Source organism: Diadema antillarum, unplaced genomic scaffold, assembly GCF_040938485.1.
Source record: "Diadema antillarum isolate AM-2024a unplaced genomic scaffold, OU_Dant_1.0 seq00000889_RagTag, whole genome shotgun sequence".
Lineage (NCBI taxonomy): Eukaryota > Metazoa > Echinodermata > Echinoidea > Diadematoida > Diadematidae > Diadema > Diadema antillarum.
In genome coordinates, this window is record NW_027271753.1 from 93,928 (window position 1) to 166,016 (window position 72,089).

At 39.1% G+C, this 72,089-nt stretch overlaps 2 protein-coding genes across 2 annotated transcripts; one reads left to right on the forward strand and one right to left on the reverse strand.

Moving 5' to 3' along the window:
- The first annotated feature begins 2,508 nt into the window (after positions 1–2,508).
- LOC139740852 (cholesterol 24-hydroxylase-like) lies at positions 2,509–25,182 on the forward strand. The gene is made up of 13 exons (XM_071651429.1): positions 2,509–2,853; positions 4,681–4,761; positions 5,467–5,548; positions 7,197–7,357; positions 8,302–8,440; positions 8,748–8,861; positions 8,993–9,227; positions 9,371–9,443; positions 10,279–10,363; positions 14,319–14,429; positions 14,887–14,981; positions 24,093–24,165; positions 24,824–25,182. The coding sequence occupies exons 1-13, from the start codon at positions 2,693–2,695 to the stop codon at positions 24,962–24,964; spliced, it is 1,551 nt and encodes a 516-aa protein (XP_071507530.1). The 5' UTR covers positions 2,509–2,692; the 3' UTR covers positions 24,965–25,182.
- Positions 25,183–26,551: 1,369 nt separating this feature from the next.
- LOC139740880 (uncharacterized) lies at positions 26,552–55,376 on the reverse strand. Its single transcript, XM_071651465.1, has 20 exons — positions 55,061–55,376; positions 54,637–54,675; positions 53,750–53,956; positions 52,902–53,088; positions 52,495–52,607; positions 49,601–49,971; positions 49,124–49,297; positions 48,352–48,518; positions 42,273–42,408; positions 41,244–41,549; positions 40,602–40,727; positions 39,775–40,026; positions 39,256–39,432; positions 38,968–39,096; positions 37,554–37,694; positions 36,695–36,850; positions 32,349–32,483; positions 31,519–31,644; positions 30,993–31,112; positions 26,552–27,066 (listed from the first exon to the last, which is right to left on the reverse strand). Exons 1-20 carry the CDS (start codon positions 55,374–55,376, stop codon positions 26,785–26,787), a joined length of 3,660 nt encoding a protein of 1,219 aa, XP_071507566.1. The 3' UTR covers positions 26,552–26,784.
- Positions 55,377–72,089: the final 16,713 nt, after the last annotated feature.

Consider the following 72,089-nt stretch of genomic DNA (forward strand, 5'->3'; position numbering starts at 1 on the left):
CAAATTTGTCTGACTATTAGTAGACAGTTGTATTGAAATGAGGACTTTAGATCTTTTATGCTTATTTATATCCCAAATTTAGTGACATGTGAAGTAAAATTTGAAAATGATTACCAGCGTGGTGTTTGCAAGCACATGGAAACATGTGCTTACTTTTTCCATGTGCATGCATTTTACCCTTTACCGTGCATGAATTCAGACTAGTGCAGTGCCCAGGGCAATCCACATGAATTACTTATTAAACATTCATGTGCCTGGGAGCGCGAGACTGACGCCTATAGTCAATAGGAGGTTCAGGCATGTCCATTGTTCAGGGCCGTTGTCAGCACACACTCACATACACATCATTGGTTCCTGTGCAAAGTTCAATTTTTGTACAGAGGGTTAAAATTTGACCGAAATCTGAACCCTTACTTCAAATCAATCTTATATTTAATGAAAGTGATTTATGCTTTTACATTCAAATCACCTCCAACAAAATTGAACACTATTCAGCTTTTACTCATATCAATGGCAGTTTTATCGGATGAATAGTTTTTGAACTATTAATTATCAAAAGAGAATGGGAAATGTTTTTTGAAACACCTAGTATAAACATTTATTTTGGGATTGTGTGTATGTTAAGAATTCGTGGCAAAGTGTAATAAAAAGGCTTGAGATGACAGAACTCGTGATCTCCGAAATATAGAGTGGAAAGATATTCATTTTGGTGTCATGGGAAGGGACTCAAAAACGAAACTTTATTAATACAATAATTTTCATTTTAACATACATCATTTTTAGATCTATGTCGGCGAGAAATTCCTACTTTTGAGGAAATTCATAAGAGCATAATAAGATTTCGGGATAAACAAAAAGAAATTGCTTTAAAAAGAAATAAGTTGGGATTACATTTGCTGAAATGGGAAAATGTTTCTGAAACAAGGACCTAAGCATTTTGTTTTCTTTATTGTTTATCATTGGTTAAGGCAATGTTATGTGTTGGCTGCGCGGGGAGGGGTAAGCTGTTGCTGGCATAAATGTGATATTGATTTTATCAGCAGCTTTGGGGTTTGATGAGTATAATGAGTACTTTGTTTGGAGGATTTGTATTTGAATTTGGAGCGGTGCTTGCGTGTGGACGGATGCTGCTTTTATGCATACGGTCCATTATGTTCTACCTATCAACATTTGGAAGTCGTTTCATCAGGAGGGAAGGTGGTATCGGTTCGGGTGTGTTGGTAAATAACGGTGTGGGTATGGTGTAGGTTTTGGTGGTGGGATGGGGATTCGATTTGAAGAAGGATAGTAATGAGTGGGATGAAAGATGTTGGTGTATTTGATATTTACGATAGATGTAGATTTTTTTTTGTTGGGAGGGGAAGGTTTGATTTGGGTTTTTTATGAACGATTTCATTCTAAGTTTAGATTGGTATAATGTATTTGGGGGGGGGTATTCATATGCGCTTGTTATAAGTGAGAAGGAGTTACATGATTCAATATATTCAAGGGATATAGGTTTGGTACATGTCAAAACTTTCTCGAGAAGAAATAGTCAATAGGTTTAATTTATAATTGAGTTATCTATGTTGAAGAGAGATTATTTGCAGTAAAAATTGACAAATGGATTTGTTTGTGTTTTGAATTGCATTTGTACCGTTTTGTGTATGTTAAACCCAGAATGGGTTGATTTATGAATAATTTGAATGAAATCAATAAATATCAAGGAAAAACAAAAAGTGTTTGTGTGTGTGCATGGATAAACCTCATATTACCATCGATGTAATGATAAGTGTATATTTGCACTGGTGAATTTGTTCGGTACATGTATTGTAGTTATGTGAACTTTGTATTAATGTATTGTAGTAATATGTAAAGTAAGCACTATTTAGCGAGGGGACTGCACTATACAAGTTCGGTTTTAAGCAGCCCCTCAATTTTCACTTCCATCAAGTCCTCAATGAAATAAATATGTATTCCTACTGATGATACAAAGTTATAAGAATATGCCATCATTTTTGACAATTTTGTTGCCAATGTATATTGTTTGGAAAATAAAACAGGAATGATTGAATGAATGGGGACTCACCGTTCCTCCCAGACTATTATGGGAATTCCTTCATCCGCAAAAAAAAAACAACAACGACAACTGAAAACTACGAATTTATAAATTTACTCACTTTATACCACTGTATTAGCTCTATCACATCTTGCTCTAGAGAAAAAAAAATAATCCACTAAAATGAGGCCTTTGTCCCACCCCCATGCCCGCCACCCCCCCCCCCCCCCCCCCCCCCTTGGCTTTTTGCCCCTTCGGGCAAAATGGGATTCTATTATCCTATGGATAGGTACCTGCAACGTGCGGTGAAAATCTGTCAAATTGTAAAATTCTGCCTCTCCCCCCCCCCCCCTCCCGCGGGGGGCGGCAGCCCCTCATCCGCCAGCGCTGCATCGACTGCACGTCCTGGAAGTGGATTAGGTTGTCAAGAATGGACTTTGACCAGGCGCTGCGTGCCTCACGATCTCACGTTCATGGACACCGTCATTCAGAGAGACTTCCTTTCGTTCACACAACTAAACGCACAATGCGATAAGGCATCGAGACGTACTCCCTTTAGCTTCACTTCAAAAGGCGAAATTATTCACCTTCGATCTTGCTTTGTAATAAAGGTCAGATTATTCTCGTTTAATCTGTATTGGTACCTCATCCAAAATGTCTGCCTTGGTGACAGGTGCGAGTCCTTTCCTCTCCGTTCTCGCGTATGCTGTTTTGGTGATCGTGGCTCTCTTGCTAATTGCCTTTCTCCTGTATTCGGCGTTGGTACTTCGTGCGGAATATCGGTTCAGAGGCTTCCCAGGTCCCAAAAGGACGAGGTAATTAATCTATAGGCCTACATTTGGAGCTTGCACCATAGAATTGCTTTAAGTAGGGCCTACTATGTCGCAATGATATCATTATAAATCAAGACAATACATTATTAGGCTACAGTATTGTCGTATGATGCATTTTAAATACTATAGGCGTGTAATAAAATGTATAATGTGTAGGCCTTATAATATACATAATAGCGGCAGCGAGGGGCTTAAATTCATAAACATGGCGGGGTCATGCAAGGAGACTTCACATAGTGACAACAGTATCATACCGAGGACACAATGACATCACTTGATTTCTTTTTTATCATATCATTATGCATTGATATGTCGAACTGAAGCTACACTGCAAAAAGTCCGAGGTGTTGTGATTTCTGATGCTCACTTATTGTGTTAGATTAACACCCCGGGTGTCATTTCAAAATATAAAATTGAATTTTTAATAGTTTCTTAGTGTTGATTTGGAACTTCAACAAGATGATCAAGAATTTTCCGATAAAGTACTAGAATTTTGAAGAAAAAAAAAGGTGTGGACACATTCACACCACAGTAACAGCAGTTGGTATTGTCTCCTACCAAGGAGCTTCGAAGCTCCTTGCTCCTACTGAAGTTGGACGGGTGGCATTAATATTAACTCCAGCAATATCAAATCAACACCATGCGGTGTCACTGTTAACACTAGCGCAGTGACAAACATATCACCAGCTGCAATGTCAAATTGAATATGGAAATTTAAATCAAATTTCCATTGAATATGGAAATTTAGATGAGATCTCATTTCTCGCCTTCTTGCCTTCTCGAAAAGATCGAGAAAGCGAGGAATTATCTCGTTTTCTCGGTGGCATTGGTTAAGTGCATGACTATAGCGGGATACTCTGCGGTGTCTACAGTTCGTGCGTGAACATTTACCATCACCAGCTCGCTGCATGGACTCTGTAAATGGAGCATTATGATTGATGTGATTGCTTGCAAACATATTTGGCTATACGATACTTTCTCCCAAGGACATTCAAGATAAGGGAATCTACTCTTGCCCATCTCCATCAAACATAATGTCTTATTCAACTTGGCTGTAATAATGATATCTCGAATATGGCGTTAGTTTAAGATTGTATAGTCTGATTTGCGAATCGAAAATACAGGCAAAAGACTATATCTTTTGCAAAGCATATAATTGTTTTATCACCGCCATTGTCATTGATGTTATAACGGAAGACACAGCCATAATAGCAAAAGGTCACATCGTCAAGTTACGGCTTATCTGGAGGCTGTCCTATGTAACCATGAACCTATACCTGGGTCTCTGATGTAATTAAACAGATCGATCTTATTGAAGTGCGTTTGAATTTTTTTAAAGTCCATTATCCATATCACAGACATTTACAGTTACAATCATATTTGGCAATTGTGGATATTAGAAAAACATAAGTGAAACGCATTTGTAAGTTTTATGCATCATGTGAATGGATGATGATTAGAAAAAAAAAAGTTAGTGCACATGCATAGAGAGAAAGAGAGCATCGATCGATTCGTAATTCGTTTGAATAGCATTCATTTTCAAATCTATACCAGCGCTTTCTGAGATTTCATACGACAAAAGGAGGTCGCATAACAAGAAAAACACTCTCCGTACAATAATTATTGTTTATGGGTATTTTAAACAATGGAGTAATCAATTCCAGGAAAACATTCTGTTGACAATGAACATAGCAGCAGACATAGTACATTAATTCTCATGTACAATATATTTACCGGTATTTACTCGTTCCAACACGATCTTCACTGAAGCTCTTGTTTGTCTTTCTCCTACCTCTCTTTACTTGTCAGCTTTATACTTGGAAATGGCCTATTGCTCGTTGCAGGGAGGGGGAAGTTGTCACTGTGTAACTGCCAGACCATGCACTTGCTGTGAGTTGACTTCGCTTTATCTTTATCAATGTTTAAAAGCATAACGCAGCAAAAGAAAATAATGATGATAATAACCTTTCTTGTTACGAATAAAAAAGAATACTCCGTGTAAAGCGTATCTCTGTGTACACTCGAAGTTGCAGTATACTGTGTTATTGATTAGGTTCATTAGATTATAGGTCTATACATTGGATCTATACGAGGTGTGCAAACAGATACTTTGATACTTTCTTGGATTGATTACATTGATTGTGCTAAAGTACAACATTCCATAAAAGAAAACATAAAGATTGACACATGGATCAAGGTATAGTTTATTGCATTTTATTTTACATTTGCCATCAGGGTGTATATGTGGGCTCATGACCAGGCATTATTTTTTTTTTTATATTTGACTCGAATTTACACATCATCTTAGTGATTTTGTGGAATGTAGTATGATTGAGGAGAATGGAGAAAACGCGGAGTCAAGATGATCGATTTTGTGAACTGTCAAAGTCGCAAGTGAACTTATCAAGGAGTGCAACATCTGTATAGAAATACAACGACTGATATGAGTTTATCATTGTATGTATCATATAGAGTCTGACCGTAGACTCGATATACAGAAGTCCGATATGTTGTCCTGATTACGACAATTGATGTTGCCCACACAGATCCATGGGAGAATTTCTCGCTGTATTTTTCTTTTCTCTTGGAATACAGAGTTCAAACCCATGGACCTGTCTTTTGGATGCGATTTCTCTGGATGCCCTTTATCGTGGCTTGCTCGAGGGAAATTGTGAAGGCATGGATGAATGAACATCATTATCCAGTGTTGATCTCTTCCTGAAACAGAACAGCACAAATATACTTTTTAGACTGTAAAAAAAGAAAACAAGTGCAATTAAATTCTGTGTCTAATTATCAAAGAAACATGACGCTAATGACGTGTAATAAATTAAGACACTTCATCGTTTTATACAAATACGTCAAATGATGTTCTTTTATAACGGATAAATTTATGACTCATTTGAGTTCATGCACATTCATGTTTATCGGATTATGTTCATCGAAATAAGAGAAAACCGTGATAAGTGCAATAAGTAGCGTTTTGTACAACATTATATAGATGATGACTGGCGGGGGAGGGAACATACCGAATGTTCCACCCGAAGGGTTTGAAATGCTATTGAGGGAGGTTATAAGTCCCGAGACGAAGTCGAGGGACTTATAGCCTCCCGAAATAGCATTTCAAACCGTGAGGGTGGAACGTTTGGTACATGTTCCCGACAACAAAAGTCATCATCTGTTATATTAAATGGGTTAGTCAAATACGTCAACGTCAACCATCAAAGATCGTAGAGAGATTCAGTGTACTTACGCGTAGCCTACCAGCTGCAGCAGTAACGGCTCCTTCTGTTGAAGCCTTCAAGAGCTGCCTCACTTCCATCAATTTACGATAGTCCATCAGAATATTGGTTTTTACTTGCACGTTAGTTAGTTTCATGTTAATTTCTGCACCTCCACATGCGTGTTTCTGTGACGGCACTACCCTTTTTGTACTCAAGTGCGACAATACTCTGCAAGAGGGATGCACTAACTTGGAAGAAGAAGAAGACGGGTAGCTAGCGTAGCCCGACCAGACGTTGTTACTACGCAGTGCGCTACACAGCGACGTACTGAGCTGTAGTTACAGTGTACGATCTTTGCAACCACCAGCATGCATGCAGAGCACAGCAACGCACTCGATCGCTCGCTCGGGCAGAGCCAAAGTCACTGTGCGCGCGTGGGTGGCCGGTCCTAAGCCTTCTGTCATTTGTTACGTGAAAATGTTCTCCCATGGGAGAACATAACCAAGAATGTTCGCCCATGGGCGAACATAACGAATGTACCTCCATCACGTGACTCTGTTTAGCCAATCACTAACCGGTATTTGACTAACCCATTTAATATAACCATATTGCATCTTCTTAATGTGATAGCTGCATTGTTGTTATTATTGTTGTTGGTGTTTGATGGCCCTCCAGTGGCCTAATTCGCCATATAGTTAAATTAGCAGAACGAAGTAAGATTATTTTGACACAGATACATGTCTGCTTACAAACAACAAAGATGAATTTTACAATAGCATAGAGGGTCGCTCTCCCCTGAGAGTATAGATACATTCAGACAGAAATTTATGTAACATTTGCTTCAGATGAGCAAACGGCAGGCAAATGTAAACCTCGTGTCAACTATGATGTTGGGTGCGATATGACATGATTGCTTGGCATAATAAAGCGCGATGAAACAACTTAATTGTTTGTAATAGCGATATATTTGAATTCAAGGAATCTTACCCTTCAAGATGGCTGTTATGCCATCGTTGTTGCATTTGATCATCTCCATTTGACGTTTCAAACCCAAATGCGTTTTTAAATTCTGAGGGTATTTGTCTTTACTGCTTCCGACAGGAGCTTCTTCTCAACAGCCATCATACAAAGCCGTTTGAAATATACAAGTCTTTTCAGACTTTGTATGGAACACGCTTCTTGGGACACGGACTGGTGTCTGAAACTGAGCATGAAAAGTGGTTTCACAGACGAGCAATTTTAAATCCGGCATTCAGGCGCAAGTAAGTAAAAGGAGAGACATTTAGCAGATATATATATTCATTTCATTCATTGATTTATTCTTGGGTTGGTTGGTATTTTGTTCTACTTTTAACACTGCGATTAATATGCATGGATTAGCACATGATTATAACCTAAACATAAGTGAAAATCAAGAAGATTTGCTCTATATCAGCACGTGACGCATCCACCAGATCATGCCTGACGCAGGAGGGATGACGTGATAGGGAGTGATTACCTGACAGGGGTTGGATGACTTAACGAGGGAGAGATGATTTAGGAGATATGATTTTAGCAGGGATGACTTGGTGGAGGAGAGATTATCATACAATGGAGGGTGGACATGATTAGTTCTAGGAGGAATGAATTGACGGAGGAGCTAGAATAACCTTACGATGCAGCTATTACTTTATACTCACAGAGGAGAATCAGTTTAAGATCAGCTTCATTTTGTTAATTGATGCGGAGGCTTGGCTTGAAGGAGAAGAGATGTTTTAACATAAGGATGTAGGCTAAACTAAGGAGGACAACCTTGCGGAGAGGGATTGACCTGACAATGGAAGTATGGCTTGCAAAGGTGTGGGTTGACATTGTATGTAGCAGGGATCTATGGTAGTGGGTAGAGGGATGACCATTTTAAACAGAGATGTAAATTCTCTATGAGTTATTGTTTCAACCAAAAAAAAAGAGAGAATGGCAAATTGGCGAAAATATAAAAGCAGTATAAACTTGCAGTCTAAAATATCAGCACATATTGACTTCATTTAGAGGTCGGGTGCGCGTATTTATTAAAAAATACGGCTATAGAGGCATTGGACAATATAAATAAGCTAATTTGCGAGCAAAGGCATAATTATGCTTCATTCAAAATTCCATGGAAACATTCTCATGGTGTTTAGGTTTATTTAGTTCAGTCTAACTTGACCCAATATCTTCTTTCCGCCAGGTATCTGATCGGAATGATGGAGCAATTCAACGAGGGTGCCGAGATGCTGTGTCAAAAATTGATGGTGAAAGCAGACGGTAAGACAGAAATCGCTATGCTGGACGATCTCAGCAACATAACTCTCGATGTCATCGCCAAGGTAAAGTAGACATTAGGCAAAATCGTTTAGAAAGACGTTCGTTCATAACTTTTGCATGTTTGCTAAACGTTTCTCTTTTATCATGTTGATTTATCATTGTTACATAATGTTCAGTTCTGTTGTCTCTTGATATATCACAGTATGTAATTCATTCTCAACAGACGATATATTACACAATGCATTAAGCATCATTTTAGAAGTTACGTTTGTAGGCTTGTGTTGGCCAATTGTTTGAATGGTGGAAGAGCGATATGAACTACAAATTCATATAGCAAAGATACAAATCAATGTGCACTCTCCCACACAGGTTGGCTTCAGCCTCAACACGAATGCGATAACTGATCCAGATTGTCCATTTCCTTCAGCCATTACCACCATGCTCCATGGCATGCAACACTTGTTTGATACTCCCTTCACACAAGTAAGTACGACATAAATTTTAGAGCAGATTGATCATCTAATAAGATTATGTAGATCGATTCGATTTGTTTATGATTATTGGTGCCCTAGTTCGTACCTCCCTTGATTCGCTTGTTTTCATTTATGTTCTAGTATGACATGAGGAGCAAGGCACGTAAACTTCGCCGGGATGTCACATCCTGTATCAACCTGGTGCGAAATACGGGACTTAAGTGCATACAGGAACGCATTCGTGCCCGCAAGCAGGGAGATCACGTACCCATAGACATGCTCACTATGATCCTAGAAGCTTCTAATGACCTGACGATAAACGAAGACTTCAGAATGGACAATATGCTGGATGAATTTGTTACTCTCTTCATTGCTGGTGCGTATCGAACCTCTTTATTCACCGCAGAATTGGTCTGAATTTGAAAATTCTCTAAGTTAATAGTTTATAACAAATGGTTTTACTCTTCACATTGATGCAGTTTTATGTCCACATGTTTGTCTCTTCCATTCACATTTTAGGTCAAGAGACCACTAGTAATCTTCTTGCATTCACCATACAGCAACTTGGGAGGCATCCAAATGTTGCTAAGAAGTAAGAATTATTGTACAACGTAATTGTTTACACAATAACTTTGAAAATAATTCCAGATCAAAGTCTCAAACCAATTACACTATAATAACTGTTTCTGAATTGAATCAAAAATAAGAAATGCATTCGGTATGTGATCAAAGTCAGAGGGATTGAACAGATACTTTCACATATCATTTGCCAAATTATATGAACAAGAATAAATGTAATGTATATGAAAAAGAAAGTGGTGTTGTTAGTGCGTTTACATTTTATTCTGGAATTATTTGAGAACTTAAATAGTTGCAAGTTATGGAGTTTGTAGATTCTTTACAAGCAAGGAAAAGAATAAAGAAGAGTTTGCATGATACTAAAAAAAAAATAAAAAAAAAATCTAAAGTCACCAGAATATAAGTCAGTGCGCAACTATGTCAGTCCTACAGATGTTATTTGTATACTAATTCAATACAGAGTTAAGTTTGGTTTGAGATTCAAAACAAAGAGCAATTAATGTTTCTAACATGACTAGAGACAGAGAAATAAGCTATGTGTTGCAGAGGTCAAAATCGATAAATATATTGCATTATGATAATAGATATATAAAAGTATTAATTATCAAAAACTGCTCATATACCTGAATATGATATGCACCTTCTCTTGTATAGGCAAAAATATTCTGATGTTTTTAAAGCCCCCCCCCCAAAAAAAAAAAAAAATAGTTCTCGTATGACTGCAGAACTGTTGATTTTCTCTCCAAATTGTGCACATAATAGATGCATAAGAAATTTGTGAATTACCGCTGTGATAATATATGGAATCCGTGTTTTACCTTTAATCTACTTTTTCATCGCTCATGCAGGCTGCGTGCTGAGGTTGATGAGGTGCTTGGTCAGAAACCTACGGTAGAATACGATGATTTGGCTAAATTAGAGTACATGATGAAGGTAGGTTAAAATGGAAGTTTCCCAAAATCTACATGTGTATTGAGTGAATGCAACAATATTAATACAGTACATCAGTGGAGATTAAGAAGAATCAGACTGTCCGTTCATAAGTTATGAATCATTGTAAATGCCTTGGTGCCGCCATCGCTGGGTGACCAAACTGCAACAGTTCTTGATGTCAGTGCAGAACAACTATGTTAAGAAAGGGAATTCGACAAAAATCTAATTTCTTTGAAGTATATAGGCCTAGGTATTCTTTCAACTAGTTATTGACATCTGTACAGGATGATACGATCCCCATTTTTTTAACCAAAGAGCTAGGTAGGTTCGATTGCTCTTTCATTATGCTAGAAAAATGCAATTTTGATGGATTCATTTCATATGTGATAATTTTATCAAAGGAGTACGTTTGAGAGCGTGCCGGCTTTCAAGAATACCTTTTCGCCTTAGTTCACACGAAATAATTCATTGCATAGCTGACCTATTACTTCTTTTCTTTTTTTTTAGTATAAGGCCTCTTTTTCGAGGAAATGTCAAACTTTATGGTAGACAATGTGTTTTCCAGATCATTATAAAGACGACTAGTGACATAACAGATGTTATTCAATTTCGACTCCACGTGTCCTGTCGCCAGCTCATTCCGAATATTCATATTCTCTTACAGGCAACAAGTTTACAATAGGAGCATTCAAATTGAGTCTTTATGGTGTCATTTAATTATATATATATATATATATATATATATATATATATATGTATATGTATACATTTATATATATATATATACATACATTACTTAAAGTACTGTATTTTTAATTGAATGCTAACAACGTCTATATGTGCAATACACATGATAAAAAAAATGTAAACTGAGGATCACGAAAACAGTGTCACGGTCATAATGAAAATGAAGATGTAGAAGAAAAATGTACAAACAATATGATGATCGTCATTTAAAAAAACTTGGGGACAAAGATGGAAATTGAAATATAAAAGGAAAATATGTTATGATCATGATTCTAAGAGGGATTTGTATTGACGTGTACATACTTAATGTTGGGCAAAGGAAAAATGTTCAGGTAAAAATGACGACCATGATGATAAAATCGGGTGCACGTCACGAGACCGACACCCACGAGTCATACAGCCCACAAGTCATACAGCTCACAAGTCATACAGCCCACGAGTCATACAGCTCACAAGTCATACAGCCCACTAGTTATATACAGCCCACGAGTTCGACACTGAGTAAATAAAGCCCATGAGTTCGACATCAAGTAAAATAAGCCCAAGAGTTGTACGGCCCATGAGTTCGACACTACGCACAAAAGGCTCACGAGATCGACACTTAAGCAAAGAAAGCCCATGAGACCGACACTACGCTTAAAAGGCTCACGAGTCCGACACTAGGCAAAAGAGGCTCACGAAACCGACACTGGGCAAAAGAGGCTCACGAGACCGACACTAGGCAAAGAAGGCCCACGAGACCGACAGGCTGAACAGCGCCACCTATAGACCAATTAATTGTACAGGGTATCCAGATAATGGCATAAAGAAGGTATAAGAGATGGAAAAGGAGCGTTGCTAGGGTATTACCTCGTCAATTGACCTCCCTCATCCCTGAAAGGTTCAAGATCTTTAATTGTGTTTGTGTATGTGCGTGTTTGTGAAAAAATAAACAAAATTCAGTAAAAGTGCACGAGATGTTTCAACATTACTTTCGAAAATGCGAAAAACACCCTCGATTCCTATCTGGAAAGCCCATACCAGTATACCAGTATACCAGAAAACAAAAATAACAAAATGATGTGGACATTCAGATCGGACCAACTAGAAAAATACCCAGGTATGAAATGAAGTTAGCTAAAGAAAGTAATTCACAAAATGGTCAATGTTGCAGTGCACAGCTGCTTTACATGTTTGGTTTTTTTTTTGGGGGGGGGTAGTCATATGCAAAGGCGTTGAAATGATATAAATTCACAGAAAAATAATGTAATCGTCAATTAAGGCATCGTCAAGAATTCGGAAAAAAAAGATGCGTCATGAAAAACAACTTGTCTATTTTATGAAAAATGTACCGTTTTGAGAAGAATAATTTTATAAACACAAGACACTGAAATCGAGGTGAATCGCTGCGATAAAAAACGTTTTCATCCGTTGAATTTCAAACATTATAGTTAAAGAGAAAATTACAAATTAAACCCTAATCAGGAGGGTATAAGCAGGCACATGGGATATCTATAAGGCCGACTTAACTAGTGAAGCGAGAAAGAAAAGGGCGACAAAAAAAGAATAGATCCTGTCCACCGTCTAATTAGAAATTAGGAAAGCCAATTACAGTAAATATCGCACGATGTCATCTAAAATTAAACCATTCATCGTTCTTGTCCTCTATCATATTTTCATACTTTTTTTTGGGGGGGGGGGTCCCATGAAGAGGACAATCTTATTAAAAAAAGTGGTACAATGTCGCTCCCCATAGCATGACAGAACTGCCCTTAAAAGCCACACGTGTAGAAATACATATTCAATGTCGTTGATATGTAGATGGTGCTGTTATTAGTTAGTTACAATCTCTCGCTCGACAGCGTAACGAAATTGCACCCCCAGTATGTCATTTTCCCCTTCATGGAACACCCTGTACAGGTAATTGACATGTAGATGGCGCTGTTCATCCTGTCGGTCTCGTGAGCCTTCTTTGCCTAGTGTCGGTCTCGTGGGCTTTCTTTGCTTATTATAGTGTCGGTCTCGTGAGCCTTCTGTGCCTAGTGTCGGTCTCGTGGCTTTATTTGCCTAGTGTCGGTCTCGTGAGCCTCTTTTGCGTACTGTCGGTCTCGTGAGCCTTAATTGTGTAGTGTCGGTCTCGTGGATATTCTTTGCTTAGTGTCGGGTCTCGTGAGCCTTTTGTGCCTAGTGTCGAACTCATGGGCTGTATGACTCGTGAGCCGTATAACTCATGGGCTGTATGACTCATGGACCTATTTTTTTTTGTCGGTCTCGTGGACCGTATGACTCGTGGGTGTCGGTCTCGTGGGATGACCCCATAAACTCAAAACTCAAATTCGAAGATAAATGGAAAAAATAACGCTTACTTGATTTTTTCTGTAGGAAATTGAATGCTCAGTTGTGAAACGTGATAGCGCAAGAACAAAACTGAAAGTGCTCTTATGTACTTACCAAGCCCGTCGCACTGTTAGTTGAATCCGCAAATTTAATTCATGCCAAAACATGACATGGAATGCTTACATCTGAATTTGAACATTCTGACCATTGATTTGGGTGCCTAAAAACAATTTTAAGAGCACTTAGCGTTCAATCGCTTGACCAAAGTCACTCCACATAACGGCTTCAAGCATGCGAATTTGAATGGGGAAAAAAGAAAAAGAATGATAATTTTACGAAATTGGCAGGGAAATCAGTAATTATCATTGTTGCTGCTATTAACGTGATAATTATATTTAAAGCCGGCTCACGCCCAACGCACCCTTTCAGCAAAACTGGGATGGAACTTTGGACGAATTGTATAACGCTGAGAGTCAAATCGCTTTTCCTAAACTTGTTAAAAAGAAATAATGGTTTTGCTTTATATCACGTCTTAATGTTACTATCAAAACGGAAGCTTGCACAAGAAACGTTTTTGTCACCCTGGATTTCTACTGTTCTCTTTGATGTTCTGTAATTGCTGATAAATCGGACCTTTTATACTAAAATGTAAAGTTTTACATTTTGCATGATAATATTATGTGCATTCTTACTGACTGATGTGTTATTGTCTCCAGTGCAAATATAACTTACTCGCAGAAATGAAAACATAAATTTTAAAGAGATAGTTTTGCTACTAAACATCATTTTTTGGGACATTGATATATATTGTAGAAATAGATATGATTATTCTTTGTGGATTCCTGCAGCAGATCATAATATCAAGGTATATACTTACAATGCAAACATTCAGGTTCTCAAGGAGACACTTCGACTATACCCACCTGTTGGAGGTACCACTCGTAGAACTGCTCATCCAATTCAATACAAACATTTCACCATTCCTACCGGCAGCGTGGTCTCAGTAAGTCTGTCATCTCTATTTGTTGTCGTTGTTATACAGCTCCAGAAACACCTTTCGTTGACTGTAATGATTTCTTCGAGATTTTTTTTTTTAATGGAAGTATAGTTATCTCTATTCTCGCGGAAGTGCAGTGATGAACATAAAACATGCAAAAGAAACAACGCATTTACACAGCAAACATAAAAGAAACAACAGAGGTGGTCCTTTCTCAATCAACGTTCCTGAGTTGTGTTTTATTTTAGTGCTGTTCAAATCTTCACAGTTCTTCTACTATTTACATTTCATGTGTTATCAAATGAAAGTTACAAAGGTTTAGAAGAAAATGAATGTAAAAGAAGAGAAAATATGAAATCTATTTTGATCTCTTACTTAAGTATTGGCAAATCTTACTGAATTACGTATATTCGAAATTCGTATCTAGTTCAAGGCGAGTATTCAAGTTTGGCTTTTGATACAGGTTGTAACGAGTGTCATGTCGCGAATGGAGGAGTACTTCGACGATCCTCTGCTTTTCAATCCTGATCGCTTTGATGTTTCGGACGAGGAAGGAATGTAAGTATTCAATTTCCCTGGAAAAAAAAAATATTACGATCACTTTTAAAACATTCGGCAAATACACATATCGCAGTGGAAATATTGTGTCTCACATTACTTTTCAAGAGCAAATGGATATGCCTATTGATTGCCATCAACACTAACTAAACAAGATGTGTGAATTATCTCACAACAAGCCGTACATCTGTACACTTTAGTAATGTACCTATGTATTCCTGAAAAAGAGAGTATATATCATTGGATAATTATACACATACACACACACACACACACACACACACACACACACACACACAAACACACACACACACACATATATATATATATATATATATATATATATATAAGCCCCTCAAAAAAAAGTTTGGAAATCTGAGTTTGATCAATCATTTCTCATTTTTCCTTAGAAATAATTTGTTTTTGCATAGTACCACACAAAGATTATTTAAATCTCTTTAAAATGATACCATACTTGTTATGATTAGTGTTTACATGGAAGTGCAGTGCTTATACAAATATGAGGTAAAGTCAGAATTGAAAAGCTGCAAAATGGCCCAATTTTTGACGTCCCTAATGGAGTTTCCTCGTTATGAGTGAGTTCCCCATTGTTTCTTTGGTGTTCATTAACTGTAACATCAGCATTTTTATGGAGTGAAACTTGTATGCGTTCAACCAAACAGATAAATAAACACACACACACACACACACACACACACACACACAAGCACAAGTGATCATGACTCAAACCATTTTATGTCGCAGAACCTCGCCACATTAACCACAGCAAAGACATAAAGAAGTGAAATGGCATGGTCTTGATTTTATTGCAGTTTCATCTTTATTTTGTCTTCATTTTGTCGTTATTTTGTCTATGTTTACTTTGTCTTTATATTGTTAATGAACATGATCGGGTCTCAGTCTCTGGTGGACGACCCAAGTGTTTGCACCACGGCCTGGCACCGTGTCCTTATGCTGTTGATTAGCTTCGTGATTCGCTGCTGAGGAATGGCGTTCCACCCGTCAACCAGTTAACGGAGTCCTGCCATTGTCGTTGCATTTGTGACCCTTTCCACCACAGCCTGGCCAAGTTGATCCAAAAAATGTTCTATGGGGTTGAGGTCGGGGCTGCATGCAGGCCAATCCATTGTAGTGATACCCGTACTCTTTCCCTCTCTCGAGAAAGTTGCGCACAAGTCTCGCTCTATGTGGTCTTGCGTTGTCATCTTTTTGAAGCATCTCAGCTTCAATTTGCCCTATGGCGCGGGCTTTTTGAACATTGCTTACACGTGGCATGATGTATATACTACCATAAAACTTGATGAGCTATCAAAATTGCCTGGCATGGCACCGCTGAAAACTTGAATACATGAAGTTAAGATGTCTATTGAAATTTGCTGACCAGTTGAGAACAAAAGACATAACAAAAAAGAACATTTTGCAACTTTTCAATGCAGACCTTATCAGACACTTTTGAGTACAGCCCTTTACTTGATAGCATAATCATAATGAGTAGGATATCATTTTAAAGAGAATCTAATAATCCTTCCATTGATATCAAGCATGTATTGTATAGTGCTTACAAACTGGAGAAATTTACAACTGAAGTCAGATTTCCAAACTTTTTTGAGGGGTTTATATTACTTCATAGTAATTGTCCTTGTTTTGTATGACACCAATATATCCAATTTAAATACTGCTTTTTGCAATAGAATTTTCCCAAAACTGTAAATTATGATGGAATTGAGTTTCGTGCTTCTATAAATGAACATGAATTCGCTAAGTAATTTTGCTATTTTTGTGCAGTATTGTTAATCTTGGGGTTTTTTTTAAATCCGTTAAAGATCTATTACCTTTTATTTACAAAAAAAAAGTGGACATTACCATTTCAGCTAACGATACGTTTATTTTTGTTATATTTGTTTTAACGAGGTTATTTGAAAACCTTAACCCTAATCCAAACCCTATAATACCTCATTATACACGCTTTCTTGATATACCCTGTTAGGATGTTATATTCCAAACAATTTTGGTTCAGATTGGGATATTCAATGTTCATAGCGAAACTTCAGTTTTATGGCGGATTGCTGGTGCTTTTGACAATAGGAAATAGGTAATTTTTTTTTTTTTTTTAGATCTCGCTGAAACATTTGATTGCGTTAGTTATGACATTCTCTTTAAAAATAAAGATATTACGGTATTAGATGGGTTACTCTGGAATGACGTTGGAATGAGCGTCATAATCGTATGCAGTACATATTCCGTGTACATGATTATTCTTCTCTTAGTCAGTCTATAATATTAAATAAAGGCGTTCTATTGTCTTTTATCATGTACATCAATGTTTGGCAAGTTTCCAGCTGTATATATACTTTATTGTGCGATGTATTTGGTACTGATATCAATGACACATGAACAAACTGAGCGGTGGCACATGAAGTGAATCAACGGTTCGCGGAAGGTAAATCTGAAGTTTTTCTTCTTCTTCCTCCGTTAAGTGCAGCTTTATGCTTGAAGATTACGCACTGTAGTGTGTGAGAGTATGCAGCCATATGCGGGTAACATCTGTATCATTGTAATACAAAACAGGGTAAGAGGTGTAAGAAATGCGTTTTATCTTGTAAAACATCAAATGCACTTGATGCAACAAACATAAGACAGTCTTACCTTCTTATATTCTTTGAAATCTCTATCATACCATTATCTTGCCTCATCTAGCATGTCTAGTACATGTACTGCAATATCATTTGGGACATGTGCATAATGCAATATGAATTTCATTTGTATCCTTCCTCACTCATTTTAATACATCTTACAAAGCATTAGAATTGTTAACTGCATGATACCAATGAACATATCCCTTGATACGTTGATATACTTTCTCCCCATTTCTCGGTACCTATTGACAATCACACTAGAAATCATACTAATGAGTAAGAGTTACAGGGAAGGCCCTACTACATTTTCAACTATCAATTTGTTATTTCGAGAGGCACAATTAAATAGAATGCCCTTCTTTACATACAGATGAAAAAAAATGCCACAAGCCATTCTTATAAAGAAGCCTAAGCATATTCTCGTCAGATAAAAACCAGGTACATTGTACTCATATCTATGCAAGTACTTGTGAAGTAATGCTTATATCAAGATTCCAACACGCATTTTTTTACCACGCTTTCGGTCCTTTTGATGAACCTTCATTTCTTTGGGCTACACTAACAAACAAAGAATATGACTCCTTTCAGAAACAAAGGTGATGGGTAGGTGATGGGTGATGGGTAGGTATATGACAGTCACATACATACAATTTTGAGCTTGACTTCATTTAATGTAAAATGACACGTAATATGCACGACGCCATACATGGGCGTCACCAGGGGGGGGGGGGGGTGCGTTGGGTGCGAACGCACCCCCTTCAGACTCTTAAAAAAAATAAATAAATAAATAAAAATCACCACTTCAAGCGACTTCAACGCCGGACGCTAAATAATTATTCTTGTTTTTTATTTTTTTATTTTTTTTTATTTTAAATTCGTGGGCAAAAACAATGCGCACCCTGGCCTCTGGCAGCACTGATTTTATACATACACGTATCTACAGTACTAGTATTCTACAGTGTTTACTAGTATTTTATCGACCGTATTTATCGACCGTATAACTGCACATCCGTACGGTACGGAGCACGTACACGTTTGCATGTGCGTATACGTGCTACTTACAAATATGTAGGGTCTATGTACAGCACGTTACTTTTGACCAATCCATATTGATAATGCGGGCCCAAGTGCAAGCCTTAGCCTCATTTAAAAAAAAGGAGGGCAAGTAAATCATTTTGCCCACCCCTCCCATAGTTCCCGAGACGAGAAGATTTTCTTGCTTTTTTGACAGAAAAAAAGTTGCCCCCATAAAAACATTGGAGGGGCAAGCGTATTATAATTTTGCCCTCATAACTCCCGAAATGAGAAGATTTTCTTGCTTTTTGACAGAAAAAAAAGTTGCCTTCTAATATTGGAGGGGCAAGCGCACCATTTGTCTCAGCCAACATAATTATAATTCCAGAGATGAAACGATTTTCTTTCTTTTTTGTTAGAAATCTGTCCAATTATTTCATCCAAAATGTGCACCAGGTGGCAGGTTACTGAATTTCAGTTCTAAAAAAGCAAAGTCTCTCTCGTGTGGGAGGGGGATACCCATTCCCACACCCTCCCCCGTTCAGTCTATTTTCCATAGCCTTAATACACCTATAGACTGACAGATTTACAAATGTTTCATCGATTAAGTCTGTCACTTTACTTTAAAAAAAGTTCGCCTTTAAATTAACCCTTTCACGCTGGCTAGCCAAGGGGGGGGGGGGGGGGGCGATGGGGCAGTGCCTCCCCCCCCCCCCCCCTCCCAAGATTTTGATTGGGGATTTGGAAGGCGGAAAAAATATAATCCGATATGGGAGAGGTATCTTGCCACCCTTCCATTGCCATGTCCCTTCTATATACTTAGTACACTGTGGGGAATGACAATTTCGAATTTTCCACAAAAAGTGTACTTCAGATCGCTTTATTTCAATTCTAAAAACTCAAAAGCTCCGTAGAGCGGGAGTGAGTATCCCCTTCCCACATCCTCCCCTAAGTTCTACCTCACCGTACTTTGTACATACACAGAGATGATGCACACTCGGAATAAGAGCCATTAACACTTCAATGAAAAAAAAAAATCTATATGTTTAAATTATTATTCTTGGGAGGGGGCTGGAAAAAAATTCAAGTACTGTACCAAAAGTTTCCACAAGATCGCTGAATTTCATGTCTGAAAATACAATACAACATTTCAGACGAATTATGAATCGAAGAACTGGAATTTAACTTACGTTTTTGGCAACGTTTCGCTGATAATTCGTCTCAAATCTACATCAACTGGATGAATAATAACTTTCATCAACATACAATACAACATGTATCACCTGCGTGTGGGAGGAGAAATGCCCCTTATGTACACCCTCGTGTGCATGCTTTTTCTGCTTGATTGCTTAACAGACAGCGTTCATAACATTCATTGTAAGAATTAATACAATAAGTTTATTTAAATCATACATTTTTTAGGCAAATTGTTCAATAATGATCTACATCAAAATGTAATGCTACCTTAAACAAGTGGGACTGTTTCAAGTCGATAAATCAAGCAAATACACGCATCAAACTGCACCATTTGCAACATCAAAACGCAAAGAGTTCTCACCGTGGGAAGGAGGACAACCCCCTCCACCAACCCCCCCCCCCCCCCCCCCCCTCGCTCGCTCCCCTTTCTCGGGCTCGGTCGCGTTCATGTCATCAGTGTAAGAATTAATACAAGAAGCTTATTTAAATGATATCATAATTGGCACATTGTTCAATAACAGGTTACATCAAAATATACTGCTACCTTAAACAAGTGGGACTGTTTCAAGTCAATAATTAAAAAGAAGCAAAAACATGCATCAAATTGCACCATTTACAACGTCAAAATGCAAAAAGTTCTCAACACGGGAGGGGGACACCCCCTCCCACACTTTCCCCCTAGCTCACTCCGCTCGCTCTTGCTTGGTCGCGTTCATGATATTCAGCGTAGGCCCTAAATATTAAAACAGGAAGTTTATTTGGATGATACTATTTCATATGTAAATTGTTCAATAATCTATATCAAAATATACTGCTATATACCTTACATGAGTGGGACTGTTTCAAGTCGATAAAACAAGCAAAAACATGCATCTGCACCATTTACAACATCAAAATGCAAAAAGTTCTCTCCGTGGGAGGGGACACACCCTCCCCTCTCGCTCACTCCGCTCGCTCTTGCTTGGTCGCGTTCATGATATTCAGTGTAAATATTAAAAACAGGAAGTTTATTTGGATGATACTATTTTATAGGCAAATTGTTCAATAATAACATCAAAATATACCTCTACCTTAAACAAGTGGGACTGTTTCAAGTCGATGAAATAAGCAAAAATATGCACCAAATTGCACCATTTACAACATCACAATGCAAAAAGTTCTCACCGTGGGAGGGGGCACACCCCCTCCCACACCCCCCCCCCCCCCCCCCCCTCTTCCTCGCTCTGCTTGCTCGGGCTCGGTCGCGTCGCTCCCTCGCATACTAGCAGCTCCCCCCCCCCCCCCAAAAAAAAAAAAAAAAAAAAAAAAAAAAAAAGGAAATCGTACCTACGCCGGTTCCCTTTCCCCGCTTGGTTTTCCTCAAAAAACACTAAAAAAGTCTGGGGATTGAGATCTTCCGAAATTCCAAATGTAGTGTCCAAAAAACTCGTTACATTAAATGTCAAAACGCCCCGTCCTTGAAAAAAAAAAAGCTGGTGACGCCCCTGCGGCGTGGAAGGCATATTTACAGTACATTAGTATTCTGCTTACATATTTAGGAGGAACTGACAGCCTGTGCAATATTCTAATATTAGTGACTAAGAAATCGGCAAAAAGTAACGTGGAGAATACACAATATCCGAATTGTGTTGTTTACCTGCTGGACTCAAATGTTCGTAACTGCACGTTTGGGTGTGTTGTTGTTATACATTAGGGGTGACATAGTCACCCGTTGATTTGATTACAACGCTCAATGCATTATCAGAATATACTAATATAAAATGAAATATAGTTTACCCTAAATAAAATATCGCAGCGAAATTTAGTAAGTCTGCCTTTTATTCCCACATTTAACATATATAATGATCGATATTACCAGAGTTGATACAATTACGTCATGTACTACATTTACCGTGAACCAGACCTCCCTTGAATGTAGAAACAATGCTAAATATGATAAATTGCCTACTGATGTTCTATATTTTTATCCTGCATATAACTTTCAGGGTTAAGATTTGCTACATTGATGATCTATATTACATTTATAAAGGGTAAATTATGTTATTCTCAGAGTTGTCTCCTGCTGTTACATTTAGGTTTATTAAGGTCGATACTACATTATTTGGGCGTTGTAAGAACATTTAGGGGTAGTACAAAGGAGGTAGTATACAAGGAGGTAGGCCCTACCTCCTTTGTAGTACACGATGGCTGTTTCCGCGAGCATGTCGGATGATTTCTTTTGGGATTGTAAAGATCAACGTTGTTTCCATGCAGTTGGAGGCAAAGATGATAGCGCTCTATAATCTTAGGTTGGAGGGTTTTGGGTGAAGTAATCCATTACGATTTACGCCCTAGGATTCGTTGTTATGAAATTTTGCATTTGGGTCTGCGATGGCTCTCGGAACTGTGAGATTTCAACGGTGGATCTTGCACAAACTGAGATGAGTGGTCTACCAAGGTAATTTTGCTTGTGCATTTTGGGCAAGAAATGTTGAGTCAGGTTGGATATGTTAATGGGTCATTGCACCTTCGATCTTGTGGTCAATATCCTGGGGCTCCATGGTCTGGTTTACCCTTTCAAGTTAGTCTTCAGTGGGTACCGGTTAGGTTATTATTACTGCAGAACCCTCATTCACCATCCACCATTTCATATCTTACACACACACACACACATACACACACACAGACTTTATATATGTATATTATATGTACACATATAATATATACATTTAGGGCTCGACATAAGCCGCGGTGCAGGACCATGAATATTTATTCAAAAACATAAAACTAGCCACTCTGACATTAAAGCAGTGGATAACACGGGTCAGACACGCATTTATACAAACACTGTATATTATTCTTTTTGCATTGCAGTCGCGGTCCCAAAATATATGTAAGGAAATACACTGCATAATTATATTCACTGCCACTACACACTGGAAATCAATCATATTGCCTTTAGTTAGCCTCCTCCCGCTAACATTTTACTGACTGTCAAGATTGCTAGATTAAGTGCGATTATATTCGCAAACTGCGAGAGAACAACGAAATCATTTAATGTTACTCCCAGACAGGACAGCAAAATGGTTGGAATTAATTGCTTTTGAGAACTTCAACGTAAACAACAAAGAATATACCTTTCTTGGTCAAGTCATCAGATGAACTTGAACATTATATAATGATTCATACATTCTAAGACATAAAGACAACATCGGATCGCTATACTACCCTCACATTTCTTAAATGTGTTCAAAATGGCAAGTAATTGATGATTCAGTAATGTCACTCGGACATACTGTACATATGCATGTTTGTTTGTTTATTTGTGTGTTTTTTACACATTCATATATCTTTTGCTACATTCAAACAAACATAAACCCTTGGTGCTTGACGGAAATTGGAAGTAAAAGATAGAGACTACCACGTCAGGAAAATTTTCGTTTTCGTCCTTACCAGTTGAAATATCAGTCTGAAAATACGAATGCTTCCTCGTATTTTACTCAATGTAATCTAACAATGCATAGTACATCTTCAAGAATATGAACATTCACGTACGTCTTTCCTTGTTAAGACTCAGATGAAGTAAAAAAATAATAATAATAACACACACACACACACACACATGCCCAGCGTCCCACAGTATGTTCAGAATGTATTCACATATTAAGTCGGCTATGTGAAACGCTCGATGAAGATGATGTCACACTGATGGTGTCGTTTTTCACAGAGAGTTCATGGTAATTTCCTGTTTAACATTGTGAATTGACGTTTCACAATTGTGTTCAAAATGTTGAAACGTTCGAATTAAACAGTGTGATGAGATTTCACACTGTTCTTTCCAGCAAGGAATGGAAAATATCCTAAGCTGCATTGCATATTACACGAACCTGGTAGTGTCCACACTTTGGGCTAGCAAAAGGAAAATATAGTCTGTCTCAGCTGTGAAAGGTTTTTATATGTCACTATAGTGTCGCATGTCAATGATTTATACTAGACTGACATCCCTCTACAATAAAATACCATGAAGATACTTCTTTTCTTTATCTTCCTAAACCAGACCGAAATGTAACCACTCGGGAGACACATGCCCTGAACGCAAGCCGTTACACACAGTCATAACCATTTGACTGAGTTACAAACCTTTATAAAGAAAGGACAAAACCATCAATTCTTGTTCTCAATCTTACATTCCCGTATAGACCTATCTGCGCACAAAGCTGACATGTTAACAGGTCTTCCATTTATTTGTTATTTTTCTGTACAGGCGACGGCGTATGTACGCGTACTTCCCATTTTCTCTGGGTCAGCGTTCTTGCATCGGTCAGCAGTTTGCTCTAGTGAGTTATCTCATTGGATTGGTCCAGTAGATTCACGTTAATGTCTACTGCTGTCCATATCAGCGGCATTCTTCTCATAGACGCTCAAAAACAGTTCAAGATTAGATAATGTTAATTGCAGGCTTTTGACAGATTTATATCATATCATTCGATACAATACATTCTACTATATGCTCAAAAAATCTACGGCAATGCAACTACATGTGCCGTGATTTTTCTTCGCATCTTGCAGATCGATAAAGTGCCACTTGATATCTCATAATTAAAATTGCCGTGAAAACAGTGCTATTATTCTCTTTTCGTATATACTAACAAGTTACGATATTGCGTACAAAGCATATCGATCGAAAGCTCAGTTTATAATTACTGTACTTGTATAATGGAGAGAAATTGGCAAGAAACATCATGCAGGTCACAGGTCATATCTTCTTCACACAACCAAGGGTTGAACAGCTATGAACAATCCTGATCGCTCGAGTTCTGACAGGATATAGAAACTAGACATCACATACATTGAGGAAGCTCCAGCTAAGTCCTATCGTCATTTTAGAGAGTATGGTGGTATCATCACTAGCTATCACAGAAAGATCTGAAACCTATCTGAGGTCTTCTTTGTTTTTCGTTAACCCTCTTACGATTTTTGAACTTTCTTTAACAGATAGAAGCACGCGTTCTACTTAGTAAACTGCTTCAGAGGTTTGAGTTCCGCCTGGAGCAGGGGCAGAGGACTACCATAATAGACCAACTCACCTCCAAGCCTTTAGACAAGTGTAAGAACTACGTCACTATCAGGCCCTAATACATATGATTACATTTTACTTCAAGGGTGAGTAGGTCTGTTGTAAAATGATATCTTTGTCTGTAGTTTCTTTCTTTGAAACTACCAAATGTGGGAAGAGTGTACACGTTAGCAATTCCGTTATGTGCGACACGTTAGTCAACTATCAGTTGTTATACATGTAAATAGGAAATACTACTGTTTATATAATTTCCATTCAATTCAGCCAGGCATACCGAGATGACTGAGTAATAAGTGATTCTATTGTTGTTGAACATTTTCCCACAAGTAGCACAATGAGACGCAGGATTTGCGGATAGTGTTAGTTTCCTTGCAGCTATATTTAAATGAAATTCTACATTGTAATTACTATCGCATTGCATTTACAGAATGCTTCCTATTGCTGGATATTCCATTGAACTTACAGAATGCTTCCTATAGCTGGATAGTTATGATTGAGTCAGCTTATATGACTGTCACAACGTAAACTGTGTTTAACAAGGATCAAAACATTACAGAATGCTATTTTGTCACTTTTCCATATGATGCTACAATGAACTTGTGTATCTAAAGACGTGAATATATGAATTTCGTGTATAATCTATATATTTTTATCATTACAATTACAATAACATGGCAAAACAACATAAGAAAAAATATAATGGTTGAATGGTCGAGGTATACAGACAGGTATTATCTCTCGTCAACTTCGTTTCTGGAGGTAAAAACTGTACATACTTGAATGTGCTGTGCCATGATATAAGAAAGGTTATCCAAACAAACCATGCTAGCTGTAATTGTTCTCTTTTTCTGCATCTGAAGTTACTATGCTGCTTCACCAATATCGCCATTATCATAATAAATCAGCAAATGTCACATCTCTTTTATCCTCTGCCATCACCATAAACAGTACGTTGTCATGGTTGTGGTATTGTTTCTTATGGCTTGTACATACGTTAACCCTTTGTTGAGTTTAGAATATCTACATATCAGTACACTAAAGACGTGTAAACACTAGTAACAATATTCAAAGAAAGATGTTATAAGTATACTCGTCGCCATCTCTATTAAAAAGTGTCTCAATTCATGACTTCCCGTTGCTTTGCCAGGAAAACTGGCAATTTGTCAGGATATAGACGATCACAGACGTCAACCTAAACTTTGGCGGCAAAATATTTCTACGTGATAAAACTCTGATTAAAACAAAACAACAACCTCTCACTTATTCTTTTTTTCTTAAAATAAGGAGAAGGAAAGATACGTGTTCGATTCATGGGATATAAAACTTTACATCATGTAGGCCATTAGAGTTAAACTGATCGAAAAGAGACCATCGTAGGTTAACGTCTATAAAGACTGGTATTTACTTTCAAGTATTCTTAACGAAGCAATTTCGCACTTTCCTGGAGAGTCATTTTGAGATGATTTTTTCACCTCATTATGAGTGCGAAAGTATAGCGCATGTTATACGTATACCTCGTATATTTCACTTGAGGCGGAGCATTTTGTGGATCATACACGGTATAATGATGAGTTGAAAAGGTCATGACTCGTGACTACTGCTTAGAACGAGTCATTTTACTAGGTACAGTGATCTTCCCAGGAAGGATTTTCTTACCGATCTGGAGTTTGTTTCTTTTTCTTTCTTATAAGGATTCGGAATCATGTACACGGTCAGGTGCCTCTCCTTCTTCCAGTAACCAAATTATTATAAATGAGGTACACTGTATCGTCCACCTGCTGAGTGAGCCAGTGATACCTGTCACGTCACAAACCATTCTTGTATTGCCCAAAATATTCAGCAATCCGTGTTGGAGTTACAGGATTTGTTCAGCTGACTCTCATAGCTGTTTCCCTTCCTTTAACACGTAGATTTGACCAGCTTCGTCCACGGTGACAAAGACAGTGAACTGGGAATTGATAGATACTCGGTGCACACGGCTATTCACTCGGAATGAGAACAGTAGATTCATTGTCCCGTTTCCAATTTTGTACCAGTTCAAGAAGCCAACATCCTGTATAGAAACACGCGTGAAAAGAATACACGTGAATAGGAAGCACGACTTAGACTCACAAATAAGATCTTTATTCACTCTTTGATTTGACCACAAAAAAAAGAGAGTTCATGACGTGAGGTGTGTCAATATATTTACCTGTAAGGTGGACGTCCTTGGAATAAGAAAGCAAATAAAAGGCGATACATCCAAGTCATCGCATGCATCATTTACCCTTTATCAAACTGCAATTCTACAACAGGTTCATGCTGACTAGAAGGAATAAAGCAAATTCACATGAATAATGTAGGATTGTAGGGGTTTCATCCAAATCATACATTAAGTGAGCAACTTGTATGTAATCTTAAAGGTCACCTCTTTTCACATGTTAGAATAGTATCAGTTGCAACCAAATATATACAGTCTCAGAGGGGATTCTTTTTTTTTTTCAACTTTCTAATGCGTCTCAAGTATCGCATTGAACTCTGCACAAATTTTCTCTCAATTTCAAATTCAGCATGAATTAAAAGTGAACAAGAAACTTTTTTTTTCATATCAATTTATGGCGAGCTTGTAATAACCTAGGATAACATTATGACTTTTTAAGGGTATAAAGATTGCGGTTGCTTTATCAACAAAAAAAAAATATGATTTAATCTTCTTCGAGAGTACAAATAATGGGGAAAGTTGTGAGGTGACGACACCACCGCCTCTTTAAAATTGCGTGTATCTAGAAACACGGAAATCATGTGAAACCACAATTGCGCCGACTTTAGTTTATGTCCGATTTCAACGCAACTTCCATCATTTCGTTCATCTGATCTTATTTATAGTAAAACTGAAGATGCTGTGGGATGGTAACTATACAATGCGCTTGAAAATATACCTTACAACATTTAATACCTCGACATTACTACGATTTTAATCCAATGTTTACATATTACACATTTGTTGCTCATTTCGTCAACAAGAAATTTACAACAGTTGTATCGATCAGAGATTTTGGATAATATGAAGAAGTTTGTGTGTGTTGAACTTCGTATTGTATTTATACGTTATTGCCTTGTACACCGGTATATAATTTGTACATGCATCTAAGGCAGAAATGTTAAGTCATGACTTGTGAAGACATTGCATGTGTTTACTAACCTTCTGATGTAATACATACTTATTGTTTCACGAAGAATAAAGTAGGCTGAACCCATTCTATTTCAGTTGTAAGCTATCAGTAATATCATCATTGTTATTACTGTAAACAGTTTTAATATCCATAATTATACAGATCACATTTACATTACGTATTATCATACCTTCTTCATACACGCACACACACGCACGCGTACAAACACAAACACACACACACACACACATATATATAATATACTGTATATGTATGTATATATGTATATATATATATATATAGATAGATATCCTGTATATATATATGCGTATATATATATATATATATATACGGTTTGTCCTAATGCTCATGGTCACAGCTACAAAGACGAACTAACCAAAACTTGACTGCTACCCGCAGTGCAGAACACGGAGCTGTGTGGTGAGAAGTGGACATCGTTCACCTGAACGTAGAGATTTGCTCTGCAATTGCCCAAGACACGGAGAGTTTTTGATTCACGCACCTTTCATTCGAGAGGAAATGAGACATTTTCAGCCTATACCATGTGAGCATATTATAACTATTATACAATTAGAATATCTAAACGCAGACAATGAAAGTCACGCTAACTTTACTTCGCAGCTCAAAGCATGTCATGCATTATTCCTTATCACATACCAACATGTTCTCTCTTTTTTGTATTGTGTCAGGTTACCAAAATACAAAGCACCGTAACATATGGTTACAAATTCACTCCCAATTGTTTTCAGAACTTATTAGGGTATTGCAGGCAATAACCCTGTTTCACTGGGCTTCCAAAATTCACCAATTTCTCGTCAGAAGATTGCACTAGGTTTCTGAGAAATGTCAAGGCCTGGCCATACTTAGCAGTCGACTTCAATGAATTTCCAGCGTTTCCTTTATTTTTTTCCTTTAATCTATATACAACGTCTTCACGACTATATGTACTAATCTTGGTTATCGTATAAATGCCACAGAAATACGATGCACCAATAGCCCTCTAAAGCAGTGCTATTTCAACAAGAGACCTGGGGGTCACGCGCTCACCTGAGTATCGCAAGTTCACCTTCCATGCATTCTTGCAGACTCTTACCTAAGAACATTGGAAACTTGGAGGGACAGCCCTGGATCTGCAATGAACAAACTTGGAACGACAGTCATCAATGTAAAAACTCAAAGTAACTTTAATAATATTCCTTAATGTTGGGGTGGGGGAACTAGGCCCCCTCGGGTCCCCCAAGTGAACAAATTGAGATCTTGACCTCCTTGCATGCTACATGTACCTGTCAAGTTTGGTGAATATTCACAAAAGGGTTTCAACTATTATGAACATGTTATATAATTAACATCACCATTTGGACCCACATCCCATCCCTCTCCCTTGGGTCCCAATAGGAGGGAGGGAGCACCCCTGATTCTGCCCATGAACAAACTTGAAATAACATGCATCAATATACTGACTCCTTGTATTACCTTTTAAAACAATTCTGGTTCTAGAGAAAATCTTTACAGATTCTTTACTGGGGTCCGGTTGGGCCCCCTCGGGCCCCCCAGGTGGGACATGGTGCCCATTTGATGGAATTGAGATTTTATCCCCCTAGGAATGCCACCTACCAAGTTTGATGAAAATGCATCATGGGTTTTCAAGAAAAAAAAATGAAAATTTACAATTTAGGCCCCAATTTAGGTCCCCCTGGGCGCCCATTTGATGGGAATGAAATTCTACCCGCCTAGTGAGGCTACCTGTCAAGTTTGGTTAAAATTCATTATGGCATTTTCACGAAAAAGATGAAAATGTACAATTTGGGCCCCACTAGAACCCCTCCCCACACCCTACCCAGGGTTCCAAGGGGGGCACCCCTGATTCCGTCAAGAACGAACCTGAAACTACAGTAATCAATGTACTAACTCATAGTATTAACTTAGCTCTATCACTTCTGGTTCTAGAGAAGAAGTTTTTAAGAGATTCCTTAATTTTGGGGGGTTTGGACCAATCTTGGGCCCCCGAGGTGGGGCATGGTGCCCATTTGAAGAAATTGACATTCTATCCCCCTCGGGAAACTACCTGCCAAGTTTGGTGAAAATCGGTCTTGGGGTTCTCAAGAAGAAGATGAAAATGTTAAAAGTTTACGCACGACGGACGACACCGCACGACGGATGCCGGATGAAGAGCGATGATAATGCGGCTAATTGCTTCAGCGTGATACCCTAGAGATCATTTGTTAAGTTTTACTACTAAATAAACTAATCTATAGTAGGAACGGTACGTAAAGTATGAAGAAAACATGCAGATACAGTGCACTCCCTTTATAGCGAACACGGTTATAACGAAGTAAAAATTCAGGCTGCAACATCGTGCGCTCTATATGTATTTTGATTGTTTATTTGTTTGGTTATAACGAAATTTCGTTATAACGAAAGGAAACTGCCGGTCCGAGGATTTCGTTATAACGGAAGTCCACTGTACATCCTAAGCTCTTAGTTTGTTTTGTTTTGTTTTGTTTTGTTTTTTGTTTGTTTGTTTTTTGTTTTTTGTTTTTTGTTTTTTGCCATGGACTCACTTTTTTTTTTTTTTGGTCTGCAAGCTTAATGAATGAGAAAAGAAGTGCTGAACAAAATGCTTGACAAGTGTTACTCTGGCCGCTGACTGTGCATGTTTGCCTTAATGCAATTGACTTACACTGACCTTGTCTGAAAAAACGTCTATCGTGTTCCATTACTCTATGTGAATTGATGTTTATTCCTTTGGATATAACCCAATGCAGATATTGAAAGGTTCACTTGAATTTCAGATCCACGTAAGAATTACAACTGGGAAGCAGTGAAGAGTAGCAGAGTTTATAGTCTTCATGTTTAGTGTTCAGAGAGGAGAAAAGATGGAATATGCATTAGAACAACTAGAATGTTTTACTACCTTCAAAAATTTCCCTGACACCGTCAATATCATGCTGCCGTCCGGAGAGAACTTGGCGAGATCGAAGGCCACATTTTCCATCAGGTTACACACTTCTTGCCGAGTTTTCGCGTCAAATACCTTGAAAATTTTTCATAAACAGGAATACATCACCAGCTTTGGCAAGGACATTCACTCAGGTTTATCCCCACTGGGAAACTGAATCATCGATGGTAGGAGTAAAAGAATTTTACTAACACACTAACCCTTCTCCTGGATGTTATTCACCCATTCTTGACTTCTCTATAGTTGAGATCTTCATACTATACCAGAAGTACATCCAGGAGAAGGGCGTCAACCAACAACCAAATCATCCTCAAGTTAATTGGTATCAAAACACAAGCTATCCAAAACTAAAATAACAGTTATCGCTTGTGGGCATAAAATGTAATACAGAAAGTGGTTTGAGATTCCTGTGAAAAAAGAATGTACTTTATAAAATACCAGCTGTCTTGATAATAGTTACTAGTACTTGACTCCAACTCACCACGAGTTGTTTCCAACCTCGCATCAACAAGAGCGATCCATCGGCGGAGAATTCTACATGACTTGCCCGGCTGGATGGTCCTTTCAAGCTGGTTACCTCACCCTCACTCAGTCTCCTTTCGAGCAACTGTACCGGAACAAAAAGCAAACCTAATTTCACTTGATTACTATATATTTGATTGTACAAAGAGCAGTTCGAACGTACGAATATCACTCCCGTCCATCTGCCTATCATTCGAAGCAATGTTCTAATTCAAGAGTATGTGGCCATGATTTTTTTTTCGACAGTTCACTTCTTTAGGTGAATAGTTGTCAATTGATTTCTCTTTCGAAAAAGTCCAATGTGCATATTTATCACCAGTGCCTTAAAATCATTTTAGGTACAACACATCTTTCGTTCAGTAAGATTTTGTTAGCACATGTATCTGCCTCCAGAATCATATTGTTTTAAAAAAAATGGTATGTCAGGCATACTCCTATAATCATGTCATTCCACACAGTCAGTGTTCGTCGATACTGCATACATTCTGCGTAGGAATGTTTTCTTCTCTCCAATGAGGATGCTCAACTAATCAGTTATTTTGAATTTGAAAATGATACTAGATTTACTCAGCATGTCCGTTCATGACTGCCATACACTATAAATTCCTTAGATTGAAATAGATTGTAGTCAAGGACCAATCAAAACGTTGGATTGAAGTTTTCAATCTAATAGATTTAGAATTCAATCTTATTCGATTGAAACTTTCAATCCAATTTTGGATTGGTCCCTGACTACAATTTATTAGATTGACTTTCAATCCACGGAATTTAGAGAGTACTGCTTCTTACCGTGAATAACAGAGCAGTGCCGTCAGCACATCCCACGACAAGAGCAGTTTCATCACGTGACAGGTCAGCTGACAGGCCTTGGTTATTTACGCAGCGAGAGGAGAGGATTGACCCCTGCTTGTCGGTTGACCATATCTAATGACACGAGGACATTTCGTGAGATTCACTCCGAACTTTTTCCTACTTTTCTTGTTGATTACAGTCTCTTATGCACATGTCCATACTTACTTCTCAGCATCTGACTGTCTTAGGGACATCACTCGTCTATATTACATTAAATCGGGTGGGTAGAATTCCCTTTCTACAACAGCAAATATTTCATATTCTTAATAATCAAACACTTGATTTGAAACTTGCGTCATGCGACGTTTTGCCGATTAACAATCAGCTTCCTCTGACCCCTGCCAGTGCTGGAAGAATGGTCCTTAATATGATAAATTGTGCTTGAAGTTGTGCAGGAATTTCACTCACTGATGCGCTTCCAGAGGGCTGAAGCCTTCTCGAAATCTCTGGGATCGCCAGGTCCAAGCAAGGCATGTGATAGGTTGAAACGGTCAGAGCCCCCTCCCTTCCTGTTGAGACTGGGCTCCCCCACTCGTTCTCAAACGGATTCTTTGACGCCTGTCGCTCGAACCAACGCACGTCATTGCTTTTAAATGAATGGTTGGCCTCTTTGAGGGTGAGAGTTAACTGCTGATTCGGGGGTACTGTCAAAGCTGCTTGGTCTTCTTTGTTGGCTCATACAAGCTGGGTGCAAGAATGTTGAGTTTCTCCAATATAGAAATCTTCGCAGTTTTCTTTGGGCACTTATACCATATGTTCCTTTTTTGTTCCTTCGGTGTTTTGTCTTTGATGTGGAAGAGTCTCTGCTGAACATATTGTGAGGTCTGAATGCTAAGGAGACACCGTGTTTAGCCAATATTCTGAAAGGTTGGAAATGTAAGGGATGGTGATGGTGATCTTCCCGTTCCGGGTGTTAGATTGACCGTTCCCATGGGCGTCACCAGGAGAGGGGGGGGGGGGGGGAGTGCGTTGGGTGCGGCAGAACGCGCCCCACCCCCTCCCCCCCCCCTTCAGACAAAAAAAAAAACAAAAAACAAAAAACACTTCAGTCTGCGAGCGACCTCAACGCCGGACGCTAAATTATTGTTCTCTTTTATTAATTTTTTACAATGTCTATCGACCGTACTGTATCCGTATGGTATTTCACTCATTGTGCAACGGATTATTGAATTTCAATTCTGAGGATGCAAAAGCTCCGTCTGTAAACGCAACTTTTCTGTTTATACCAAAAGTCCTTAGCGTGCCTCCCCCCCCCCCCCCCCTCCGGTCGCTTTGATCCCTCGCCGAGGATCTCAGACCGTCACATGATGTACCCCCCTCCCCCCCCCCCGTAAAGTCCTTCATAGCGATTTTTTTTACTATGTTTGATTCCCTAGAAATTTGATTTTAAATGCTCTATAAACACTACTTTTACACTCTTGTTTTTACAAAAATCCCTACCGTGGGAGGGGGTATTTCCCCCCTCCCACATCCTCCCCCGCTCGGTCGCTTCATTAGACTCCTTCGCCGAGGATCTCACACCGTCACTTAAAGGGTGTATACAGTTCCGGTCGAGGTGAGGATTAAGCTTGTAACGTTTTGCGAGATATTGAGACACCCATCTATGAGATGTCAAAGAGCATGCAATTCTAAGGGGTATCAAAAGTCTACTTGATGAAAATCGGCTTTGAAATGGCTGAGACATCCAACAACAAGGTGAAACAAAGAGATCCTAATAAAAGGACATGGCCTATGGTCTTTTATTATCATCACTTTTTTGGACATCTCAGCCACTCGAAAACCAATCCTCACCAAACAAACGTTGAACACTTCCTAAAATTACATGCTCTCCCATATTTCATAAGAGGTTTCTCAGTATCTCACTTAGAAATGTTCAAAACATGAATCCCCACCCCTCCCACACCCTCCTCCGCTCGGTCGCTTCGCTCCCTCGCCGAGGATATCACACCGTCACATAGTGAAACTCCGTATAGTCCTTCATTGCAAGATTCGCGTATGTATACAATCACTTGTACAATTTGTACAATGTATAGTTTATTATTTTAATGATGACACAGGAGCCAATAAATCAAATAAATTAAAAAAATCACAGAATACATTTAGTGTCAAAACGCACCCCCTTCAAAAAAAAAATGGTGATGCTCCTGGCTCCCCTGGATGCTCTTGTCGGATTTTGTTAGGGGCTCTCAGCTTTGGTGAGTGACCAGTCTGGATACCCACATTTCGTCAGGGCTTGTTAAAATAATCTCCTTTTTCTTTTGCAGTTCTATCGTGTCGAAAACAACACTGTCAGCTCTGTGGAAGAGAGTTCAGTGTACAATCATTATTTCGTGTACCACTTCGTGGTGAGACTCAAAGTGCAAGCATAGGTTGGCGTGTGTTGGTTTCCGGTACACGGTAGTTTTCAGAGTACCATCTTTCAGGATATATGCTTCCATATCCAGACAGGCGAGCTTCGATAGACTCCGAGCCGTCTCTCACGTACTGGAAGCGCGTCAGAGCTTATAATAAACAAGAGACCCGGGGGTCTAGCGCTCACCTGAGTATCGCAAGTTCACCTTCCATGCATTCTAGTAGACTCTTACCTAAAAACATTGGACACTTGTCATGGGGGTAACTTTGAGAGCTGGGGGCATGGTGTCCATATGTACATTCCATCACACTGGTAAAAATATCTGCCAAGTACACTCTACTTTATAGAATATTGGACTATGCAGTTTGAAAGAAAAAAGACTTAAAGCTCTATCACTTCTGGTTCTAGAGAGGAACAATTGTAAATATCTATTACTGTTGGGGGGTAAGGAGAGCATGGTGACCTGTTGAACAAGTTGAGATCTTAATCCCCTGGCACGCTACCTGCCAAGTTTGGTGAATATTCATTAAGGGGTTTTCAAGAAGAACATGTATAATTTAAGTCCCCATTGGACCCATCCCACCCCACCCCTGGGTTCGGAGGGGGGGGGCAACCCTGATTCTGCTGTAAACAAACTTGACAAAACAGTCATCAATATACTCAATCACTTTTGGTTCTAGAGAAAATCTTTTAAAAATTCCTTACGAGGGGGAGGGGGTGGGTTGGGAACCCTGGGGGACCGCCAGGTGGGGTATGGTGTCCATTTGATGGAATTGAGATTTTATCCCCCTAGGGATGCTACCTGCCAAGTTTGGTGAAAATTCAGTACGGTATTTTCCAGAAAAGAAGAAAATGTACAATTTGGGCCCAATTAGGACCCCTCTCCACCCCCTCCCGTGGGTCCCAAGGGGGGCAACCCTGATCCCGCCATGAACAAATTTGAAACTACAGTCATCAATGTACAAACTTTGTCTCACCTCCCTGGTATTTTTTTTTTTCATTTCATTTATTTCATTTCCAACAACATTTTCATACACAAAATAACACAACATCAACACCATGTCGTAACAAAGAAAAATACGTGAAGTTAACAATACTACGCATGAAAAAAAGCAAGAGAATATTGAATCAAAACTAAAGTTGCAGGAAATGGAGGAGACATGCTAAAAAGCTAAGCTTGTATTTTGCAGTCTCCTCGTGGACAAAAAGACTAAATAACATCGAAATTAACTTAGCTCTATCACTTCCGGTTTTAGAGAAGAAGATTTTTAAGATTCCTTAATTTTAGGGGGTTTGGGCCCCTCTGAGGGCCCCCAGGTGGGGCATGGTGCCCATTTGAAGAAATTGAGATCCTATCCCCCTAGGGATGCTACCTGCCAAGTTTGGTGAAAATCGGTCATGGGGTTCTCAAGAAGAAGATGAAAATGTAAAAAGTTTACGTATGACGCACGACGGACGACGGACGCCGGACGAAGAGCGATCGCAATATCTCACTTGAGCCTTTGGCTCAAGTGAGCTAAAAATCATTTATTATACGGACCATCCTTCCAGCATTGGAAGGACACCAGAAGAAGCTGATTGCTAATCAGCGAAACCGTGCATGACGTAAGGTTCATGTCCAGTTCCTGATTTTTAAAAATTTAGTGGATACACTTCGACTGAAAGAATAATGATGTACATCAGTTTATTACAAGAAGGCAGATTGGGTACCAGATTTCTACGTGAAGTCTGTCAATGAATTTCCAAAGGTATCTCTCAATGAAGGTGTCCACTTCCAATAGTCGGTATGTGTGTTTTATTCATATTTTTTAAGCCGCTGTAGCTTCTCCTCTCCTTAGGTGTTTTTTTTTATAAGCTAAAAAAAAAGAAAGTACGTGCTGTAAAATTGTCATAATGCATAAGTCATTTTCCTGCTACAGTATGTACCAACCTCTACGCATATCTGAGCTCCTGTTGTCACAGTTAGAACTTCATGCCCGTCAGACAGAAGCTTACACAGCAGGAGTTTGCTCTCTGACGGTTCGATGACATCAAAAGACTTCTTTGGACTGCTCCAGGTCTTCCCTGATAGTGGAAGTTTGACAATCTACAGAATAAAGTCGAAAATAAGGCAGTTATTATTTTTCTGTAATAATTGACTTGATATTTAATGTCAATCAAAGTTGATACGTTGTATTATTCTCTTCTCATGTAAACTGGATTGCCACTTGACATCAGAATAGATGAAAAGGAAGTATTATGAGCCATCTCCATAAAAAAGCAGACTATCTCGATGATGTGGCAAGAACTGTTTTTATCATTTTTATTCATCAAAGGCAAACATGCGTCACGTCTAACTGTTGACAGCCTGGAACATAACATAATAACAGAGCAAGTAACGGATGAAAAGAGCTTTCCTAAGCTAGTAGAACGTAATGAAAAAAGTCAACTTTAATTCAATCTACCAATTGTACTTCCTGTGGAAGTCAGATGTTAAATGCAACTAGATAAATGTACGGGACTACCCACCTTTGTCCAATGACGAATGAGCAGAATTGGGGTGATGATGACATCGCAAAGACGATTGAACAGCTAACTTTACCATGTGAAGAACAATATGCACTTTATAACAATTATTGAATTAATGAATCCGACAGAAATTTTCAGCCAAAGGAGAGTAACGGGACTTTCTGTAACTCCTTATAATTTTTCTTAGTCAAATGTCTATAACCCATAAATAAGTGTTCTGTATAATTCATCTCTACACACACACAGAAAAAAAATACAATTCCGAATTTTTTCTAATCAACCTTGACTGCGCCTCTGTCCGTATAGATGCCCGCCTTCCCTGTTGACTGGTAAGCTTGTAGTGTCATTATGGTCTCATCCTCAGCGGCTTTGAACACATAAGAGCTGAACTGCACGTTCCCGTTACATTCAGGACGCATCACCTGTGATTTGAAATGAAGCATTGCATACTTTCGGTAATTTGCATCATACGTTTCTACAGAACGAGTGGCAAGTAATTTCTTTCTATCTTAAATCAATATAATTCCTAGGAACATTATCAATTGTCTCAACATGCGATTGAAGCGTAATTTATCTTAGTCATAAACAGACGCAAGATACTAGGGAGGGTTAGGATTAGGTTATGAGTATTACAATACATTGTATGTCCCAAAATCAGACTAAGACGGATGATAATTCTCGATTTATTCGTGATCTTCTAATTGATTTCAGTTGCAATATTTTCGTCTTTTGGACATATCATCTGTTCAGTGAAATGGGGGTTGGCTATTGACTTGACATATTTTGCTCCAGATAATGTAGAGGTTTCCCTCAGTCAATCTAAACCTTGCCTAGTGTTTCCTCTCTCTTGCAGGTTCCTACTTTATTTCCTTTCTTTACTTTCTGTACTTTTTTTGCTGCAATATACATAGCAAAATAACGGGATACAAAACAAATGAAGGATTACTAGTATGCGTTCAAATACAAAAGCAGATATGTTTATATCAATTTATATCAAGTTGAGACATTTTTGATTAAAGCTGCAGGAAAACAAAATAATTAGAATGTGTGTGATGATGTGATATTCTCAAAAATTTTCCCTAAATAGAACAAGTGACGTATATCGTTGAAAAGATACCTGCATTAAAATTGCACTCTAACTAAAGAGAAATAAAGTTACTACAATTTATAGGCCAACAATAAGAACTGTCTATTTCGTAAAAACACTGATCCTGATATGATACTTATCATTAGAATATACAGAAGAGACTTTGTATACTGTATGCCATACTAAACAAATAGGAGAAGACTGGGAGACCGCTATCATTAGCAGAGTTTGCCTTGGATAACCTCGTTTTACCTTTACCTCACTCTACCTGTAAACCAATACGTATAGTGTAAACGCTACTACTACATTTTAAAGTATGGGAAAGGCGACAAATCATGGGATGACAAAGTCTTGTTTATGTGCACTTGCAGGTAGGTTTTGGGGTGTGGTTTAGTGTACCTCGCTGTTTTATTCCTGAATGTATGTATTTTAGTTGTGAATTATTTTCCTATGTGGGTGTGAGAGTATGCTAATCGTTTCCCGTTTATAATGAATAATCTTGCAGTGCCAACACACAATAAAATTATTGTTCTGTATACTCACTGTTGAATAGTTTGGTTTTTTTTTTATTTGAAAATGTAGATTGAAATGAATATATCTTGGTGTACCGCAATATTCTTTGATCCATCGTGTTCAGCACCAATCAGGCAGTCAAACTCTCCACTGGGCTTGAAGGATACATCGTAGAGGGCGTGATTAACAGTGACCGGCGGTGTCTTTTTAGCAAGGTTCCAAACCTGGAAAAGTTAGCAGTAGAGCGAAGAACGCAAATCATCACACACTTTGCAGACACACAATTCAAGGAATAAAAAGATGTTTACACCCCAGTAACATGTGCAAAACAAAGTGTAAAACTAGCCAACATTGAGTGTTAACTATGGCCGCTGAAAACTTACCAGTACAAGACCACAATCTTGCGCGGTGGTGAGAAACACGGATTCTTTGGCTGGTTTCCCTCTGCTTACTACAGCTAATGACACATCAGTGACTCGACGAAATATTCCGCCAATCTTCAGACGACAGAATATGGACAATTTTCTGCTCACTAGGAAAGTGATGCCCATTTTCAAAACCTGGAAGAAAACAGGGAGATATGACAGACAGCTAATACCATTGAGTCGAAGAATTGAACTGATGTTCGTACAGCAGCTTCAACCCGCATGTTGGCAGGCATGTCTTATCGTCTATAATATAGTTTCTTCATTGTCTTTCCCTAGTACGTGTATTGATCAAATAATTCTCAGTAGTAAAAGAATAGGTCTGACAAGGAAGTATTTTCTAATTATACCTTACAGTTCCATGAGACTTTTCTGAACTATTTTGTCGAATTTCAGTTCAGGTGCCATTGAAAGTTTAAAAGTCAGCGAGAGTAAGGCTCATTGTGGCAGTGATTGTCTTGGCGGCCTACAGCTCACCGTGACTATCCCATCCCTGCCGAAGATTGCGAGGAGTTGCCCATCTGCACAGGCGCACGTTGATATGCTCTCCATTGTCGCGTTGGGATCACACTCACTCCATGTACAAAGACGTCGTCTACTAGAGTTGAAGACTTGCAGCTCGCACCACGTGGCTGTAACGATGAGGCCGTTTCCTAGATACGCCACATCCTGCACTTCATCATCGTGGTCAAGCTCAAATTTCTGTTCACCTGACTGCAGTGAAAATACCTTGGGTTAAGAAAAAAGGAGACAATTTCGGATAGGTGTACCATGAAATAAAAGAGATATCAAGAAATCACCACTGGTTTACATCGGCGAGGCGCAGTAACAACGTAGCCTATACACCTACAAGAAAAAAAAATAATTTCATTGTCAAAATCCAGAACTGAAGGCCAATCAAAAAAATAACAAAAAAAAAAACCCAAGGATTACTGCATCTTAAAACTTATGAATGGTCAAATTTCCAATAATGATTAAATCCTCTGAATATTTTTCTTCCCGAGCACTGTGTTTTTTCTGACTACGGTCAAAGAATTTCCTTTCATTTTTTTGTTTGTCATCATGCTGGACCAATAAATAAAAGTCTATTCTGCAATTATAAGTTTGTCACTATAGGGGCAGCACTGTGCATTTACAGCACCAAGAAACCAGTAACCTCAAAGGTTATACTTTGTAAGTCTCCTCTACTGTGCATTAATTTCAGTGCCTTTGTTTCTTTGATAGACCAAGACGCATTTGTATTTGTACAGCATATCTATCAAACATATTATAATTTCCTACCAAGTAGTACATATTATTCTTACCTTGACTGTGGAGTGGTTCTTGGCCACGGTGAGTATGTATCCTTCTCCATGGTTGACGTCTAATCCTCTGATTGCTGTCTGATGTGCCTTTATGGAGCATATCAGCATGAAGTTTGCATCCCAGACCTGATTTACAACAAACACCCATTAGTCCCGCTGATTTTACTCTCAGTATAGCGTCTGTGATATAACTCTTTTGCAGGCTTACTAGAAATGCTGATATCAAGTTTACATCGTAATGATCATTAACATTTTCCCCAAGTACATTGATTAATGCTATAATTGCTTGAATGCATTTAAGTATCCAGTGACTATACCGGGTAATAAGCTACGAACCAGTGTCCATGGCTCGTCTGTATGTCGTATCACACGTCGTGTCCAGTAACTGTATATCAAATACACCAATTCATAACGCTTTTCAAAGGGTAAGAATCATTTATCCGTACTACAGAAGATTCAGATATAGATGAATTACTATCCTTTAAAAAAGTACTTCTAACGATAGGAAGGGTCTTATCATAGTTAACATAAAATAATTCAATAAATGTACACAAACTGAACAGCAGGCCTATATTACAAATGAATACATCAACTTCTTATTTTTTTATTACTCGACTGCGAAAGTGCAATTATTATTCCTACCTTAATACAGCCAGTCTCATCAGCAGACACAAGAATGTGTTGTTTTCGGTAAATAGTGAAGACGCATCTACAGATTCTGACGCCATCATGGGTCAGCTGCTTAACCAGACGATCTCGGCCAAGTCCATCACCGCAGGCCGTCTTTCCGTCCCTCATTTTATTTGTTCTGATGTCCCAGACGCACAATGAGCGATCTTCCGAACACGTGGCCGCCAGTGTCCCGTCAGGACTGATAGACACCGTGGTAATACCTAGCCTATGAGCCTCGATAGTCAGACGGACGTCCCCTGACAACACGTCACTCACCTAAACACATCAAACATGTTGGTGCTCACAAGATTGAACTTTGAGAGGGAAAGACGAATCTTATTGATGTGATTATACGATGACGTATTTTCTTTATAAAAAAAAAACATTTAAATTCTGTTTATATACCTACAAAGAATTCATGGAAGATGATTTTGCGACAGTCTAAAGGGGCTCATTCTACTCGGCGTCGACATCCAACTCATGGCATTTAGCAGCCAAGAAATGAATCGAAACATGTACAATGTAGCTTGACATTATAAGCTTCCTCAAAGTCCTTTGGTTCTTTTTTTTTCAGTTCTTTTTTTCCTTAGTTCCATTCAAATGATTTATGTTGTACTGTAGATTGCATTACATGGCGATACTAAAGTCTTTTTTTTTCGACTGTTCTTCACCCTGACTCTTTTTTCATTCTCATGTCATGATTTCAATTGCACGAAGCAGCTATAAGGTGATTAGTATAATGATTTTATGTCTAAGCCGTACAAAAGTAACTCAAACTGATGCTATTTCTGGTATGGAAGGTGTTGAGTTCGTAGTTAATGCTTTTTGTCTATCGGAGTTGGTGCAATCGTCATCTAAATCGTATTCATTATAATGATGATGACTTATATAGTCCCCCTCCCCCCCCCCCCCCCCCGGGGGGGGGGACATACGACAGTGCATAATCTTGACACAAAGATATTGTAGTGCACAGTACAAAATGATTACGGTTTTCCAAACCTGTAACTTTCCATCTAAGTCCGTAGATACAACTTCCTTGCCAGTAGGACAGAGAAGTGCGTTTCGGACTGCTCTCCCGGATTTGCCATGCCTGATTAAGTGGACTAACGGTCGAGTGTCGGTCCTACCAATGAGAGATCATTGAAGAAGAGGCACAAGTGGATGCGTTCCATGCCTTTTATGTTTGTCTGCTGTTTTGTTTTGTTTTTCTTATGCTCCTGGCCTTTTCGTAATTCCTATGATAATCATGGAACATGTTGCAGCATTAATGTTTACACTCAAGTGTTTCTTGTGTGTGTGTGCGTGTGTGTGTGTGTATGTGTATGTGTATGTATGTGCTTGACGATAATAAGAACTTCACAGTTGCTTTGAAAACTGCGACAAATGCTCCGTAACCTTTGCTCCGCCGACATAACTATGCTCCGAAGACAATTTGTCAGCAGTGTATCAGGGCAATTAACCCCCGTGGCTAAATACTGGTTAGTGATAATCTGTCTCTTCACATTTCTTTTCAAGACTTTAGGTGCCGGCCAAAAATTACAAGAAATCGTTATTAAATTGTTAATACATAAATTTCTTGTCACCACCTCACTTTCATAATTATATTGATGCTCACTATAGGAGCCCTAATTGATATAGATAGATTGAGATAGACACAATTATTGCTTTGTCATGTCATATATAACATCAATTAAAAGTAAACACCATGTTACAAGCAGATAATTCATCTTGCAACCGTGACTAAACCTACCAGAATGCAACAACAATTCTTATACATTAACAAAAACTCTTACGGGTTCAACTATAATACAGATCTACATTCTGAGAGTCAATTCAGGTCGTATTGACCCTTATGCTTTAACCCTAACTAGGCTCGGGGGGGGGGGGGCCTCCGAGCCCCCCCCCCCCCCCCGACATTCCGCGTGATGTATCGCAATCGCAAAAAGCTATCGCTGCGACGTTTCACGACTTTTTTCTTTCAAGTCTCCAGCATATTTTGACACCAAATTTGCGACGCCCAGGCGCGCGGTTCCGAAGTTACGCATAAATATGTACATGCATGTCAGACCATAAATTGCTCAAAAACGTGAATTTGTGTACAATTTCAATGCAAACTGTGCTTACAGGCAAATTTCATAAAGGCATGATTATTTTGGTGTTTTAGTGATTAAAATCAATGAATAACATATTTTCTTGTTCAGAGCGATGTCGCGGACAAATTTCATTGAGAAAACAATGAAAAACATAAAGTCGAACAAACAAAGAAATAAATAAGAAATTCAAAAAACAATAAAATACTTAAGATTTTTTTCTTATATCACAATTTTTTTATAACATTTGCTAAGGACACTAAAAAGAATATTTACACAAAAAAATGTGCCTGTTTTGAGCTTTATTTTGTGATTAAACCAAATAGTCTGATTTCATGCATCATTATGCATAAATTAGCATAATTTAGCATAAATGATAATTTTTTGAAAAATTAACTTCATGGTATTTTAGATTACATCATAAGCAATGTGTGTGCCAATTTTCGTCGCGATCGCGCGGTCGACGGCCGAGATCTGGAGGGGGGCCTGGGAGGCCCCCCCGGCTCTATCAATTACCTATATAGCCCGGCCTAGTTAGGGTTAAATGATCACATTCATTTCCCAGTGATAATTGGAGCATTCGCGTTTCCAAGGGAATTTACAACTGGTTTGAGTTGAAACCAAATCATCTGTTTTCTTTCTTTGTTCTCTCTTTCATTTTTCCCTGCTGTTTTTTTGTTTGTTTGTTTGTCTTTATTTGTATTTTTCTTATTTTTCTTCTTTTTATGATTGTTCTTCTATGACTTGTCACGCTATTTTTGGGTTCTAGGAACAGTACCCCCTGGAAAACCACCCTCCGGATAACTACCACCCGGATAATTACCCCCCAGGACAATTCCCCCCTAGGGCAACTACCCCCCGGACAACTACCCTCCAAGGGCAATTACCCTCCAGGGTAATTACCCCCTAGGACAACTACCCCCGGACAACTACCCTCCAAGGGCAATCACCCCCCAGGGCAATTCCCCCTTAGGAAAACTACCCCCTGGATAACTACCCCTCGGATAACTACCCCTGGATAACTACCCCCTCGGATAACTACCCCCTGGATAACTACCACCCGGATAACTACCCCCTGGATAACTACCCCCCGGAGAACTACCCCCTGGATAACTACCCCCCGGAGAACTACCCCCTGGGTAACTACCCCCCGGAGAACTATCCCCTGGGTAACTACCCCCAGGATAACTACCCCCCGGATAACTACCCCCCGGATAATTACCCCCCGGATAATCACCCCCCCCCCCCCGGATAATTACCTCCGGATAACTACCCCCCCCCCCCCGATAATTACCACCAGGATAATTATCCCCAGGTTAATTACCCCCTCCTCCGATAACTAGACCACAGATAACTTCCACCCGATAACTACACCCTCCGATAACTTCCCGAGGATGATTACCCCGGATAAGCAAGCCTACAACTCCCCCTCCCCTATAACTATCAAGACGAAAATTACCCCAGGACAGTGCACCACGCCAATTACCCCCTGGGTAACTACCTCCCGGGTCATTGCCCCCCCCCCCCCATCTTACCTTTAATAAAAAGAATATCATTACTACAGGAAACGAAGTTCTTTGTATTATTTGCCAGGAATCACGGAGATGCCATACTGATACATCATTTTATGAAAACAACATCTTAAAGATTTACGATTTGTATCGTTTGCACTTAGGACAATTTATGTAAAAGCTTAATTTCTCCCTCTGTATTTTGACTCTATGTTCATAAAAAACGAAGCTGTCCCTTCATATCCTACCCGGTAATCCAGTAAATGTCAATGCCTTTAAGCAAACTATTTTCGCTAAATCTGTATTTTCTTTTACTGTTCCGAAATTTCGGATTTCTCTTGATAGTATAGTATAAAAGAAGTTTTAAGTTTGAATGCCTTTACCATTGATCTAAAGACATTTTGAAGAAATGTTACACTTCAGAATGAGTTAAACTTTTTGCAATATTTTTTAACCACAATTGTCTATCGTTTACCACAACTCCATGTAACATTTCTTTATTTTGAGGAGCTTATATCTCATGCCTCACGTGCCCTGGTTTTGACCCATCATCTTCCTCTTCCCTCTCGCTTTTCTCTGTCCACTGTGAAGGTAGTCTATTCCTGTAATTCATAACTCACCTTTCCTCTTTCTCTCATTACAAGGGATTTATCTCGTGTGTGTTCATGTGCAGTGCACTCCCGTTAAAACGAAATGCTCAGGACCGGCAGTTTTTTTTTTTTTTTCGTTTTAACGAAATTTCGTTGTAACCGAACAAATATAATATGCAATGTATAACGAAAAGAAGGAAACCACGCATAAAAAAATTTTGTTTGTTGAATCCTCATCATACGCTGGAAAGCTATGTGAAATGGGAGAATACCTTTTTAATTTCGTTTAAATATTACATTTTAAAAAGAGCATAAAGTTGTTTGTGTTGTCACACATGTGTAGAAAATGACGGTGTAGGATTTGGTTACAGTTCGCTATTCCAAAGGTTCTTTTCTTACTAAAGTACGTTACTCCGAAGACTCCTTATTCCGAAGTTTCGCCATTCCCGGGATTCCGATGGTTTGTTTATGTGAAGGTTCGCATTTCCGCAGAATCATCATTCCGAAAGTTCATAATCTAGATCAAAATAATACATTGTTCATTTTCCGAAGGTTCGTTGATCTGAAAATGAAATGAGGTTCGTCATTCTGAAGGTTTATAAATCAAAAAAAAAAAAAAGAAAAAGGTTCACTAGTCAGAAAGTCCGTTGTTCCGAAGGCTTTTTCATCCGAAAATGAAATAAGGTTCGTTATTCCGAAGAAATTTTGTTAATGAAAAAAAAGATGAGAAAGGTTAGTTATTTCGAAGATTTATTTATCTTAAGACGATTATAAAGATTGCAATTCTTAAGTTTTGTTAGTGTACTTTCCTTTTTCCACCATGGATTAACGATACTTTTTGTAATGTTCCGATTAACGAACGTTTTGAATTCCTATCATTTTCGGACTAACGAACCGTATAAGAATAAGAATAAGGACCATATTTTATTATCGAATTAACGAACCTTTGGAATAACGCCAAAATGTGCTTAATAACAAACCCTCTTTCATTTCCGAACTAACGGACATTTAGTTGTATCAGAATCTGTGTGTTTTGTATTAAAGGACTTCGGAACAATGAAACAAACCTTATCTGAATTCAAATTATTTTATTACAACAACGCAAGTTCCCCTCGGAAACTCTGCGTGATACACGGAGTGAACATTTAATGATGCGTTCGCTCATGCAGAGACGCTTTAATAATGCTTGTTCCGCTACGCATTTTCGAATGCGATCCGCATTTCGTTATAACGGAGCGCATTTCTTTTGTTTTTCTTTGTCAGTGGCGCTCAGAAAAGACTTCGTGATAACGAAAATTTTGTTATAACCGTCTTCGTTATAAGCGAATTTTGTACCATAGACTTTAATGGCGATAATTTTGGGACCAGAAGTTTTGCTTCGTTATAACGAAATTTCGTTATAACCGTGTTCGTTGTAACGGGAGTGCACTGTATCTTTATTTGTGTACTTCGTCTCTGTCTTAATTTGCTTTCTTTGCATTGTTTCATCAATTTTGTAACTATTTTACTGTTATACCGTTAACGCTCATTTCAGAATTGCCCTACTGCATTATTGGGCATATTAACAACTAGTATATCAAGGATGTGGGAAGAGATTGTCACCTCCTTGGTATGATCACTGCAGAACATTACCTCCCTTGACAATTACTCCTTATTAAAATTAGGCTCCAAACAATCATCCCTCTTACAATAACTCTCCCCCAGAAAATTACGTCTCTCATTGTTATTTTCGAACACATTAGCTATTTGAATTGAAAAAAAAACCCAACATTTTTTCATATCGTCTGGTTTTGGTCGAGACCTAACTTCAGGTTTTAAACATCTTTTGGGTGAGATAATTAGAAACCCCTTACGAAATATTAAAGAGCATGTTATTCCAAGAAGGATTCAATTTTTTGAGAAAAAAAATACTCTTGAAATGGCCGGGATAAAACAGAGCAGCCCTATAATGTAAAAAGGATTCTGTCAACTACAACTCTCCCTAGATCTATTCAAAAAGAGGGTGCAGGACAAAAGACTTCGTTAACAACTAGGGGTGTTTTGTAAAAAAAAAAAAAAAAAAATACCGTTAAACTCGTAATATTTTACTCTTTCTAATGAGACTAACTTATATTTGAACTGGATTTCCTCTTAAAGTGTCGAGAACATTTAATTTGAAAACTACCACAATTCTACTTGTATGTAAAACAAGCTGTAATTTTACTCTCATGACAGATTAGGGCACCTTTTGATAAAAGTTGCCAGTTATGACATCTTGTTAGTATCTAATAATTTCAATAAAACCATGGGTTCTGCTTGATTGATAAGCTCGAGTCACTGACTTGTTACCATGGACCTGCTTTGATCGACCTACAACGATTGGTAATTGTGTGGAACTGACAGCTTGTCAGGACTGATAACTTTCATAAAACCGTGCCCGGATCCTATCAGAAATTATGGCTTTATATCGAAGAGTCCCTCGCTAATGTTAAGGGAATATGAATTGCAGTGAAATCAACTCTCCTTTTCTTATGTTTATCGTCTATCATGTGTTATAACGGTAGAAAATAAATGACAAGCCAAAAGAGTGATGACAGTGTAAGAGAAAGGTGCATCTTCTGATATGGTGTTATGAACTTATGGAAAATATACGACGGGTGGTAACTTTCGGGGGGCGGGGAGGGAGGGTTGTCCAGTAGGTAAGTATCAGGAGGGGGCGGGGGGGGGGGGTAGTTGCCGGGGGGTAGTTGCCCTAAGGGGGAATAGACCTGGGGGGTAATTATCCGGGTGGTAGTTATCCGGAGGGTAGTTGCCCAGGGGGTAAGTGCCCGGATACGTATTTTTGAGCCTTCTGTTCGATCATACATTGTATTACATTTCCACTTAAAGAAAAAAAAAATGAACTTACGTCTCTATGAGACATAACTGGCCTGACGAAGCAGCAAGATGATGGCCTCTCTTGAAGACACACGTTGACATGGGGAACTGCAAAGCCGTAGCGACGAGGTTGGCTCGACAACTTTTGAATTGATTCATGGCTAACAGACATTTGAACTCGTTGCAGACAGTTCTTGGCTGCAAGTCATTGACAATAGTAAGGGAGAAAACAATTGTTTAAAATTTGTTCATGTTGGTCCGAACTGACGAAAAAAGTGCAATAACTAAACACAAGGTATAGAGTGATGGTATAGTTTTGGTTGAGACGGGGATTCAAGGTTTAACAATTAGAGAGATAATTGGAAACCACTTATATAAAACATTAAGGAATATATATACAATATGCTAAGAGGAATTCAAAGTTTATTTGATGAAAGTCGGGTTTCAAATGGCTAAGAAATCATGAAAAAAAAGTAAAATCACTGAAGTGGTCATAATAAAGGATGGGTCCCGCCTTTTGTTAGGGCCTCTTTGTTTTTCGATACCATAACTATGTCATATCCCTTCAAACAAACCATGGGCATAAGGCTAGGAAGGCAATGTGATTGAACATATTGCTCGAAGTCAAATATCTAAAGCCTATATATATTGTTTAAACGTGTCCGTCAAGCACGAAGAAAATTTACCTCTTTTCTAAACAAAATAGCTGTGATCTTGGATGATTCCGTTTCACGCCACCAAAATATCGGTAAAAATATTTTCCTACCTTTTTCGTTCCCACTTTTTATTTCTTTCGTTCTTACTTTTTCGTTACCAGCGTTCCGGGCGACAAGGTGGTCATGCAGGAGATCGTGCAACCAGTATACTCGACATCGCGCGATCGCACACCACTCGGATGAAACCAGAGAGCGTTGCATGATTACCATCATTCTGTCTTCTACTTCTTCCTTTGAACACTCCGACAGCATTGCTAACACCTGCAGGGACACAAGTCTTAATGGTTAAACTAAACTGTTCAGTCAACAGATTTCCTAATGTAAAGCATACTTATGTAAGGCGCTTATTATTCGTTGGTTGTATCACAGAAAAATGTATGACAGAAAAATGTATTTATTGAACAAAATTTAATTTCTATACATGACATAAATTGAGCAGATTAGAATATCTAACGAGCAATACACACACACAAAGCCCAAATCAGTGACGTGTACAAGTGAGGGATACGTTTCTCTTCATTGTTCCATGAACGTCTACGCAGATAAGTATATACTCGGGCACACCTTGCATGACAACTGCGTGCCTTTGTCAAAGGCAGCAAACCAGGAGTACACCGCCATTTGCAGCTCACTCAGCTGCTCTAAGCTCATCTCCATGGCGTCGTAAACGCTGCGATATTCGTAACTTGAGTCTGACGTCAATTTTGTCGTCTTGCTCGCTTCCATTTGAGATGCATAAAAATTCCAGCGATCGGGAAAGTCCCTGAGAAGGGCGCCCACTATAGCAATGACCAGCGGAGACCCATGGCTCAAGCTGTGGATAGTGGCCGCTTGGGGAGGGAGATTTGTGATGGGAGTGGACGTCCATTCAGCCAGTGATTCATTGGATTGCGCCTCAGACAGCCCTTGGGAGAGATTGATTTCCTCTTTGTGACCTGGCAGCAAATTTTAATAATTTAAAATTATGATGTTCCTGTACTTCTAATTTTTTTTTCCAGCATAGATATTCGCCTGAAATTGATTACAACTTACTGTCCTAAGTTGGCGCTTGATTTAATTTGTATAAATAACTAAGTAAATATTTTATTGCGTTGATCGTGGTATTGAAAAGTCATAGTCTTGCAACTTTAACACTAAAAGGGCCGGGCTTTTTTGGCTATGCTCAGACCGGGGGGGGGGGGGGTGGATTCCTCAGAGAAGAATGAACCCTAATAAACAGAAGTTTTAGGATAACTGGACAATCCGTTTAATCCTCAACAGGCCAGGTTTTTTTTTTTTTCTGGCTATGCTAAATCGGTTTACCTCTGTTTTTTAACTTTTGTTTATTCTTTGGGTTGTTTTGGGGGTTTTTTCATTGGAAATTGTCACTGGCCACTTTTGTACCATTATAGTTAGAATAAAAATGATCATTCAAAAAGATAAATAGTCAAAATTGTCAGGTTTTTATGAGTTTCATGACAGGGCACGCATTGTTTTCCATAGAAAATGTACCTAAGTCACAAAATTTGGTCGTTTGGACGTTGAAAATTTCTGAGTTGCGCGAGACTCAGAAAGAAAGAGTCGAGAAGCCTTACAACGAGGTGTTTACGCGTTGCCGAATTTTTGCGCGAAAAGTCCAGGGGTGGATCCCCCCTCCCCGGCCCTAGGGTAAAACGTTATGACTTTTTCAACTTCGGTACAGAAGACTACAGTGCGTTACGATACCCATGTACAACGATATACAAATCTAAATAGGCCTACTAAACATATAGAATTCTGCAAAATGTAACTTTTTATGAAAAGTACATATTTCCTCGACTTGATACTTGTACTAATGGATGAAATATTATTGCAAAGTAATAATTGTATATATACAGGGCGTATCAAAAAAAAATTACACTTTTGAAAAAAATTGTCTAAATTACATTTCAAAATGTTTGGATTTTTTTTTCTTCATATTTATGGATGCCCAATAGTCTCATCTATCAAGTGCAATCAACAAAACAAATTTTTTGTTCACGCTTGGCTGAACACTGACGCTCTTTGTCCAGAGTGTGAAAAATGACTTGCGCCAAATTGAAAGAAGATGGAAAATTCAACCAGCAGTCCAAATAAGTGTTCTCATTCAAACAAATTGCTCTTTTGCTCACAGTTTTGATTATGTTATGATAGTTTTCTGGCGATTTTCTGTCACGTTTTAAATGATTCCATTGTGTTATGGAAGGTTGATTAACAACATCAAGATCTTTTAAGCACAGTTATCACGAATCATGCACAGACATATCGAACCCACATGCCAGTCACTCAGTCAAGAAAAAAAGTACATAATTAATGCATAATCAGATCATTCAATCAACAATCAATCCAATCAATCAATCAATCCATCCATCAATCCATCAATCACTCAATCAATCAATCATTCATTCATTCAATTAATCAATCAATCAATTAATCATCCATTTAATCAATCAATCAATCAGGTGCAGTCAGTCACAATTGTATGCATGTTTAAAGTGGCAGATCGACATTGTGTTCGTGTATTGGGAAAACTGTGCTTTAAAGATCTTGAAGTAATTACACACTCTAATTCTCACAAAGTAATTTAGAAATGAAATCATTAAAATTACGATAAAGCTAACAAAGAAAAATCTCAGACTATCATAACATAATCAAAGCTTTAAGCAAAAGAGCAATTTGTTTGAATGGGAGCACTTATTTGGACTGCTGGCTGAATTTTCCATCTTTTTTTCAATTTGGCGCAAGTCATTTTTCACACTCTGGACAAAGAGCGTCAGTGTTCAGCCAAGCGTGAACAAAAATTTGTTTTGTTGATTGCACTTGATAGGTGAGACTATTGGGCATCCATAGATATGAAAAAAATCTTCCAAATATTTTGAAATGTAATTCAGACAATTTTTTTTTTCAAAAGTGTAACTTTTTTTGATACGCCCTGTATATATATATATATATATATATATATATATAATCATTTGTTTGTTTCATAATTTTGCGAACACAAAGTGGAAATGTAAAAACTCGTAACTTTTTAACAGATAGTACGACTACCCTCAAACATTGCCGATGCTTTCTACCAATACTGCTGCATTGCCTCAAGTATATTTTTGATTTCTTGTTTAACAAAGGGGGATAAATTACTCAAAATTATTGATTCAACTGAAGATGAGGAAAACATGTCTTATACATTTAGTATCATCACATCGTCTTTGTTCCAGGATTAGACTGTCGTGATCATTTCCCTTCATACAATAACTTAGGCACCGCAAAATGTCATCTGTTTACAAAAACTTAAATTTCGTGTAGATAAAAAACAACAACACTCAAACACTCGGTCAACTTTACTTAAACAATGTTACCCCAATGCATATCATCACTATTCAAGATGAGGATTTTCATTTTGTGCAGATGTACTGAAGCCATATACTAATTATGAAGAAATTGTAAACGGAGGTTGAACTTGCCTGGAACACGATTAGTGACTCCACTGTCCCTGGTGGTAATCAATATCGTGCACTTGACATCGAAGGCACTGACCACAGCTGGTATCCACACATCATCCAGTACCAGGAGACACCTGCAAGGATGTCACACCATACAACTTTGTTACCACAGACCAAACTGTTACCTGCTTCTTCCATTTCTTGGATATGTAAATTTGTTTCCGCGAGCTTACGCTGATTTAAATGCCAATTTAAAGATAAAGATGTACCATATTTTACACTGTCAAGTTCTGACTTGTTCGAGTATATTAGGAAGTGATTCGACATACGTCATATCGATTCTGACCAATAACCAAACAGACTTAGATTTTTTTTTTTTACTATTTCATTGTAATTTGAGGCCTAATGTAATGCAGTTTGCAGCAAACCTTGGATATCGCTGGGAAATTAGCTTTGACAGGAGATGCTTCCACTGCTCAACGGTCTTTGGGGGAGAGGGAGCAGAGGACAAGTTGGAGTCAAAGATGCGACATATGGTCTCCAAGCGGTCTGGAATGCTGCTAACATCTTTGACATTTCCCATGTACAGCCAGAAGACGCCGTCCTGGAAGAATTCTGCTCAGATGGTAGACATAAACAATGTTACAACAAAACAACGTGTGACAGCAAAACATAATCATTAGGAGGTTCATTAGGAAGTTTCATTCTTTCGTGGCACCTAAAACTTCTTACGATCAAGCTGTCACTAAACAGTCGACTAGGATGCTTCCACTTCTTAATCATTTGCCTTACACTACACAACCCTTTCACATTTTGATGAAGTTCATTGACCTTGACCATTTCAAATGGAAATTTGAATCGTGATTAAATGAGGCCCACACTATGTATCAGATGTAAAATTTGAAATAGAAATATCCTGACAATATGAACAAGAATGGAACTACAGACTGTGTTAAATAAATTTCGATGACTGTAATGTCAGCGAAGGTGATATTTTCCAAATATTACCATGAGGGGAGTTTGAATATTCGCATTAAGATCAGGAAGAATGTTACACTCAAAACTAGGACTTTCGAGTCAAGTGTGAATGATGTGGTGACTTGAATACATTTACAGTTTGCAGCTAGGGTCGCGTGTTTCTATGATAGTTGGACGACCGGTATACAATCAATTAATTTTTGTATTTTGAATAGAATGCTACTTTGACACACATTGTCATTCTCTTAGGAGTTACTCAATGTTGTCATTTCAATTGCTAGTGGAGTGAAAGGCTGACCTTCAATAAGTTGTTGATCTCTGACCGCCTGATTGGCCAGCACAGTCTTGCCCATCCCTCCCATCCCGTGTACCACGACCCATCGCTCAGGTTTGTCTGAAGAGGCGGCTTGACGAAGCTTGTCTCGAAGTTCGCTCAACTCTTCCGTTCTCTCTGTCAAGCAGTCTGGTAGAGCCGGCACGTTACCCTCATTCAACTTCTCTTCCACTGGGAAAGAATAGTCGATATATATCTTTGATCCAAAATTATTTCCCAAGTGATTGGTTGAAAGAGTTTCCCGGGGTAATTTTATTTTCATCTATTCCAAATTGTGGACGTGGTTGGCACTCCATGGGATACTATTTGGAAAATGATGTCATAGTGTTGATGATGTTATTGTGATATAGTAATATTTTAAAGTCATCTCTGTTTATGGTTTTAACCAGAAACTCTCAAGACAAATCATCTTTGTAAAATTTAATCATGAATGGTTTTCAGCTTTCAATGACAACATGAATCATCCTCAGTCATTCATCTATTGATAAATACTCGTGATGTCGTTCCTTGCTTGAGAGGAATCGTCCTAATTCTCAGCTTTATACATTGTTTATCAAAGAACACAGAGTCGTGATGTTACAGGAAAGTGTCAAGGTTAAGATCATGTAGGAGTAACAGAGACACTATAAGGTATGAATCTTTTCTTTTTCTGTCCGAGACATAAATCAGAAATGGCACATTCTGTTGACTAAAGCACTTATATTAGATTTTGGATCGCATTTTGATATCATATTGTATATATATATCACACGTGATACCGCCTGACGTACGTGTTGGTTTACTCTTCAGGGGGGAGTGATGTTACTACTATATGCAGGTATATTAATAACAAAATAACTATAAAGGCTTACCAGAAATAGCTCGTCCAACCTGCTCGCAAAGCCCCGTTTCTGAGTGAAGAAAACACCAATTGTGAGTGATAGGATAATTTCTAGGAACTATGTATCACGGCCATAATTAGTCAGCAGTCCACACCAATCCACTAAAACTTGCTAAACCAGAGGTAAAACGTATCAATCTCATCATAATCATAACACAATGATTCATACATGGAAATCTTTTTCATAGGGCCTATCACCCTTTAGGTAGCACATTGAATATATTTGAAAAGATCGCGTCAGTATTACATAACAGGTAATTACATGTCAAATTCTTCTGACTCAACTAGCACCTTTTTTTTCCACTATTGATTGCTTTCTCAGTAGTTTCGGTCTCCATTTGATGTTTCCATAGCTCTGTAAATCTAACTGCACCTTATACACCTGGATAACTTACCTGTCTCTAGCCAATCGGCTGCCTCGGAGTTCCCGCAGTCTCTAACCGACTGGATGAGAACGAGTATCGTAGCCCTGTTCCCCTCTCTCCTCTTCCATTCCGTAAGCATATGGTAGATACTTTCACAAATTGCACCTTGTCGCGAATGTTCTATGCCTTGTAATCTAATTTCACTGAATCCTAGTCTAAGACCGAGTCGCCGATAGTCGTCGTGGTGAAGGCGTTCGGCCAAGTCCAGAAGCAAGCGATCAGTTAGAGCGGTGATGTTATTGTCATGGAAACCATGTAAATGGTGCTTTGGCGTTGAAGACGTCATTTCGAGCCAGGTAAGTCTCGACCTGCATGACATCCGAATAAAGCATCACTTTAAAGCTTATTTCCTGCAACAATCTGCTTTGCAATATTAATTTTTGTTTTGTTTGTTGTCTTTGTTAATTGACCTATGTATGATCCACAAGAAAACATTGTTAAAAATGTGTTTTGTTTCGAACCAAGATTGACATATTCAACGTATAAAATAAGACTAAAGAATACAACATAAATGGTAACTTTCACAATTTCTTACCTATGGATATGGAAAAATGATTCATTACCTTCATATTCAATGATGTAGTGACTGAAAAAGTGTTCCTTTCCTTTACAAAAATACCCAGCAATATACAAGTAGTTCCAGAGTAGTGGTTAAATGGCTTCATTGCAATCACTCTTGTGGCCTTGACCTTGGATAAATGCATTTCTAATTTACATTTTTTAACAGCTTGAACAATTCCCTTTAGATTGATATACAATGTGTATTAAAAAAAGTAATCCAAATTTGGAGGGCTACTATTTTATAATTGTCAGTTATGGAGAGGGCCATGTTGGTTGTTAGGAAAGGAGAACTCTTCCTCTTTCCATTGATACCTAATTATGTTGACAAACGTCATGCATGACTGGGCACATGAACTTTAAAGACAACAATGACAAATTGCACTCTTTCCAAGTTTGTGTGTTATTGCGAAGGAACAATGCATGTCTCACTGCATGGATGAGATCTGTCAATGAAAGTGGTCGAATCATCAGGCCAGCCTGCACGACTGCAGTTTCGTGTTTTAAGGTTTCTTCTAACGTTTCATGGTTCATAACCTTCAACATGGCCACTTTGTCGATAACTTGGTCCTTCCCATTAAGGCGAAACCATTATCCATTTTACTCTCTTCATATAGATTATTCAGGACACGGTATGTCACTGGTCGGGAGCTGTGTGTTGAACATGAACAGAGAAAATGGACTGTGTGGTTGGCCTCTGTGGGAGCGACCAACTTATCGGACAAAAGGCCATGTTAAAGGTTATGGACCATGAAATGTTAGGAGAATACATAAACCCAAACTCTAAACACAAATCCTAAACACAAACCTGCATTCGTACAGGCTGGCCTATTTGGCAACTTTACAGAGCTCATCCATGGAGTGAGACATGCATTGTTTCTTCACGATAACATGCAAACTTATTGGAAAAAGTGCAATTTGTTATTGTTGTCTTTAAAGTTTATGTGCTCAGTCATGCATGACAATTGTCAACATAATTAGGTAACAACGGATTGGTGCACACTTTTGTTAGAATATCTAGAAATTTGTCAATCAGAAGAGAAGTGTAGCAAGTCTGTGGAAGGATTCTGTATAATTTTCTGATTGCAGTTAAATGTTTTGATGCACACATTTTGTGGCATATAGGAAAACTGTTTATGCTCAAAATGTAGCCATAGTCTACTTGTATGCATGGGGGGGGGGGGGGGGGGGGGGGCTAGCAGGGAGAAGGCGTGGGCGAGTGTTATCACCACCCTTCCCGTACGATAGAGTTTCACCTTTTTAAAGTTGAAATTGAGATATCTCGTATACGCATATTGGATGGAATAATTGGGAATTTATTTTAAAAAATGATCTGGGGGAACTGCGGGAGAAGAGGGATGACTAAAAGGGGATACGTATTCACCTTGTACATGAGGAAACTTTGAGTTTTCGACATGTGAGTAATAAGTCTTGTGCACTCAGAATGATTCAGAATTTTTGAACATCTAAAAAGTGTACTAAGGCAAGGGAAAGGGACACAGAGGGGGAGGGTTTGGGAGGGGGATACCCCGTCCCAAGCACGAGAAATTTCGCATTTTTTTAAATTGAAATTCAACGATCTGGTGCACACTTTGAGTGAAATATTGAAGAAAAAATTATGATCCTACTCGACGAAAGGTTGAGAGAGAGACCCGTTTCATGTACATGCATACAGTAGGCCTATACACAAAATTTCATGGCAAACACAACGTTTTCACCTTTCGTTTTTATCTAACACAGCAATTTATTATGGATATTAACAACACAGTCAGTTATTTTCATCATACAAACAAGATCGTGGTCGACAGACAAGATCACCCTGTAATTCATGGAAATGCATACTGTTCGATTTAGGTTATTACTCACGGTTGTAATATGATAATGTGCAAAATAAAACGCAATGGCACAGAGGCTGGTCATTATAGTTTTATGGAAATTTCCTGTGTGCGTGTGTTTGTTTGTGTGTTTGTTTGTGTGTGTGTGTGTGTGTGTGTGTGTGTGTGTGTTTGCCGACAACGATGCTACCTCTTTTAGTCACGTGGACAACATGTTTATAAACATTGTCGATAGGATACATGAGGTACGTGATCTTAAGTGGGTGGGCCTGCAAGCTAGGTTCAGTGGACCCAGTTTGTACCAGCGACCATTAAATAAATACCGGCCTGATACTGTATACTACACTATTATACGTACTATGGCCTTAAGAAGCAAGTGCAAATCGTCAGAAGCTCAGCTACTGACATTTTAGATTCGACGCAAAAAGCCTTGAGAGGATATAATATAATCATTCTATTGAGAGCTAATTTAATATGTCTTATGGCTTGGAAATAATGTCAATGTCAATGACAATTTGCTTATGTGGAAAATTGAACATAATTTGTGTCTTGATTTTGGGGGAAAAAAGTAGGGCAGTAGTATGTATTATTATAAAGGGATGGTATAGTATTGGTTGAGGTGAGAATTCAACTTTTAACTTTTTGCGAGAAACCACTTGATGAAATGTTAAGAAGCCTATAATTATAAGAGGAATTCAAAGTTTATTTGATGAAAATCGGTTTTGAAATCGCTGAGATAACCAAAATCAAATTAAAATAAAGCGATCCTAATAAAAGATGGGTCCCATTAGGAATCCTTTGTTTTGGATTTCTCATTATCTGAACAAATCATCACCAAAAAGAAAAAAAGGAAACCTAAAACCCAATCTCAACCAAAACGGTACCATCAGATCCCTTTAATGTTGTATAGATTTTCACCTTTCCAACACAACATGGTGTTCAAAAATACTGTGTCAACAACGCGTCCGGGTTACTGAAACCAAACCCGCACTTTAATACAGAGCACTCACCCACTCCTTATGGGAATTATTCCAGCAAGGGTACCCTCAATTATCAACGGCGTAAATCCGTACAGGCCGTGTCACACCTTTCCGGGCAAGCTACGCGGGCTTGTGGCGAGGAGGTAGTTTCCAGCACGTAGAAGATTTTCCGCGGGCGAACAAGAATGTTTGCAATTTTCGCATTTGTTTCTTGCCTATACTAGACGCTTGCTACTTATCTTCTACTTGCGTGCATTAAGTGTGACCTGCGTGAGAGCCAACTCCTGCGAGGTGCTGCCGGTAAGAGTCTCCTACTGGTGTTCTGCGTGTACCTCTGCGAGCGAACCCCACTTCGCAGGCAACTCCCACGCAGGTACTTCGCAGTCCCCGTATGCAGCCAAGATAATGACATTCCGTGGGACTTCAGTCATTCCTTCAGAGGAATTCCTTCACTGAGTTGTCAGCTCCCACGCGACTGGTACAAAGGTCACACAGTATACCCGCAAGTAGAATTTAAGTAGAACGCGTACAGCAAGTAAGACACATGCACTGACTCGCCCAAATCCTTGTTCGCCCTCAGAAATTCCCGGTATGCTGGAAAATCCCTACACGCAACAGAATGCATAGCTTGCCCGGAAAGGTGTGACAGGGCCTAAACATGGTTGCGGGTAAAAAGATTTGCGTGCACACCTCCGGGTGACTACGGGTGAGATACGTGCTAAGTACTGTCATGTGCGGCTCATTCCGGAGATCTCCGGGTAGTAAAAATTCTTCTTTGCCCGGCTTGCCCGGAAAGGTGTGACACGGCCTTACTGAGGAGTGGGGGGGGGGGGGGATGATTTGCGATAGTCACCATCATCACGATTACAAGCCCATAACCGGACCGGCGCAGCCCTGCGGGGGGGGGGGGGGGGGGAGGGGGGGGAGGGGGGGGGGAGAGAGAGAGAGAGAGAGAGAAGCTTCCCCCCCCCCCCTCCCACACACACACACATTACAGGGATCAAATGTCCCACTCTTTTCCATGCAAAGTGGGAGCGAAGTGGCAGCAAAAATATGAAGACTTTTTGTCCTTGTTTTGGTTTGTTTGGGTTTTTTTTTTTTCTTGTCAGCCGACTTTCAGCGGAAAATCAGACCTTAAAGGACAAGTTCACCTTCATAGACAAGTGGGTTGAGTGAATGCAGCAATATTAGTAGAACACATCAGTGAGAGTTTGAGCAAAATCGGACAATCCGTTAAAAAGTTATGAATTTCTGAAGTTTCTACTCAGTCACGGCTGGATGAAAAGACTACTATAGCTTGTGATGTCACATGAGTACAACGATATAAAGAAAGAATAAAGAAAATTCAACATATTTCCATTTTTCTCGCATAACAAAAGAACACTCGACTTTTCTCTTTCAGAAGGTAGGGGGAATAATATTACCCTTAAAGGGATTGTGCAGTTTTGGTTGAGACCTAATTTAAAGTTTCTAACATTTTTGGGTGAGATGATGAGAAACCTCTTATGAAATATGAAAGAGCATGTAATTCTATGAGGAATTCAACGTTTATTTGATGAAAATTGGTTTTGAAATGGCTGAGCAATTCCAATAAGTGTGGGACCCACACTTTATTACGATCGCTTTGTTTTACTTTGTTTTTGGATGTTTCAGTCATTCCAAACCCGATTTTCATCAAATAAACTTTGAATTCCTCTTAAAATGGTAATGCTCTGTACTACATCATAAGTGTTTTCTTGGTATCTCGAAAAAATTTAAAAGCCCAATTTTCCTCTCCACCAATACTGTGCTATCCCTTTAACATACGTCAGTAGCAAGTCAAAGAAATGTGCACTTTATTCAAAAAGTAAAGTTTTGCGAAATTCTCTTTTTATTTTCCTTATATAGTTGTACGCATGTGACATCATACACTGTAGTAGTCTTCTCTTCCAGCAGTGACTGCGCAGATACTTAAAATATTCGTAACTTTTGAACGGATTGTCCAATTTTCCTCAAACTTTCACAGATGTGTTCTACTAATATTGCTGCATTCTCTCAATCCTTATGTATATGAAGGTGGACTTGTCCTTTAAAAGTATGAAGACTTTTTTGTTGTTGTTTCTCTTATCTTTTGATGTTCTTTCTTCTTGACTGACAGGCGATTTTGTCACCCCCCCCCCTTTCAAAAACGTAGCGCAGCCCTGAATAATGCCCAAATAAATTTAATAAAATGCTAATAAGGATATCCATTTCTTGAATAACGTAGTAGATATTTTCCTGCAGCTATTAATTGTATTCTTCAATATTCTTGATTTAAGTCAGTAAAGCAGTCATCCCAGGGGCATCGTTCCGTTTTAATGAAGGGGGTAGGGGAGGGACTTGGAGTTTGAATATCTGTGCGAGGGAGGGGAGCGGCTTAGCGGGGGGAGGGTGTGGGAAGGGGTATCCCCCTCCCACACGAGGAAAATTTGGCATTTTCAGACCTGAAATTCAGCGATCTGGTGCACACTTTTGGAGAAATTTGTGATTTTTTTCCTATCAAAAAACAAGTAAGAAAAAGAAATATTCATAGATAATTGAATGACTACATCGTGGTATTTCAGCTCTTGCTCCGCCTGTGCGACATCACTGTGAAGGCCTACTAAATAGTGGGGCCTATCACCGGCGTAGCCAGGATTTGATCTTAGAGGGAGCGGGTAGATGCGAGGGGGCGATGCGAGCGAGGGGGAGGGTTTCCCCCTCCCACAGTGAGAACTTTTTGCATATTGATGTTGTAAATGGTGCAATTTGATGCATTTTTTTGCGTGTTCTATCGACTTGAAACAGTCCAACATGTTTAAGGTATAGCAATACATTTTATGTAGATTATTATTGAACGATTTTGCCTATAAAATGGTATCTTTTAGATAAACTTCTTGTCTTAATTCTTACACTGAATATCATGAACGCGATCATGAATTTTGACATTGTACAGTCCCAAAACGGCCGTTTATAGCTATATTTTTTTCGCTTAGGAAATTAAGGGGGGCGCATCGGGCGCATTTGCTGGTAATTACTGGCAGCAACATCAGGAGAATGACATAACGATTAAATGCGAGCGAGCGGAGCCAGCGAGCTTGAAAATTTTGACATTTCACAGTCCAAAAACTGCCGTTTGTAGCTGTACTTTTTTCGCTTAGGAAATTAAGGGGGTGGGGGCGCACCGGGCGCAACTGCTGGCAATTACTGGCAGCAACATCAGGAGAATGACATAACGATTAAATGCGAGCGAGCGGAGCGAGGGAGCTTGAAAATTTTGACATTTCACAGTCTAACAAGAGACCCACGGGTCTAGCGCTCACCTGAGTATTGCAAGTTCACCTTTCATGCAGTCACTAATCTAAATTATTCACAGCTCTACCAAAATTTGACCACGCAGGCATTCTTATAGAAGATGAAAATGTACAATAAGGGCCAAAATTTTTAAAGATTCCTTAATTTTGAGGAAATGGGGGATCCCTGGAGCCCTGTGGGTGGGGCATGGTGCCCATATTGATAAATTGAGATTCTAACCCCCTAGGGATACTACCTGCCAAGTTTGATAAAAATCCATCATGAGGTTTTCAGGAAGAAGATGAAAATGTACAATTTAGGTCCCCATTTGGATCTCCCCATCACTCCCCCCTGAACCCAAGAGGGGCACCCCTGGATCTGCTATGAACAAACTTGATGCTATAGTCATAACCAGTATTAACTTAGCTCTATTACGCCTGATTCTAGAGAAGATTTTTAAAGATTCCTTCATTTTGGGAGGTTTGGGCCCCATGGGGCCCTCTACACAGGTGGGATACGGTGCCCATTTGAACAGATTGATATCCTGTGCCCGTAAGGATACTACCTGCCAAGTTTGGTGAACATCGGTCATAGGGTTCTCAAGAAGATGAAAATGTACAATTTAGGCCCCATTAGGACCCCTCCTCACCCCCCTCCCCTAGGTCCCAAGGGGGGCACCCCTGATTCCGCCATGAACAAACTTGAAACTACAGTCATCAATGTACTAACTCATAGTATTAACTTAGCTCTATAACTTCTGGTTCTAAAGAAGAAGATTTTTAAAGATTCCTTCATTTTGGGAGGTTTTGGCCCCATGGGGCCCCCTGGGTGGGGCATGGTGCCCATTTTGTCAAATTGAGTTCCTAACCCCCTAGGGATGCTACCTGCCAAGTCTGGTGAAAATCGGTCATGGGGTTCTCAAGAAGAAGATGAAAATGTACAATTTAGGCCCCATTAGGACCCCTCCCCATCGCCCCCCCCCCCCCGGGTCCCAAGGGGGGCACCCCTGATTCCGTCATGAACAAACTTGAAACTACAGTCATCAATGTACTAGCTCATAGTATTAACTTAGCTCTATCACTTCTGGTTCTAGAGAAGAAGATTTTTAAAGATTCCTTCATTTGGGGGGGGGGTTAGGCCCCCTGGGGGCCCCCTGGGTGGGGCATGGTGCCCATTTTAACAAATTGAGTTCCTAACCCCCTGGGAATGCTACCTGCCAAGTTTGGTGAAAATCGGTCTTGAGGTTTTTGAGAAGAAGATGAAAATGTAAAAAGTTTACGCACGACGGACGACGGACGACGGACGAAGGGCGATCGGCTCAGGTGAGCTAAAAACTGCCGTTTGTAGCTATATCTTTTTTCTTTCTTTTTTTTTTTTTTTTTTTTTTTTGCTTTGAAAAATAAGGGGGGCGCACCGGGCGCAACTGCTGGTAGTTACCCGGCAGCAACATCAGGAGAATGGCATGACGATTAAATGCGAGCGAGCGAAGCGAGCGAGCTTGAAAATTTTGACATTTTACAGTCCAAAAACTGCCGTTTGTAGCTGTACTTTTTTCGCTTAGGAAATTAAGGGGGTGGAGGCGCACCGGGCGCAACTGCTGGCAATTACTGCCAGCAACATCAGGAGAATGACATAACGATTAAATGCGAGCAGGGAGGTGTTTCTTTTCCCACCCCCCTGATGCGAACGAGCTTGAAAATTTTGACATCTTACAGTCCCCAAACTGCCGTTTGTAGCTATATTTTTTTCGCTTTGAAAAAAAAAAAGGGGGCGCACCGGGCGCAACTGCTGGCAATTACCCGGCAACAACATTAGGAGAATGGCATGACGATTAAATGCGAGCGAGCGAAGCGAGCGAGCTTGAAAATTTTGACATTAATTTTACAGTCCAAAAACTGCCGTTTGTAGCTGTACTTTTTTCGCTTAGGAAATTAAGGGGGTGGAGGCGCACCGGGCGCAACTGCTGGCAATTACTGCCAGCAACATCAGGAGAATGACATAACGATTAAATGCGAGCAGGGAGGTGTTTCTTTTCCCACCTCCCTGATGCGAACGAGCTTGAAAATTTTGACATCTTACAGTCCCCAAACTGCCGTTTGTAGCTATATTTTTTCGCTTTGAAAAAAAAAAGGGGGCGCACCGGGCGCAACTGCTGGCAATTACCCGGCAACAACATTAGGAGAATGGCATGACGATTAAATGCGAGCGAGCGAAGCGAGCGAGCTTGAAAATTTTGACATTAATTTTACAGTCCAAAAACTGCCGTTTGTAGCTGTACTTTTTTTGCTTTGGAAATTAGGGGATGGGGGCGCACCGGGCGCAACTGCTGGCAATTACTGGCAGCAACAAATATCTCGTAAACACATTTATGATGTAATCTGAGGAAATTTCAATCCCAGGAGTGTATACTATTTTTTTTAGGGGGGGACCCTCCGTTAATTGAAAGTATAGATATTTCCTCCCACCCAAGGAACATTTGCATTTCTTTAAACTGAAGTAACAGAGCTGGTGCACACTTTAGATGAAACATTTTGAAATCTGTCAATCTAAAGTGTATTGAGTAGAAATGATTGAACGGGGAGGGTATGGGAGGGGTTAGGCCTATCCCCCTCTTACGCGAGGGAGATTTGGTATTTTCAGAATTGAAATTCAGCCATCTTTGGGTGAAATATTTAGACAGTCTTCTATCAAAAAAAAAGGTAAGAACATTTCCACATCTCGGGAGTTACGAGGAGGAGCAAAATGATCTGTTTGTCCCCAATACTTTTATGGGGGAACCATCCCCCTCCCCCTCCATCGACGCCTGTGCATATGAGGGAGCTTTTGTAAGTGAAAAATCTGCTGCACACTCTTTAATAAATATAAGGAAATAAAACGTCAATCTCAAAAGTGTACAAAGTACAAAGTACAAAGGGACCCAGTAGCAGAGCTTTTGCATATTCATGATTGTAATTCAGCGATCCGGCGCATAATTCTGGCGGTAGTTGTCCAATTTTCCATAAAGAAAGTTCGAGATTTGTCTTCATCTCGGGAATTGCTTGGGGACAAATGATTTGTTTGCCCCCAACATTTCCGTAGGGGCGGGGTAAATGCCCCTTTGCCCCTCCCCCGAGATAGATTCGACCCCCCTGATCATCCCTGGGTATGCCCATAGATGTATCAGAGTCATCATCGTTTTAGGAATGATTCAGGAAATGGAGGGGGGTTCAATTATGGCGTTATAGTTTTTGTTATTGTTTAACTTTTGTTTTCTGTCAACGTCTGGACCATACCTTATGTCGATATCACTTCCTTCGCGAGCGAGCGAAGCGAGCGAGCGCTTGAGAAAATTACATATACATTATCCTACAAGATAGAATACTGTTCAGCTCTGTTAACTGTCTGAAGGCGGGTGTACGAACGTCATGCAATATGCCAAAATTGATACAATCACATTTCTGCTTGATCCATTTTTTCTCAAATTTTTACGGATTTACGCCCATGTCAATTATATTATATCTGATCGAATTCGAGCGCACATGAGATAACATCAGGTTTCTCACATCAAGGATACAACTTAAAGCGATGAGAGCTTGAGAGCAACCTGCTTGATAAGCTGTAGGCCCTATACTACTCGATCACTGAAACAACAGACAGGAAACCATTAATATTCAGATACTTTTTGTTTGTGCGCTTGTGTTGTTTCTGTTCTCGTCATTTTGATATCATTACTGTGGTACGGGGGTTGATGCTTGAGTCAATTTGTTACGTTTTTCCTTTTGTTCATGTTCGTTTTAAGCACTTTAATCGTCTTTCCCAATGATATGAATCCAGGGAATTCTTCATTTTCATTTAAATTGTGTTGTCGCATGTTAATTAACGTCTACAAGTATAGATTTACTTGTTCTGACTGCATGGTGTCATGACTGGGTAACTAACCTCCCTCATAACTCACATTGAACTCATCTCCATCATGACTCACATGACTCTAACTTACCTCCCTCGGTACTCACATTACTCTAACTAACCTTCATCATGACTCACATTACTCTAACTTACCTCCCTCATAACTCACATGACTCTAACTCACCTCCCTCTTAACTCACATTACTCTAACTTACCTCCCTCGGTACTCACATTACTCTAACTCACCTCCCTCATAACTCATATTACTCTAATTACTCATGCACCTCCCTCATTATTCACATTACTCTAACCTCCATCGTTGAAACTCACATTACTCTAACTTATCTCCCTTATAACTAACATGACTCTAACTAACCTCCCTCTTAACTCACATTGCTCTAGCTCACTTCCACCACGGCTCACATTGCTCTAACTCACCTCAATCCTAACTCACATTGCCCTAAATTACCTCCCTTATAACTCACACTGCTCTGACTCACCTTCCTCATATCTCACATTACTCTCAACTCATCTTCCTCATAACTCATATTACTATAACTCATCTCCCTCATAGTTCACATTACTCTAACCATCTCCCTCACAACTCACATTACTCTAACTCACTTCTCTTTCAACTCCCATTGCGTTAACCACCTCCCTCATAACTCACATTACTCTTTAACTCACTTCAATAATAACTCACATTACTCTTACTCGCCTCCCTCATAAATCACATTGCTCTCACCTCCCTTATAACTCACATTACTCTACCTCCCTCATAACTCACGCATATTGCTCTAAATCACCTTGCTCATTGACATAATTATGTCACCTCCCTCAATAGGACTTTGTTGTGAGAAGCAAAGGCGAGACTATACTACGTTCATCGATTGAGACTGCTCCATATGGAGCGTTCCCGAAGTAAATGTAAACAGTTTAATAACAACAACAAAAATGAATGATATACGTACTGTAGTAGGTCTTACTTTGTTCGTATGCTATATCGAATCGAATCAGGGCGGTGAAGGAGATGAATTTTGATTATAGCGCTACTGATGATGGATACTAGCTGAGAGCAGGGAGGTGGTCTTTTTCCACCTCCCTGCTGAGAGTTGGTACTACCATGGAGCTACTCTCTGTTAGTAGCTCCATGGTACTACCATGGACCCTACCTAGGGTTCATGGTACCGGTACTACAGATTGTTTCCGTTTTCTCGTTTATGGCTGGTTCCCCTCCCCTCCCCCATGCTCGTGGCGGTACTCTTATCGCGTGTCACACTGAAGCCTCGAGGAAGTGCGGTTAAACTCCCACCTTCCTGATCACACATTTCGGTTATAAATGCCTGGCCATTCTCACTTCATCTCCGCCACCCTCTCCCCCACGCTCCTCGTTACCTATAGGGACTATACGCATGATATCCTCTATATTGAATATTCACGCTTTCTCATGAAAGCCCTGGTTCGACAAAATGCATAGTGATGGTATACACAATATACAGAGCCATAGCCTTCACAGTAGAGTTGACAGCGGAATCAGCAAACACGTTCTGTCACTTCTCGGAAGTCCGGAGTCTGTATAGCCAGCTCTTTTACTAGTATGTGATTTCAGTGAGTGTGTAATATTGTACGCAAAAAGAGTAACTGAACTGTACAGTGTAGAACAAGCCATGTAGGTTTTAATATGCACAGATCTTGCTTACAAACATGTCACAGGGGGCTCACAGGGACTGATATTCAGTCGCAGAAAATCACACTAACAGACATAAAATGGTTGTCACACAAAAAGCAATGTCATGAGATAAGCTCTTTTCACGTCCGTATATTGTCAACCCATATCATAAGGGCACATCAAAACGTATTGATACACGCAGTGTGACCAGCGTAAAAGATAGGATTGCACTTGAAATTATGTCACATCATGTCAACCAATTGAGGTGCCTAATCAGCTGACCTTGCAGCTAAAATAACGGGGGTCAACTGTCTTTTTTGCTACGTATTATGGTGTCCAATCAGCTGACAAGCAAAAAAAAAAAAAAAAAAAAAAAACATGCTAATATCAATAAGGGGAAAAAATAACACTGTAAGCATATACTCACTTCCGTTCACAGCAGCGGGATCGTGTCTCGCAGGAGTCGGGAGAATCTATTTATATCCGCTCTCAGTGTCGCAGAGTATTTTGCCAGAAAAGCAATGATACGCACTGCACTGAGCACAGACAACAACAAACCTGTCTTTTCTCTACAGATAAACCAGTGGGTACTGTTGAAGGTTATAGGCCTGTCTGCTCATCTTGAATACACAGCACAATTTCATGTCCCTTTTAGAGGTCCGAACTGAGGTTCAGTCACAGCATCAGGCCTACTTAGCCAATAAGTGGCTTTAATGTTTATGAACACAAGGCAGCGTAGCAGATGGCCAGTTTTCGATCTTCTTGCACAGCGTTTGATATATGCAGGTAGCTGAGATTTTCGAGGCAAGGTTCTCTTCCCACCTCCCTGCTTCTCCAAATGAATGCGTAACTCGTGGGCACACTGCTGTCTGGAAGGCAGGGGGTGCCCCCCCCCCCCCCCCCCGTCCCCATGGATAAAAACAAAAAACAGACAAGTATTTCTTGTTCCGTTTAGAACAATGATATTGTATGACTAATAGCCGTTTCTTTTCAAATTAGTTCCTTCTCCGGCATGAGAGGCCCCATTGCACAAATAAGCTTATGAAGGCCTATAATAGTCTAGCGGATATAGGGCACATATAGGGTGAATCATGCACATTATGGTAAAAGCACCATATTTGGTACACATGTACATGATGCCAATACAAGTCATTTCTGATATGGAAGCCACTCTGATTCTGCCTGTGGCGGCCGTGGCGGCCATTTTTCAAAATGGCCGCCATGTGATATAGCAATGCTGTGTATTTTGGAAACTATAAGTCCGATTGTCGTGATTCTTGTACCAAAGTATAGGTTTTGAGGGTCAAGGATTCCAATAAAATAATTTTTGAGAGGATAAAACCATGGCAACCTACTTATTGGCGGCCATTTTGAAAAAATATGGCCACCATGCTAGATATAACATCTCCTTAAAACGTATGGACAAAGGGTCATGACTATGATACCAACTTATATGTTTTTGGCGTCAATGACTCCGATAAATTCAACTGTAAGTGAGTATGAATAGTTTCATCCTACGTTTTGGCGGCCATTTTAATAAATATGGCTGCCATACAACGGATAATGAATATTGTATATCTTCGAACTCAATGAATATATAATCACGATTCAAGTGTAAAAGTATAGATTTGGGGTGAAGGTTTTCAATATAATGATGTTTTAGCAAAGTGAATAGGTTCATCACATCCTTTGTTTTGGTGGCCATTTAATAAATATGGCCTCCCTCCAGTTAAACATGGCTGCCGCTGTACATTCTATTCATATATCTTTAAAACCAATGGATGCATCTTCATGATTCTGGTACAAAAATATGTTTTTGAGGTTCAATTATTTAAATGGATACATCTTTTCGTGTATACAACCATCACATCCTATGTTTTGGCTGCCATTTTAGAATAATAATGGCCACCGCAATATATACTATACTGTACGTCTTTGAAAGTAATTGGGGTCAATGATTTAAAACAAGCATTTGTTGATGAATAGAACTAACATATTTCGTTTTCATGTCCATTTTGATAAATATGCCTGCCGCACTACATAGAGTATGCACAAACACACACACACACACACACACACACACATTATATACAGTGTGGCCTAGAATTAACGGAAACGCGAGTTTTCGCAAATATTTGCTCATTTGCATTACTTTGATGCCAAAATGAATGACATAGAGTTGTGAGGAGAATGACACCAAAATCATCCGATTTGGTTGAGTAGTTTTCATTCTACAGATTTTTTTTTTTTTGTAAAGACGGGTCGAGCGTAAATTTCTTAGCTCAATTCAACAAATTTCAGCATTGAACAAAAGCCACTTGGGAGACTAACAAAGAATTGAGGCCGCACATCACAATGTGGAATGCTTGAATAGGATTATTGTCGAAGATTGACCTTCAATTGTTGGGTAGTCTCCGTTGCTGAGCTTTGATAAAATAAAGTAAGAAATTAATGATTAACAAAAACATGTCTAGAAAGAAAAGTACTCAACCAAATTGGACAATTTCGTGTTGCTTTTGGAAAAATGTTCATTTCCATTTTCTGAGGGGCCACCCTCTATGTATTATATATACACCCTCAGTTGCCATTATGTATTGTCCCATTGACAAGAATCGTTCACCTATTATTGGTAAATGAACCTCCTATGTCGTTGCGGCGTTTAGTTCTTTATTGTTCATTGATTGTTGTTGATTGACCATACCTCTATCACATTCACTATTCAAGTAGGTATTGAACATCACATAAGTACAATTGTTGCATACGTGGAATACTAAAGATAATTATCTTGAATATCAAAGGTAGAATAAAATGGTGAGAATGGAATAGAAGACTTCCCCCCCCCCCCCCCAATTTTGGATGCATAGACAGAAGAGTACAATAAGTGTACTGGCATAGTTTCCAGCCACAAAGACATGATTATTGCAGCCTTATAAGACCTACTGATTTCTACAGTTTGTTTTAAGTTCTTGTTCATTATTTCACAGTATGACCTTGTCAAAACTGTTGCACAAAATTATAAGGAATCATATGAAGGAATCGAATTAGCTCTGACCAGGGAGGTGAGACACCTCCCTGCTCTGACAATCCAAAACAATTATTGTTCCTGATCATCCATTGCTGAGCGGTGATGAACGTGAATGCATATATAGATGCAGGTGCGCTTTAGAGAATGTCTTCAGTATTTCTACTGGTGCCGGTAAGTAAGATCGATTTACTGAATATTTTATTCTGCAGTTTTATCTTCCAATAATTATGAACCTAAAAATTTGTATTTCTTTGAGGTTTTCCTTAAATTCATAATTAGCATAATTTTTCTTGTAGTTTATATTTTGCTAGTAGACTCATGTGGAGCTGCAAATGACAATTAGATGTAAACCTATAAAGATGTATTGTATAATACCTATCATATTTGCCGGAGAGATGATGAACTACAACACCTAACTGCCTTAGGGGTTCCGCTCCGGATTTGAATAAGGTTTACTCCCTAGCCTTTGATTAACCAGAAAACTGCCCGCAAGGAAATGGAAGACTCGTGGAGGGCGGGAACGTCATTCTACCCGTACAGGACAAGAAGGACCTGCCCACTGCCACTATCAATTTTACTTTATCGTTTGATGTATAAGATTCAGTGTAGTTATAAGTATCAGAACAGCCTGGTCAATCATGGATTTTATAGACATACATATAGTGTGTTTTCATTTGATGTAAGTGACCCAAGAAGTTTTAGAAGGTTTCTCACACTTAGTGTCATTTTTCCAAAGAAAACAGATGTACTAATTGGTTGAAAACTATGATTTTCATTCCATGTCCAGGGACCAGAGAAAGCGAGAGTCTATATTTCTAGAAAATATATAATCTTGATTAATATGCACTTCAGACATGAAATTGTGAAGATCATGTTTTTCACATACACTGTACACACATAAATCCTATAAAGGAAGTTGAGCATATTTTCCAAAATGCTTACAAAGTTAACTATGCCCGGATGTCCCACATTAGAATACTAAAAATGAGTGAACAAGTAATTGTTGACCCCTTAAGCAAACGTTTACACCAGAATCAATCCACAATGGGCATCCCGCTTTCATAACACTCGTACGCTATTTATCAAATGGCCGCCAAAAACAAAGGATGTGATGAACCTATTCACTTTGCTAAAACATCATTATATTGAAAACTTTCACCCAAAAACTATACTTTTACACTTGAATCGTGATTATATATCTTTTGAGTTCGAAGATATACAATATTCATCATCTGTTGTATGGCAGCCATATTTATCAAAATGGCCGCCAAAACGTAGGATGAAACGATTCATATTCACTTACTGTTGAATTAATCAGAATCCTTGACCCAAAAACATATAAGTTGGTACCAGAGTCATGACCCTTTGTCCATACGTTTTAAGGATATGTTATATCTAGCATGGTGGCCATATTTTTTCAAAATGGCCGCCAATAAGTAGGTTGCCATGATTTTATCCTCTCAAAAATCATTTTATTGGAATCCTTGACCCTCAAAACCTATACTTTGGTACGAGAATCACGACAATCGGACTTATAGTTTCCAAAATACACAGCATTGCTATATCACATGGCGGCCATTTTGAAAAATGGCCGCCACGGCCGCCACAGGCAGAATCAGAGTGGCTTCCATATCAGAAATGACTTGTATTGGCATCATGTACATGTGTACCAAATATGGTGCTTTTACCATTAAGTGCATGATTTTTTTCTATATCCGCTGGACTAACAAGGCGGAATGATACCAAAGGACTAAAG

Coding starts and splice junctions, on each gene's coding strand:
- LOC139740852 (XM_071651429.1), top strand. CDS start 2,693: ATGTCTGCCTTGGTGACAGGTGCGAGTCCTTTCCTCTCCGTTCTCGCG. Junction 7,358..8,301: donor AATCCGGCATTCAGGCGCAA/GTAAGTAAAAGG, acceptor TCTTTCCGCCAG/GTATCTGATCGGAATGATGG. Junction 24,166..24,823: donor TCGGTCAGCAGTTTGCTCTA/GTGAGTTATCTC, acceptor TTTCTTTAACAG/ATAGAAGCACGCGTTCTACT.
- LOC139740880 (XM_071651465.1), bottom strand. CDS start 55,376: ATGACGTCTTCAACGCCAAAGCACCATTTACATGGTTTCCATGACAAT. Junction 54,676..55,060: donor AGCCGATTGGCTAGAGACAG/GTAAGTTATCCA, acceptor TTCTTCACTCAG/AAACGGGGCTTTGCGAGCAG. Junction 40,728..41,243: donor ATGAGACTGGCTGTATTAAG/GTAGGAATAATA, acceptor GTTGTAAATCAG/GTCTGGGATGCAAACTTCAT.